Source organism: Vombatus ursinus, unplaced genomic scaffold (assembly GCF_900497805.2).
Source record: "Vombatus ursinus unplaced genomic scaffold, bare-nosed wombat genome assembly UNPS02014932.1, whole genome shotgun sequence".
Classification (NCBI taxonomy): domain Eukaryota; kingdom Metazoa; phylum Chordata; class Mammalia; order Diprotodontia; family Vombatidae; genus Vombatus; species Vombatus ursinus.
This window is the reverse complement of record NW_020954710.1, coordinates 3532939-3587110: the sequence shown is the minus strand read 5'-3', so window position 1 is coordinate 3587110 and position 54172 is coordinate 3532939. Positions and strand designations below refer to the sequence as shown.

Here is a 54172-nt window from a genome sequence, read left to right as displayed (position 1 = left end):
GATCGGGAGGTGCAAGCACTCGAACTTTATTCAGAGGCCATCACAGCAAGGCCAAGCAGGAAAGCAAGAGCAGGAGCAAGAGAGCGAGCTCCGATCCTACCGCCCCTTATGTACCTTCCTAGCCCCTCCTCTTCAGCCCGCCTACTAGTGATTGATTGTAGGATCAGATACCGGAAGGGGATGTCTGGGGTTAGCGCTGCACCAAGGGAGAGGACGTGACAAAGGAAGCTCGGCCCAGATACCGGAAGGAGGCGTCTAGGGTTAGCGCTGCACCAAGGGAGAGGACGTGACAAAGGAAGCTCGTTCTCTGCTGTCCCACTCCCACGTGGCACAGCCCCCTGCCTCAGGAGCACATGCTCTGGCTACTTCCCCGTATCCTGTTCCTACCCCAGTTCACCACAACTCCACATGGCACAACCCCCTGCCTCGGGAGCGTGAGCTCCGGTTATTTCCTAATATCCTGTCCCTGCCCCATCTTGCCATAACCCCCACGTGGCATGTAGCCAACATCAGACAATCCCTCACACTTTATGGAAAAATTTTTCTATCTCAACACCCTGTTTCTCAACAGGGAATTATTCCCTTGCTTAGGAGACATCTATTGGCTCCGACCTTCCATATCTATAACAACTGAACAGCTATCTAACCTTTTTGCTACCTTTAGAGAAGACACCACCCTGCCCCCCACCTCAACTCCGTTATCTCACTTCTGAAGGGGAAAAAAGAACTCCAATTAGTAGATTCAAAAATCTCTGAGGCTCAGCTTACTTGAATTAACTCCAATGAAGAAGTTCAAGGGGTCGTATTAGATACACCTGTTTCCCTTACTGGGGCATTATTTCAAAATTCTGGAATCCTAAAGTGGATACACCTTCCCCATCAATTCCCTAATTCACTAACTATATACACTAGTATGGTTGCAATGTTAATACAATGTTTACATAAATGATATCTTTTACTTTCTGGCAATCTAATTCCTATTATTCATCAACCATACAATAAACAACAACTTAATTCTCTAATTGCCTCTTCAGAAGAATGGCAAGTAGCCATTACGGTTTATACTGGGAAACTAGACAATCATCCCCCATCTTTGAAATTATTCACTTTCTTTTCAAAATACCCTTGGATTTTTCCAGATATTATATTTCCTTTCACCAACAACGCATACTGTCTGCTATTATACTGTTATCACAGGATGTTCCCGACCCTCTCAATATTATATCTGCTGGTAAATACTCCATAGATGTGTGCCAAAATATTGAGATGATAAAACTTAAACATGTCCTAGCACCTGATTTGCATACTTTGTTTCAGCAACTACAATCACTACTTTGTTACTGTAATAACCCTATTTATAGCACTCATATTAGAACTCATTCTAATCTTCCTGGATCCTTAAGCACTGATAATGCAAAAATTGATTATCAATTACAATTTTTTCCAATTTTATTGCCCCTACAAATTCAAAAGGCTATTGATGCCCATACTTAGTTTCATCAAAATGCTAACACACTCTGTGGACAATTTCATATTACCAGAGAACAAGACAAACAAATAGTTAAAAGCTCTTCTCAATGTGTTATATATTCAACTCCTTCCTCTACTACTATAAATCCTAGGGGTTTACAACCCAACCACGTTTGGCAAATGGACGTAACTCATGTATCCTCTTTTGGGAAACTGTTTTAAGTACATGTTACAGTAGATACTTATTTTTCATTCACCTTTGCTTCCCCTCAATCTGGAGAAGCTACCAAACATGTTATTAATCATATGCTTCTCTCTTTTGCTTGTTTGGGCATTCCAAAACAATTAAAAACTGATAATGTTCCTGCTTATATCAGGTTTTTTTTCTCTTTTTGTTCATATTATAATATTACTTTAATTACAGGAATACCATACAATCCTACAGGACAAACCTTAGCAAAAAAAAAAAGACATTAAAACTTACTAAAATAAACAAAAAGGGGGAGTGTGGACTACTACCACCTCCAGACAATTAGCCCAGGTTTTATATACCTTAAATTTTTTGAATGTCAACAAAGATGGGATTACACCTGCAGAAAAACACTTTCCAAAACGCAGGTTTCCTGAAGCCAGAGTTATGTGGAAGGACCCACTTACAGGGAAGTGGGAAGATCCAGACCCATTATTAACCTGGGGGCAAGGGTATGTTTGTGTCTTTCCAGAAATCTTTGATAAACCTGTCTGGATTCCAGAGAAAAATGTTCGAACCTGTTTCACTCCTCACTGCCCAGATGAAGGAATTGAACCTGCAGCGGAACCGGAAGCAAACTATGAAGAGAAAGAAAAGACTTGCAATGATTCCCCTGCTCTCTACCCAGCCGTCATATGGACATTGTGACCAGCATTGGACTTATTTTCCTTTAAAGTTTGTATAAAACCCCACAAGCATTTATGATAGCTTCCTCCTTCTCCAATAGTTTAGAACCTGGATTTGTGAACTTGACACAATCCAGTACTTTAGAATGGAGCGTAACCTGTCTTAATTGTATTATCGAGCAATGTATTGTTCAAAATGACAAAATTGTTCTATTGGTTGAGCAACCATCCTTTGCTGTTTTTTCCCACTTACCTTTCTTATGAATGGTTCCAATCTTCTAGGGAACATACCCTTCAATTCATCTCATCATCACTACACAGGTCAAAAAGATTTGTTGGGTTTCTCATTACTGGATTAATTTCTTTCACTTCCTTAATTATTATATCCACCCTGTCTTCTATTGCATTGCAGTCAGAGATACAAGATGCATGATTTGTAAATGAGCTTGCAAAAAACATTAGCTTAGCCTTACGAGCTCAAGAAGCTATTGATAGGGATTTATCATATAAAGTTAATCTGTTAGAGCAATCTGTGCTATATATTGGAGATGAACTTGCAGAATCAGAATTTAGAGCAAAATTGAAATGTGATTGTCATTTTACTATGATATGTGTTACTCCTATAGCTTATAACTCTACTATAGTACATTGGGATATGATCAAGCATCATTTAGAAGTTGTTTGGCAAAATAGCAGTTATGCAGCTGATTTATCTTTTCTTACGAATGTGACCCAGGATATTTCTGACAGTCTATTCCCAGGGATTCATCCTCAGAGTTTAGTACAAGAGATCTTAGAAAAATTGGCCTCGATAAACATATTCAAAAATATCACTGATTTATTACTTCATCTTTTTTCTTGGGAAATTTTATTAATCCTAGTTTGCCTTGTTCTCCCGTGTGCAGCTGCACTGATAAAGTCATGGTTCAAACCTCTAGTCACAGATATTCATCACCTCAAGCTTCAACAAAAACTGAAAGGGGGAGATGTAGAGGGCCAGCTCTGATCAGTCCAGAAAAGGGTTAAAGAATTCAGGTTGGAATTTAACTCCTGCCTGTTCTTACCTTCAAGGGCTCACTTAATCAGGATGTTGGTTCACCACTCTCCTATTCATTAAGGGGCTCCTGGAACTGCCCGACTGTGACACAATAAAAGTCTGGTGTGAGGGATAACGTGGAAAACTAGGGGGACTAGTCACATACTTTGAGATAAGAACCTGAGACAGCCCTGAGAATGATTGTTGAGGCCTATTAATTGACTGTTAATCTCTATCTTGTAACTATTTGTTTAAAATGATGTAATCCTTTTTTCTTGATACTTTTATTGTATGCTCCTTTTATGTATGTCCTGAAAGCATTTTTTTACCGAGCTCTGAATCTTGAAAGTTATCAGTAACAGTTACAGAATATGCATAGTTTTCCCACACAAGGGATCCTTTGTAGCTCCAAACTTTTTCCTATATATGCTGTGACCCTCAGATGAATAAACGGTTGAGTCTTGGCTGACCCACCTGGCCCATGTTTCTTCAGTTCACGCTCTCCCATCAGGTGTGATTCTTAGTTGCTAGCAACAGAAAACTAAATTACCAGTATCAAAAAGGAAAAGGGTGAAATCACCACCAGGAAGAAGAAATTAAAGCAATCATTAGGAAATATATTGCCCAATTACATGCCAATAAATCTGATTATCTGAGCAAAATCAATGAATATTTACAAAAATATGAACTACCCAGATTAACAGATGAGGAAAGAGAATGCCTAAATAACCCTAAGAAAGAAAGAGATATTGAACAAGCCATCAATAAACTTCTTAAGGAAAAATCCTCAGGGCCAGATAGGTTCACAAGTGAATTCTACCAAACATTTAAAGAACAATTATTTTTCCAATATTATATAAACCATTTGGAAAAATAGGCAGATCCCTACCAAATTCATTTTATGACACAAATGTGGTGCTGATACCTAAACACAATGATCCAAGACAATTACAAAGGATTCATGATAGAAAATGCTATCCACATCCAGATAAAGGGATGACAGATTCTGAATGCAGATCAAAGCTTACATTTTTTGGGTGTGTATGGTTTTCTCCTTTTGGCCTGTTTCTTCTTTACAACTGTAACTAATATGGGAATTATGTTTTACATGATTGCACATATATAACCTATATGAAATTGCTTCCCATTTTAGGAAGAGGGAAGAGGAGGGAAGGAGAAAATTTTAGAACTCAAAATTTCATAAAAAATGCTAAAATTGGTTTATAATTGGGAAAAAATCAAATATTATTAAAAGAGAAAATAAAAAATAGAAAGGAGTATGTGTGACATACTGTATGTACTTTCAAATAAGGTCACTATATTTTTGTTTAGTTTTCCTTAACAGTTTTCTTTTTTCTTTTTTTTTTCTTTTTTTTTTGGTTAGGTGATTGGGGTTAAGTTACTTGCTCAGGGTCACACAGCTAGTAAGTGTTAAGTGTCTGAGGCTGGATTTGAACTCAGGTCCTCCTGACTCCAAGACCAGAGCTCTATTCACTGTGTCACCTAGCTGCCCCCAACAGTTTTCTTTTTCACAAGAGCCCTTTCATGAAGTGAGAATAATTTGCAAATGTTTGTAATATAAAAACAAAACATCAATAAGACTTTTAAAAATAGTTTTCAATAAAAATACCTAATAATTAATTTATTGATTGATTGTACAAAGCTGGAAAATATAGTTAACCCAGCATGAGACAGTTGAGATCCAAAAAGAGTTTGACAGGGTAGGGCACTGGGCTGAATATAATAAGATGGAATTCAATAGAGACAAATGTAAAGTCTTTTACTTGGGCTCAAAAAAATCAAATGACCCATTTGTTTCTCCACCTGCCAACATTCTCAGTCCTACCAACACCGAGTTTCTTTGCTCTCAATTATTTCTGTGAAGTCGGATAGTTATAGTTGTATTTTTCAATGCACAGTTTCTCTCCTAAAAGCAGAAATCTTAAGGACAAGAACTGAGAGTCCCATGTAATGTTTTATATCCATATGTCTCCCATCTCTTCCTTGGAGTCTTCCTTATTCTGTGTAATTCTGCACCATTTACTTTCAGTTGTTTTGTGGTTGATGTTCTTTCTATTTACACTGTGTAGTCACTGTTGATATTTTTTCTCCTTGGCTCTGCAGCAGTTCAAGTAAGTCTTTCTATGTTTCTCTGCATTCATATTTATAATTTCATCAAAGATAAAGGCAAGAGTGTCTTGGGCATCTATACAAGTTATGCTGGACAGGCATTGGAAAATACAAAAATTCAGAAAACAGAAAAGCAGGGTTACAATTAGGGAAAAAATTGATATAATTATGCATTCAAAGATGGGGAGAAGAGAGAGTCACAAAAGATGAATCTGGACTTTCTTAAGCTCAGCTTTAGAAAATCTCCAGAAGAAATACTATAATCAAGGAATCCTTAATCCAAAAACAGAGCCAGGAAAATACTGCAAAACCTTACAGCTCTGATGAAAATAGTGCAACCTTTGTCCTTTCAAGGTATCAGCTATAGAGTGTTACACAACAAAGAGCACTGTCAGGAGACTTGGGTGAGATCTGCAACTAATTATCTCCTTGGCCTTCGGCAAAACATTTTCCTTCTTTAGATCTCAGATTTTCATCTGTAGAGAGGAGATAAAACTATCCCTGCTTGCTGATGTTTCCACTTGGAAAACCCCAGGGAATCATCAATACTAATTGAGACAATAGCTTCAGCAAAGTTGCAGGCTACAAAATAAACTCTCAAAAATCAAAAGCATTTCTATATGATAATAGCAAAACATAAGCAGTAATAGAAAGGGAAATCCCATTTCAAATAACTACAAAATGCATAAAATATCTGGGCATCAACCTCTAAAGGCACACAAAAGGTTTGTATAGATTCAATTACAAAGCATTCCTTAAAGAAATATAAAACAATCTAAATTGCTGGAGGAATATTCAGTGTTCATGTTTAGGCTGTGCTAATATAATAAAAATGAAAATATTACCAAAATTAATTTACATTTTTAGTGCTATACCAACAAAAATACCAAGAGGATCACTGAATGGGCATTGCATCAGTCAAATTGAGAACTTGGAAAGACCCTAGCTTAAAAAGGCCAAAGTCTCCCACTGCATCCTGGCCCATCATCCTGACCTATATCTGGCCCCTGGACCCAGATGACTGGAGGAGAAAGTGAGGCTAATGACTTTGCACAGCCCTCCCTCATTGTAATCCAATTCACTTGTAATTCATGGCATCATCTTCCTGATGTCATGGTCCTCTTTGAGAAGGGCAAATCACAACCAAGAGGATACTTTATACAACTTGATACAATAATAAGAAAATTCATTTGGAAAAACCAAAGATATAGAATATTGAGGGAAATTATGAAAAGGCATAAGGACAAAGGGGAAATAACACTTCCAGATCTCCAACTATATTATAAAGCAGTAGTCCTCAAAATCATCTGATATTGATTAAAAAATAGAGATCAATGGAACAGACTAAACAAAGATATTCTGAAAAAAATAAAATTCAATAACCAGGGTTTGATAAAGTAGAAAATGTTAAGTGATCTAGGGAAAAACTTCCTATCTGATAAAAACTGCTGGAAAAACTGGAAAGCAGTCTAGAAGAAATTATGCTAGACCAACACCTTATGCCACACTCCACAATACATTCTAAATGGATATATTGCCTTAATATTAAAGATCAAATGATAAGAAAAGCAGGAGAGAAACAGACTGTGCACCTCTAATAGCTATAGGTGAAAGATGTATTCTTAACCAAAAGAGCAGTAGAGGCAATTACCAAACAAAAATAGATAACTTTGGTCACTTGAAACTAAAAAAATTCTACACAGACAACATAAACACATCTAGAATAAGAAGGGGAGTTGTCCAACGGGAAAAATATCTTTGTATCACACTTTTCTGATAAGGGTTTGATATCAAAATAATATATATACATACACATATACGTGTGTCTACATATATCAAAATATATGTATATGTATATGTACGTGTGACTAACAGTTATTTGCCAATAGATAAATGGTCAAAGGATATGAACAATCAGTTCTCAAAAGAAGAACTACAAACTATTCACAAACACAAGAAAAATGCTCCAAGTCAACAATAGGAGAGAAATGCAAATCAAAACAACTCTGATATCTTATCTCACACCTTTCAACTCAGCAAAAATAGTAACGATCAGTGTTGGAGGGGTTGTCAGAAGATAGGCTCATAAACACGTTGCTGGTAGAGCTATGTAATGGTACAACCATTTTTGAAAGCAATTTGGAATTATTAAAATAGAGTGACTAAAATGGCCATGGCCTTTGAACCAAAGACTCCATTATTGGGCTCATACCCCAAGGCAGGAAGCCATTAATAAGAAGAAAGTCCTTATATATTCCAAAATATTTATGACAGCACTTTTTGTGATACTAAGAATTGGAAACAAGGTAGACACTCATCAATTGAGGAATGGCTAAACAAATTGTGGTACATAAACGTAATGGAATATTGCTGTGCTGTAAGAAATGATGCACATGAATACAGAGAAGCATGGAAAGATCTATATAAACTGATGCAGACTGAAGAACAGGCAAGAAAACAGTATAGATCATAACTACTACAATGTAAAAACAAAGAATAATGACACATCAAAAAGCTAAATGTACATGTAACAAAATTATAGAGATCAAGCAGGACTCAAAGAGATAAGAGAAGACACCTCCCAACCTATCCCTTCATGGAGTTAGGAGGTCCACAGGTGTTACACATTGCATATGTTTCCAGACTTTCCAATATATTGATTAGTTGTGCTAACTTTATTTTTCCTCTCCACAAACGCAAAAAAAGCAAACCTATTTATCACATGGGATGGCTCTTAGGAGGAAGAGAGGGAAGAATATGTGGGAGATTGTGGTACTGTAAGAAACAGAAAACATCAACAAAAATTTTATTTATTTTTTAAAAACAGAGACTACATACAGTGAGAGACTAGACTTGATACTTCCTGGGGGTTCTAGGTTTGTAATTCTAGATCTCATGACTGGCCCAAGATTTAGAGAAAAATAAGACTTTGTAGCCTTCCCTCCTGTGTGCAAAGGGTGACCTGATGGATTCTTCACTTTGGGGTTAACGTTCCCTGACAGACTCTGATCCAGGAGAAGCTGGACTGCACTTAGGATTCTGATTTCACTTGGCTGTCCCTCATTTTTTGAATTCTCTGCCTCCTGGCTTCCTTCAAATTCCAGATAAAACTCTTAACTTCTACAAGAATCCCTTCTATTCTTGCGCCATTCCTCTATAAATTATCTCCAATTTATCCTGTCTCTGTCTTGTTTGTACTTGTTTGTATGTTATCCCCCTCATTCGCCAAGGAGCTTTTGAGTGCAGGAACTGTCTTATACCTTTCTTTGAATCCCCAGGGCTTAGCCCAGGGCCTGGTATTGAGTAAGTAATTAAATTCTTAATAAATGTTTATTAACTGACTCAATCAATCACGTCATCCCGGTCTAATTCATTCAAGGGAAACGAATCTTGGGGACTTGGCAAAGCTATTGCCTATAGGAAACGATAAAGGTGGAGAAGCAAGGGGAGGAACCTGAAAAGGCACCAGGTCATCTGTCAAAGAAGTTCCAAAGAGAAGCTCCCTCTCAGTCTCACTATCCGGCAAAGCAGCACGATGATCTCGCTCTCCTTCCTCCTCCTGGCAGCGTGTATCTTTAGCCTGGGAATTGAACTAGGGGTGATCTATGAACATTTTTTTACTACAGACGTTCCTGCTGCCATTGGCCACACAATGAAGCTCCGCATCCTACACTGCATCTTTCTACTGGTGATAAATTGTGTGAGTGTCACCCCTTTGCCCCTCAGGCCCTGCTAAGGGGTGGGTGAATGTGGGTTAAGTGGGAGGGAGATGGAGAAAGCAGAAGCTAAGTGATATAGCAGACCCTCAGCTAGGAAAGGGCCTTTTTGGAGGAGACTGGGGCCTTGGGTAACACACAGTCTTCAGGCTGCTATGTTTGGAATGCTTTGCATTTTCTGATGAGGAAGGGTTTCAGGAAGTTAGTTATCGTTTATTTTTGTGTATAAGGACTTTTATACACAATGACCTCCTTGGGTTACATGCCTAATAGTAGAATTTGGGGGGGTCCAAGGATTTAGGGGTCAAATTCTTCTGAATAAAGTAAGAGCTCAATCAATGGCTGTGGTATTGCCAAGAATAACCTGCTCGTACCGTTCCCTTCTAGAGAAGTAGCATTACACAGTATCTACAGCACTGGACTTGAGATCAGAGAGCCAGGGGTTCAAATCTTATCTCAGATACTTTTTAGCTATGTGTCTCTGGACAAGTCCCTTAACCTCTCTGAACCTCCGAATCTGTAAAATGGGAATAATAATGGTGCCAATCTTAGACAATTGTTGTGAGGATCAAATGAGATAACACTTGGTACTCAGATAGTTCTGTGATCTCACTGACATGAACTGTAAGAGTGACCAGGGGAAGGAATAAGTTGTGGCCCTGGCTCTCCTGAGGACAAGGGTGAGGTCCATATCTGAACACCTGAACTGTTTATCTCAGCTCCTGGGGTTTTGGTTTGCCTGTTGACCAAAGGAGGATTTTTTGTTTTGTTTTTGGCTGCCTGGTCTGCAGGCATGCAGTCTTTACTCAGAACTGAACATATCTGGTTTCATTCTATTTTCTTCTATTATTACATTAAAGAATTATATGAAATAATATTATATTTTTATAAGCAAATGGCTTCAAAATGCAGTAAGTATGGAAAGTGAGGTTGTTTTTTAGTGGGTGAGGGCATCAAGAGCCAAGAATCTGAGTAGGTAAAACCATATAAACTCTTTCACCATAAACAAAAGGGGGAGAGCTAGGGGAGAGGTCTGGAGTTACCTCAGAGTGCCCCCTCACATTGGGTGGAATGCATAACTATTGGGGTTGAAAGAGAGATTAACAGCTGTACTTGAGCCTTATTAATAAGTAAGGGCAAGGCAGGGTCCAATGGTGATTGAAAGATTGAAAAAGCACTTATTAAACACTTACTATGTACAAAGAACTGTGCTAAACACTTGGGGTACAAGTAGAAAAGACAGCCTCGATTCTCAGGGAGCTCACGTTCTAATAGGAGGACATCATATATGGAAGGTTTCAGTGGCAGGTCATATGGAAAGGTCCCATAGCCCTTAGGGTACAGTGGCCAAGCACATAGTAACATGTAATTTCCTGTTTAAGTCACATCAGCTCCTGATGTTGAACCATGTGACAGAACCAAGGACTTTGGTGGAAGAACTTTCTTTTCTGAGTTTTCAGTAGCTGCAACTGCGGCACCTGCAGGAGGAGTTACCAGGCTGTGTTTCCCTAGGGGTTTCTTCCCAGGATGATGGCCTTGAGGAATGGGGTGAAAGCAGTACCTGTGGTCAAGGAGGTATCACCACTCCCAGAGGTCTTGGGCAGAGAGACACTCTCTGGAGGTACTGCCACTCCCAGGGCAACTTGGCAGTTGCTTGGTAGCTGGCATTGGTAGTTGTGAAGAAGGTAGGCCCTTTCTCCACAGGGATTTCTCTGCCCAATGCTGGTTGCAAGGGCCCAGGTTGGAAGCAGGACCAGGAGTCTGGGAAGCACTGTCTTTCCTAAGGCTCCTGGGTTCAGGGTCCTAGGCTCTCTCCTTCAGGGTCAGAGGGGAGGTGATAGTCAAGGTGACTTACCTGTTGATGCTCCCTGCTGTCACTGCCTTTCTGCCTCATAGGTGGCAGTTGGTGGGGACAACTGGACCCCTTTGCAAAGGAGTTACCTCCCCAGATAATGGCTGTGGGGGTGGCCTAGAAGCTGACCTGGTGGTATGGGGCACTGCTATTCTCATTTCTCTCTGGTTTGAGGTTGTGGGCTATTTTCTGCAGAGATATGAAGGGAGATGGTAGTGATAGTGCCTTGCCTGGCACATGCTGCCTCCTTTCCCTCTTGTTGTAAGTTAGCAGTTAAAGGTCTACATCAGGAAGTCCCACTTAATCATTTCTACCCGTTTCTGCCCCCAGTTTTTTCCCCATGCATTTATATACAGTTCGTGGTGGAATAATTTGTTTTTTTCAACATATTGATTTCCTAAGCATTAATCTCAGTATCATGGATGGGATGTCTAAAGTACTTTTTGACTCTGGTCAAAGGTCTATGTCCTTCTCTAATGTGGGCCAGTTGATTATTTTTAAGAAAAGAATGTTGTCCTCACTTTGAAAATTGGCTTTTTCTTGAGACATCCTCCTCATACCCAAGGGAAAGCCTCTCTGTAGTATCAACCATAGTGAAATCAACATTATTCCCAAATGCCCCTTGCAAGGCCATAGGGAAAATGATGATGAGGTCCAATTTACCCTGGAGACAGTGAAACAGAATGGATAGGAATAAGAGAAAGGTATAATGTGGACAAACAACAACAACCTTCGTTCCCAGTGGGGCAGCTTCTACTACTCACAGGTTGCTGTTTGTCCTTCATTCTCGAAGACCATGACATCAGGAAGGGGATGTCATGACTTGCAGGTGCAGTCACCAGAGTCATTCGCTCCTCCAGAGCCCTGTGGGTTCACCTCTGCCCAAAGGGATATACATTTTCATCACTGAAACCTAGCAAGACATCTTGGGGTTTACAGGCTAGATTTCTTTTTTTAAGGACCATGCCTTCAACCCAAATCACTCTGGCTCTCATTGATAGGCCAAAAATAGGTTGCAGTCTGAGCTTCACTTGGTCATTGTTTGGATTCTGATGGCTCAAAGTGAGTGTAAATAGCAATTGTTTCTGTTTTGGCCAGAAACCCTGAGGATCTTCCCCTTCCAGATTGATTTTATTTTTTTGGCTAGGTAAAAGAGGCCATTTCTTGCCTCATTCTTATCTTGCCTTAATCAACAAATGGCCATTGCCTCAGACAAACTGAGACCCAGGAAAGACATTAGCTCAAAAAGGCCAAGGCTTCCCACTGCATCAGGGGCCATTTCTAGTAGTCCTGATCTATATCTTGCCACTGGACCCAAATTAATACATGTTAACATGTGAATAAGGGGAAAGGTGCTGTAGTGGAAAGAGTTCTAGATTTTGAATCAGAGAAAAGGACTTAGAATTCTGCTCTGTTCCTTTATGCATCAGTATACAAATTACTTCACTCACTCAGTGTTAGTTTCCTCATCTTGAAAAGAAGGCAGGGCTGGCTGGATGATCTCTATACGGTCCTTCTTTTCAGCTCTATATAAGCCTGTGATCTAAGATATATAGCAATATTTCATTATCGATCCATTATCAATATTAAGTGCTAGTTCATTAGCTTATGTACGTACAAGGGAAAATCACAAATGTTTCCAAATACAGTTGTGCAGATTCAACAAACAACATTTTACAAAGTTTACCAAAGATTACTTCTTGCTTACCATTTAACAAATACTTATATTGATGTACAAAATGGTTTTCCCCAACCCAAACAATAAATAAAAGAAAAAGAAAAAATCAGTTTTTCATCTCCGAAGTAAATCTGGTCCATCGGTCACCCTGTGGAGCTCCCTGATAGTATTTAAGACCTGGAGTCCACTGGAAATCACCCCTCACCCTCAGGCAGGAAATCAAACAGATTGCAATCTGTTGTGCTTACAATCAGGTTCTGGGTCCCCAGTGGCTGGGGCACTTTCAACCTTTCCTTCTTTTTCTGAGGCTCCCCCATATCTCTTCACCTTTGGACCCATCCTCACAGAGTGGGTTTAATCACTGATTAAGTTGAAGAAAATAAATTCAAGCATTCCATCTCAGAAGCAAAGCTTTTAGTCCCTACAGTGATATTAGAACAACTCTACTCACCTAGGATTGCCTGGAAGTCACCCCTTTTCCTTCAGATGAGAAACTAAACTATCCTGGGTGAAAACTCTTCTATGATTCCTTTAATGCCTAAGTCATTCTATCTGGAATCTGGACAAAATTTCTAGGTATCCTTTTCTCCACAGAGCACACCAAAATGGTCCCAGGGATTTCTGACATAAATGATCTGAAGTCCAGATCAATTTCCTCTGGGTCCCTATATCAAAGGACACCAGAAATTTCCCCCAAGAGATTCCTGGCACTCTAAGGGCAAAACTATTAGAATTCCAAACTCAATAATAGCACAAGTTGTCTCAGTTAGTATCTAAAGAGAACAATATAACATAGGCCCCCAAAAGGGAGAAGCTGCCAAGAAAAGGAAGGAAAGAGAATTTATGAAGAACCTATCAATGTGCCAGGCCTCATGCTAAGCACTCAAATTAGATCTCAGGACCTCCTACCTCCAGGCCCAGCACTACCCATAGCCACCTAGCTGTCACCTAGCCCTGGAAGAGGGATTAAGCATTTAGGTGTGATTATTCAGGATTTCTAGTCCAACAGTCTTCACAGACTGGCAATCCTTAACGATCTCACAAAATAGCAAACATTCTAGGTCTATTTAAAAGCAGAAGGAATACACAAACATGTGTTAGCTGGAATTAGCATTCTAAGGCCATGGAATCTCAACTTTTCAAAGATTCTCTAACATAGCAGCTATCAATACTCAAACATTCAAAAAATGCAAAAGTTACCTTGAAAGAAACTGTTATGGTTTTCAAAGGAAAAACACATCTAAAAAAGAAAGAAAGACAGAGACAGAAAGAGAGAAAAAGAGAGAGAGAGAGAGAGAGAGGGAGAGAGAGGGAGATTTGTACAATTATAGGTTAAAGAGAGTGAAAAAAAGTTTGCCAAGTTTTCTTTAGTGGATCTCCAAAGCTAAGTTATCTGAAAATGAAAGTCTAAGATAAAGAATTTCTTCAGGGGATCTCCACAAATGTGAAGGGAATGATTTTATCCCAAATGAGGCCTCACATGTAGTCTATATTAACCCTAGGTATCCTTATCCCAACCCTTGCTCATATGAATGAGTCAGGTCCTCCAGAACAAGATGCATCTGCCCATCAGGATTCTAGGGGTACTCCTAAGAAGTGATTCTAATTCTGTCAGCCAAAGTCCTAATCCAGTGTATTTTCACCACTGTTAATTTCAAGTAATTAGCATTGCAGTTTCCTTTGAACAATTAAAATAATTAGTTTTTATAATGAAATTTCAATGAAAGATATGTAACAAGAAGAGAAATATAACTATTCCTCTCTTCTCCCAACTACACCCTGGCTAACTATTTGGCAAATGTGTGATATTTGTTAAGTAAGGAACAGAGTGAGGGAGTGTGGATGAATCTGTGAAATGCAGTCACTAATACTAGAAAAATAGCTTCAAACATGTACAAAGATGACATCACAGAATCAGAACCAGCAGAATCAACTGTGATTACAACTGTTCAGAATGATTCAGCAACGCCTGAAGACACAATCTATTAACTGATTTCCTCCTTCTTCTAACAGGGGAAGATTTGTGAGAAGCTGGGAATCTGTTCAATGCCAAAATTTGTCCGCTTTTTAATGCAAAGAATCCCAGTCAAGAAGGACCCAAAGCTGATGGTAAAGAACCTATTCTTTGGGAGGATACCTGTGAGATTGTATCAGCCAAAGGCAATGTCTACAAGCCTCCGGAAAGGAATTATCTTCTTCCATGGAGGTGGCATGATAATTGGGAGCCTGGGTAAGATCAAATTTTCTTTGGCCTTTTAAAGGATAAGATCCAGGGGTAGGGAACCTGTGTCCTTGATGCCATGTGGCCTCAAGGACAGAGGTTCCCCATCCCCAATTAGGCATTGCTTCTTTATCCTGGTTACACTTTATGCTGATGCTATGGGAAGTGTTAAATTGGAACTTCCTTCAGGTGGTCATATAAAGGGTGCCTGAAAAAGGCTAATGTTGGGGGTGGAGCCAAGATGGTGGCGTGAAAGCAGTGACTTGTTTGAGCTCTCCCCCAAACCTGTCCAAATACTTGTAAAAAAATGGCTCTAAACAAATTCTAAAGCAGCAGAACCCAAAAAAAGACAGAGTGAAACAAATTTCCAGCCCAAGACAACCTGGATGGTTGATCAGAAAGTTATATCGTGCCGGGCTGGGACAGGAGCACAGTTTGGCATGGGTGCGCGGGCCCCAGCGACCCTGGAGCAGGCCTCAGAGGACTGAATTGCAGGCAGCTGTGGCGGTTTCCAGACTTCTCAACTCACAACACCAAAGACAACTTAGAAGGTCAGTGGGAAAAGTCTGTGATTGCAGTGAGAGAGAAGCTAGGTCTCAGCTGCAAGTCCTGAGTATGTCCCCCGGGGAAGCAACTGCCTCCTGAGCTTCTGGCCCACAGACTGAGGAGGAATGGAGTGGCTGATCAGAGGGGGAATTGAAGGGATCTCTTTGCCAGTGCTGAGCCAGGAAATTCTTGCTTTAACGGTGCTTGGATCTGGGTCATAGCTCTGAGGGGCAGCTGGGGTGAGGAGGAATGCTGGCATGGTGGAGCTTGTTGTGGCTGTGGAGAGGAAACACCTCACCCCTTATCATATCACCTTGGAAGAACTGAAAATTTACAGGTCCCTAGAAGTATCTCTGAAAACAGCTGCACAAACCCCTAAAGCTTGGGACAGTACATTTTCCACATTGGAAGCAGACACTTACCTTAACAAAGAGTTTAAAACTCAAATAATTGGCTGGGATCATGAGTAAGCAGCACAAAAAGAGTCAGACTATATTATCTTACTTTGGTGACAAAGAAGATCAAAACATACAACCAGAAGACGACAACAAAGCCAAAGCTCCTACATCCAAAGCCTCCAAGAAAAATATGAATCAGTCCCAGGCCTTCGAAGAGCTCAAAAGGGATTTTGAGAAGCAAGTAAGACAAGTAGAGGAAAAACTGAGAGTGATGCAAGAAAATCATGAAAAACAAGTCAACAGCTTGCTAAAGGAGACCCAAAAAAATACTGAAGAAAATAACACCTTAAAAAATAGCCTAACCCAAATGGCAAAAGAGGTCCAAAAAGCCAATGAGGAGAAGAATGCCCTAAAAAGCAAAATTGGCCAAATGGAAAAGGAAGTTCAAAAGATTACTGAAGAAAATACTTCCTTAAAAATTAGAATGGAGCAATTAAAAGCTAGTGACTTTATGAGAAATCAACACACTGAAAAACAAATCCAAAAGAATGGAAAATAGAAAACAATGTGAAATATCTCATTGGAAAAACAACTGATCTGGAAAATAAATCCAGGAGAGAGAATTTTAAATTTATTAGACTATCTGAAAGACATGATCAAAAAAAAGAGCCTAGACATCATCTTTCAAGAAATTATGAAAGAAAACTGCCCTGATATTTTAGAACCAGAGGGCAAAATAGAAATGGAAAGAATCCACTGATCTCATCCTGAAAGAGATCCCCGAAGGAAAACTTCTAGAAATATTGTAGCCAAATTCCAGAATTCCCAGGTCAAGGAGAAAATATTGCAAGCAGCCAGAAAGAAACAATTCAAGTATTGTGGAAACACAAACAGGATAACACAAGATTTAGCAGCTTCTACATTAAGGGACCAGAGGGCTTGGAATATAATATTCCAGAGGGCAAAGGAGATAGGATTACAACCAAGAATCACCTACCCAGCAAAACTGAGTATAATCCTTCAGGGGAAAAAAATGGTCATTCAGTGAAAAAGAGGACTTTCAAGCATTCTTGATGAAAAGACCAGAGTTGAATAGAAAATTTGACTTTCAAATACAAGACTCAAGTGGAACATGAAGAGGTAAACAGGAAAGAGAAATCATAAGAGACTTATTAAGGTTGAACTGTTTATGTGGGGCAACTAGGTGGCGCAGTGGATAGAGCACTGGCACTGAGGTCAGGAGGACCGGAGTTCAAATCCAGCCTCAGATCTAACCCTTGACACTTACTAGCTGTGTGACCCTGGGCAAGTCACTTAACCCCAATTGCCTAAAAATAAAAAATAAAAAAATTGAACTGTTTACATTCCTGCGTGGAAAGATGATATTTGTAACTCATGAGACCTTTGTCAGTATTAGGGTAGTTGGAGGGAAAAAATTATATATATATGTATAGATAGATAGATAGATAGATAGATAGATAGATAGAGGGCACAGTTTAAAATGAAAGGGTCATATCTGGAGAATAAAATTAAGGGGTGAGAGGATTATACTAGGAGAAGGAGAAAAGGAGAGGTAGAATGGGGTAAATTATCTCACAAAGAAAAACAGAAAAGAAAAGGCTCTTACAGTGGAGGGGAAACGGGGGAAGGTGAGAGGGAATGAGTGAATCTTGTTCTCATAGGACTTGACTTAAGGAGGGAATAACATACACACTCAATTGGGTATGGAAATCTGTCTTACCCTACAGGAAAATTGGCAGGGGGAAGGGGACAAGAGAGTAGGGGGATGCTAGAGAAGAGGGCAGATTGGGAAAGGGGGTAATCAGAAGCAAATACTTCTGAGGAGGGACAGGGTCAAAAGAAAGAATAGAATAAATGGGGGGGCAGGATAAGATTAAGGGAAATAGAGTTAGTTTTTCACAGCATGTCTACTATGGAAGTGTTTTGCATAACTGCACATGTATAACCTATATTTAGTTATTTGCCTTTTCAATGAGGGTGGGTGGGGAGGGAGGAAGGGGGAAAATTTGGAACCCAAAGTTTTAAAAACACGTGTTTAAAAATATGTTTTCACATGCAACTTGGAAATAAGAAATGGAGGAAATGGGGTGCAGAAATCTATCCTGCCCTACAGGAAAATAGAAGGGGGCAGGGAAGAAAGAAAGGCACACTAGGGGAAAGGGTATTCAGAATGCATGCCCTCTTGGGGTGGGGGGAGGGGCAAGATGGGGTGAAAATTTGGAACTCAAAATCTTGTGGAAGTAAATGTTGAAAACTAAAAATAAATAAATTTATAAACTAAAAAAGAAACAAAGAAAGACTACCCCCAATTTATCTTGTATATCTTTTGTAGACTGGGAGCTCCTAGAAAAGAGACATGGGATTTTTTTGCTTTTGTTTTGTATTGTTTTTGTCTTTCTTTGTATTCTCAGTGCTTAGTCTGTCAGTCGACAAACATTTATTTAGTACTTGCTATGTACCAGGCACTGTGCTAAATGCTGGGGCTGTTTGTTTCCGTTATGTGCGACTCTTCTTGATCCCACTTGGGATTTGCTTGGGAAAGATGGATGGAATCCTAATAAAGCTGCTGCCAACCCAATATTCTAACTTCCTTATGGGCTCCACTGAACAGCAGGCATGTCCTGATTTAACCACGCACTCTGACTTTGACCACACCACAGGCCCCTAGACTCAATATAGCCACTGCCCCTAGCCACTACCCCCCCAAGTCAATATCCTAAGTTCCTCATATATGCCTCACTGCTCACTAGAGCAACAAGTGTGTCCTTGAACTCATATTTCTCACAGAAACAGTGAGTGTGTCCATGTGATGGGATCCCAGGCATTGTCTCTAGCGAGTCACTGCTCCCAGACCCATACCTCATATTTCCCACACAAACAGCAGGTGTGTCTATGCACTCAACCACAAACACATCCTTCTCATTTCAGACAGGACCACAATAGTCAGCCAGTCAGAAAGCAGCACCACCAGGATGCCTGAGCAGGATGTGGACCCCAAAACAATAGAAGGCACTTTTCCTAAGTAGGCACCTGTGCAGTAACAGCAAAAGCTGTCTTTTAGGTGAACTTATGATGTATAGAGAGGCTTGTTATAATATCATTATCATACATACCTGCCCCATGGTCATGGGTTTTTCTGTATGCGTTGTGGGTAATCGCATATGTAGTTCCACTGAGGGTGGGCCCCCTTTCCCGTTACCTAATTCCTTGACAAACCTCTCCTGCCTTTTTAATGTTCATCATTTCTGTTATATAATCAGCATCGTTACACTATAAAATTGCCTGACTTGTCCTACTAAGTTGCTGTCTTGTCTTACTAAGTTGCTGATTCCTTTTGGAACCTACTTCCTGACAGGCGTCAATTTCAATAAATGCCTGTACTTGGAAAAAAAAAAAGGCTAATGCTTTTTAAAACCAAAAAGAAAAGTTTTAGGGAAAACACTAGATTTAATATCAGATTGATCTAACTAATCCTTAATGTCTGTCCTCATACCTGGAATGCTCTCACTTCTAACCTCCATTTCTCAGTTTCCCTGGTTCCTTCAAGACTTAAAGTCCTACCATCTGCAGGATGCTTTTCTTGATTCTACCCTGTACCCCCACACCCCCAGTGTCACTTGAGATTTGTTGCTGTTGCTCAGTCATTCAGTCATATCTGACTCTTCATGATCCCATGGACCATGGCACACTAGGCCTTTCTTGTCTACTATCTTCTGAATTCTGTCCAAGCTCATGTTCATTGCTTCCATGACACTATCTATTCATCTCATCCTGTTCCATTGCCTTTTCCTTTTGCCTTCAGTCATTCCAGTAGCAACAGTTGCATTTTCCAAATTTGCTGGCATATTGAGTGCAGCACTTTAATAGCATCACCATTTAGGATTTTAAATAGCTTAGCTGGAATGACATCACCTCCACTAACCTTATCCTTAGCATTGCTTCCTAAGGCCCACTTGACATCCTTCTCTAGGATGTCTGGCTCTAGATCAATAACCACACCTTTGTGGTTATCAGTGATGTTAAGATCTTTCTTGTACAGTCTTTCTGTATATTCTCACCACCTTTTCTTACTCACCTCTGCTTCTATTAAGTCCCTACCATTTTCGTATTTTATCATGCCCATCTCTGCATGAAATGTTCCCTTATTGTCTCTAATTTCCTTGAAGAGATCTCTTGTCTTTCCCATTCTATTGCTTTCTTCTATCTCTTTGCTTTGCTCATTTAAGAGAACCTTCTTATCTCTCCTTGCTGTTCTCTGGAATTCTGCATTCAGCTGTGTATATCTTTCCCTTTCTTCCTTACCTTTTGTTTTCTTTCTTTCCTCAGCTATTTGCAAAGCTTTATCAGATAGCAATTTTACTTTTTTACTCTTCTTTTCTCTTTGAACCTCTGTCCACAGTTCTTCAGGCATTCTATCTACCAGATCTAATCTCTTCAATCTATTCCTCACTTCTATTTCATATTCAAAAGGGATGTTATTTAGGTCATACTTACATGGTCTGATGGTTTTCCCCACTTTATACACTTTAAGTCTGAATTTTGCAAGGAAAGCTCATGATTTGAAATACAGTCAGCTCCAGGTCTTTCTTTTTTGAGTTATATATGTGTCTTATTAAAAATCAACAGGAACTGATGCTCCATCTTAATTGTATAGAAGGGACTTAACCCAAGGGAATGCCAAACACTGTTGACTAGTGATGCTAAAGCCATAATAGATAACCATCATGGTCCCTACCTTGGAGTATCCAGATTTGCAGACGAGTTGGAAGGGGCCTCAGCAGTCATCTAGCCCAACTCATTCCCTTCCTGCCCCGCCTCCAAATCCCTGCCACAACACACCCAATGAGTCTCACCCTTTTCATTAAGACCTCCACTGAAGAGGAGCCCAGTGTTTCCTAAGGCAGTCCATTCCAGTTCTGGATGGCTCTAATTGTTAGGAAGTTTTTTTTTTGACGTCTGCATTTTATTTTTTGCAAGTCCCATATATTGCCAGGTCTTTTTTTTTAACTGACTGTATAGAGCTTCTCCAATCTAATTTTGATATTATCATCTGGTGATATCCATGTGTAGAATTACCTTTTCGGTTGTTGAGAAAGAGTGTTATCTTCACAAAATCTTTAGTCTGTCTTGCTTTATTTTATACTGTAAGGCCAAACTTGCCTGTTATTCTGATTATCTTTTGATTTCTTACCTTACCATTCCAATCCTCTATGATGAATATGATGTCTTTTTTTTTTTTTTTACTATTGTCTAGATATTGTAGGTCTTCATAGAACTGATTCAGTTTGGCTTTAGCATCAATGGATTGTAGACTTTTATTACTGTGATATTGAATGGTTTGCCTTTGATTTGCACAGATATCATTCTATCATTTTTGAGATTATACCCAGTACTGCTTTTCTCACTCTTTTATTGACTATGAGGGCTATTCCATTTCTTCTAAGGGATTCTTATCCACAGTACTTAATATGTGTAATGATCACCTGAATTAAATTCACCCATTCCCATCATTTAAGTTCACTGATACCCAAGATGTCAATGTTTAATCTTTCCATCTCCTGTTTGACCACATCTAGCTTACCTTGGTTCGTAGATCTTACAGTCCAGGTGACTATGCAGTACTGATCTTTATATCATTGAACATTCCTTTCATCACCAGACACATCTACAGCAGAGCTTCCTTTTAACTTTGGCCCAGCCATTTCATTAGTACTGGAGCTACTTGAGGTTGTGCTTTATACTTTCCCAGTAGTGTTGGACACTTTCTTTTCAACCTGAGGGACTCAACTTCTGTTGTCATATCTTTTGTCATTTTGATATTGTCTATTGGGTTTTCTTGGCAAAGATAATGGAATGGTTTGCCATTGCCTTCTCCAGTGGATCACCTTTTATCTACTATGACTTGTCCATGCACAGCGTAGATCATAATTTCGTTGAACTATGGAAGCCCCTCTGATATGACAAGACAGTGATCTGTCTTAGGGTCTTAGCTTAGGGTCATTCATAAGATACTACCTCTTCTATCCCACCAAAAAAAGACATTTTCTAATAATTAGGGGACACTCCTACATGATAGGAGCAGCTGATTTAGTCCCAAGGTCTGAAATATTCTATACATCAAGGGTTTCCAAAGTGGGAGCCTGGCTCCATTCCCTGTCTCCTAAGGTTCTGTGGACTGACCATAAGAAGTATGTGATTTTAATGATTAGAGAAATGCCAATTAAAACATTGACTAATATGACAAAAAAGTTAAATGAGAAATGTTGCAGAACATGTAGGAAAATTGGAACAACACTAATGCATAGCTGGTGGAGTTGTGAACTGATCCAACCATTCCGGAGAGCAATTTGGAACTACGCCCAAAGGACAACCAAACTACATACCCTTTGATACAGCAATGCCACTACTAGGTCTGTACCCCAAAGAGATCATAAAAAAGGGAAAAGGACCCACATATACAAAAAATTTATAGCAGCTCTTTTTGTGGTGGAAAAGAATTGGAAAATTGAGGAGATGCCCATCAACTGGGGAATGGCTGAATAAGTTGTGATATATGAATGTAGTGGAATACTATTGTGTTATAACAAATGATGAGTAGGTGGGTTTTACAAAAACATGGAAAGACATGAACTGATACTGAGTAAAGTGAGTAGAACCTGGAAAAACTTGTACACAGAAACAGCAACATTGTGCAATGACCAACTTTGATAGACTTATCTGTTCATAGCAACACAATGATCTAAGACAATTCCAAGGGACTCATGATGGAAAATGCTGTCCACATTCAGAGAAAGAACTATGAAGTCTGAATGCAGATTGAAGCATACTATTTTCTTTTTTTTTCTTTCTCATGGTTTCCCCTTTTTGTTTTGATTCTTCTTTCACAACACGACTAATGTGGAAATATGTTTAATATGATTGTACATGTATAGCCTACATCAGATTGCATGCCGTCTTAGGGAGGGAGAAGGAAAGGGAGGGAGAAAAAAATTTGGAACTCAAAATCTTGAAAAAGTGAACTCTGAAAACTATCTTTGCATGTAATTGGAAAAAATAAAATACTGTTAAGTGGGGAAAAAAAGACTTTTCACATAAATAAAGTCAGACCTAAACAATAACAAACAAACAAACAAAAGAAGTGTGTGATCAATCACTTACAAAGCTGGAAGACAGGTGGCATCTCACCTGTCTTCAATAACTTTGTTAGCCAAATGTGCTTGGCTCCAATACAAGCAAACCTATCCTTATTCCCCAACACTCTGCTTTCTCTCTTTGCTTTTATAATGTTGTTTTTTTAATTACATATAAACAAAAATTTTCACATTTTTAAAAAACTTTGAGTTAGAAATTCTTTCCCTCCCTCCTTCCCCTGACCCCTCCTTGAGAAGGCAAGCAATTTAATACAGATTATACATCTGCTGGCAAAAGTCTACACATTTTGCCAACAAAGTTCCATATAGTCAAAGCTATGGTTTTCCTGGTAGTAATGTATGACTGTGACAACTGGAGCATAAGGAGAGCTAAGCACTGCAGAATCAATACTTTTGAACCATGGTGCTGGAGAAAACTTTTGAGAGTTCCTTGGACAAGGAGATCAAATCAGTCAATACTTAAAGAAATTAATTAAAACTATTCACTGGAAGATTAAATGCTGAAGCTGAAGCTTAAATACTATGTCATGAAATGAGAAGACCAGGATCACTGGAAAAGACCCTGAGATTGGGAAAGATTGAAGGCAAAAGGAAAAGGGGATGTCAGAGGATAAGACAGATAGATACTGTCATGGAAAAAATGAAAATGAACCTTGACAAACTTCAAGAGGATAGAAAGGTCTGGTGTGCTATGGTCCATGGGGTCACAAAGAGTTGGTCACAAGTGAACAACAAACAAAATACCTAAATAATCATGCAAAACATTTCCACATTAGCCGTGTTGAAAAAGAAAACACACCAAAAAAAAAACCCTAAGAATGAAAAAGTTTGAAAAAATATCCTTCAATCTGCATTCAGACTCCAACAGTTCTTTCTATGGAGGTGGATGGTTTTCTTCGTTATAGGTCCTTTGGAATTGTCTTGGACCATTGTATTGCTTAGAATAGCTAAGTAATTCACAGTTGATCACTGTTTAATATCGCTGTTTCTGTGTTTCATAATCTCCTGGTTCTGCTCACTTCACTTTGAATCAGTTCATACAAGTCTTCCTAGATTTCTCTAAAACCATTCCCTTCATTATTTCTTACAGCACAATAGTATTCCATCACAGTCATATACCACAACTTGTTCAGCCATTCCCCAACTGATGGCCTCCCTTCATTTACCAATTGTTTGCACCATAAAAAGAGCTGCTATGAATGTTTTTGTACACATAGGTCCTTTTCCTTTTTCTTTGACCTCCTAGATCTATAGACCTAGTGGTGGTATAACTTCACTCTTTGCTTCTAAAGTTCCCAAACTCCTCTTCTGAGACTGTCATTGATATGTCAGGGCAGTAAAAACCTAAACTAGCCACTGCCCACAGAATTTGTGCAGGTGCCATAGGGAAAAATTCTGCCTTCTCCTTATCCCAAGATCATTTCAAGGCCTCTGGAGGCCCTTTCAGAGGACAGGTTCTGCACTTGAGGGCAGTGACTAGTTAGTAAGAGATCTTCCCCCCCCCCCCCCACAGGAAGAGCAGGAATGAATGATCTGTGATATTTTTCATAGATATTACATTATTTCCCCCCACAAACACACCCCTCTTTCAAACTTTCCCTTTTACTGTGGAGGGCACCACCATCACAACTTCATCTTTGACTTCTGATTTTCCCTCACCCTACACCCTCCCCATATCCAATCTAACCAGTTACCAAATCTTGGATTCTATCTTCACATCTCTTAGAACTTCTCTCTATTGACACTGACACTATTCTACTTTAGGCTCTCAATATGTCTTGCCAAGACTATTGAATCCTACTTGGTTTTCCTGCCTCAAGCTTCTCCCCTCTCCATATAGCTCCATCCTTCCATCCTCCATATAGCTGCCAAAGGGATCTGAATAAAATGCAGGTCTGACCATGTCACTCTTGTACTCAATCACTCTCTCTCTCTCTCTCTCTCTCTCTCTCTCTCTCTCTCTCTCTCTCTCTCTCTCTCTCTCTCTTCTGTCTGAGACTCATGGGGTTGGAAAAGACCTTAAGAATCATCTGCACTAATCTTTTCATTTTAAAAATTACCCCATTCTAATAAGATTTAGAGCTAGAAGGGACCTTAGAGATAATTTAATTTATTCCCACATTTCATAGAAGGGGGCTTGTATAAGTCCCTTCATATAAATTTATAACCGTGAATGTCTCCCATTTATGCCCTCTACATTTGCCTAAGCCCACCTTCCTCCATGGAAGCCATAGGGAGAGTAACCAGACAGCATTAGCAGTCTGAAATTATTACTTGCCTTGGCCAAGTGGCTGAGAGGCTAGCATTTCCAAAAGGGCAAAAGTAGCCTAGCTTTGAGATGTGTTTCTTTCATCATGTGTTGGGGTGCACAATCTTCTGAGTATGATGAAGAAACCACAATCTTCCCTTTAATGCCTTACAACCTAAAGTTTGGTAAGAAAAAAAAAACTTAGTTAAATCAATGAATGGATTTTCTTTTTTCCACAGAGGCCACACAATCAGTTATACTTAAAAATAATTAATTACCTAAGACTGATTATGTTTTATCTGGATATTCTGGGATCATGTAGGCATAGCCAGCCAGAAAATATCATTTTAAAGAAACAAGAAAGAAAAAGTGAATTATACAAAGGGATGAAACTATCAAGAGAGAGATTACACAACAAGGTGAAACAGACTCATGAGGTTGAGTTAAATACGTCTATTACAAATGTTCTACACATCACTTAGTACCTGTTCTATACCTGGGGGTGCAGGATGAGAACTGTGGGAGAAACAGCAGTGGGGAGGAGAGATAAGCTAGCTCCAGACAATTAATGAAAACTCTTTATCTTCCAGATGCCTACAATAGTCTATGCTGCTACTTGTCCAGGGACACTGATTCAGTGGTTCTGTCAGTTGGGTGAGTAAGGGAAAAAATGAGTAACAAGGAAAGAAGTGGTCATGTAGGTAGGTTGTTTGGGAAATGGAGAGAGAAGAGAGGAGGGCCAGAGTAATCAAAGAGGGAGAATCCCTTTTTTCTAGATCAAGGTTTCTTAACCTAGGATTCATGAACTTTTTTTTTTATAACTGTATTTTTAATTAGGTTCCTTTGTAATTCAATGTATTTTACCTTATGAATTTAAAAATATTCTAAGAAGAGGGTCACAGGCTTCATCAGACTATTAAAGGGATCTGTGACACAAAAATGGTTAAGAACCCCTCATAATGAGTAAATAAACTTGATAAGGGGAGACCTAAGAAAACACAGAGATACTTTATAGGTTCCAAATATAATACCTAAAGGGCAACCTTCTCTATAATTGGAAAACTGGGAATATTTTTAGCTGGTACAATTTACTATATTTTTGAGGTCTTGCACTTTATTTATTTGGTACATTTCATTTTGATATATCAGTCACTTCCTGATAAACACTCCTCCTCATATTACCTTAATATTTAAAATAATAAGCAAAATGGTCTAAGACAGCACTTGCAATTGTGCAATTTGGTCTTGCTTTCTTTGCTCTACGTCAGTTCACAGAAACCTTCACCATGTTTCTTTAACTTTCAGGGTCCTCATTCCGATAATATTGCATTACATTCATGGACCATATTTTGCTCTCTGCAGTTCTATTCAGATTGGTAGCATGGGCTACCTCTAGAACATAGCCGCTTCACACTTGCTTCCCCAATTCTTGTGCCTGCTGTGCGCGGGCTCCCTTTGGGGCACAAGTCACAACTTTGGTCCAACAGATGTCTGTGAACATTCCCACACACCAAAATGACAACACAATGGGACGAGATGTGGGTAAAATAAAGGAGCTCAACTGGTCTCTCTTATGAACTCATTCTACTTCCCCAGATTTCCAGCTTCAATTTCCTCAAATATAAAATGGGGACTGTAGTAGCACCTGTCTCACAAAGTTGTAGTAAGAATCAAAGGAGGGGACATATGTAAAGCAATTTGTGAACCTTAAAGTGATATATAAATGACAGTTATTATTATGAACAACCACTTCTAGGCAGACAAAAGACTAAAATTTAGCTATGCTATTTAACTTAAACTCTCATTAGTTGCTTTAAATTCATTTATTGTTTAATTTTGGTGCCAGAGGGAAGAGGAACAGAGAAACATCCTATAAAAGCAACAAGTAAACATGTATTTAGCTCAAAGTAATCTAAGCTCATCATCTCACCTGATGCTCACACACAACCTAGTTAAGTAGGTGCTCAAAGAGAAGTTCAGTTTGCTTACCTAACAATTTTGCCTAATGCTATACCTGTTCCTAATGGGATGCTATTGATGCTCAATCTTCCTCAAAGAACAAGTGTGTGGTGAGGACTGTCACAGATAGGTGGTATGGGGGTGTTATTGTATGGCTCAAAGGGAGGCAGAGTAGACATTTCTAGCTTCTTCTTCCCCCACCCTTCTCCAAGAGAGACTTTATTTCCTGTGAGGAGGGGAAACAGGAGGTTGGAGACAGAAGCTTGGTCACTCAGTTCTTGGCTTAATGACATAGGAGATCATACTTTGAATAAGCTTTGATTTCTCTACATTAAATGAGCTACATGAAGGCAAGACTCTAGTATTTTTTTTTCAGTAGAGAAGGTAGACTTGTAGTAATTAGCCTCCTTTCTCCAGGGTCAAAATATCTGTTGGTAGTTTGGGGTGAAAAGGAGACTGTCACTGAAAGGAGAGACATGGTATTTACCAAACATCCTTAATTTTAGGTTGGAAAATTCAGAGTTTATTCACTCTCCTCAAATTGAATCTGCTATTTGATTATGTTGTTACCAGACATATATGGTCAGAACGCATTATGTGCCTACTATGTGCCAGATGGAGTATGACATTAATCCATCATCCTTGCCCTCATAACTTCTCTTCCTTTCTCAAAAGAAAAAAAAAAAGGAAAACAGCTGCATGGTAACTCTTATAATTAAATCCTCCTCGGTTATGACAGAGATACTTTCTAGGCAAAAGGAGGCTATTTTTCATTTTGTTCTTTTTCATTTTCCCATTTTCATATCAGCTATTGAATTTTTTACCAAGGGCCAGGGAGTTCCTTTGCATACCTTATTTTTTAATCAGCTATTGCCTTGCTTCAAGGTTCTAGTTAAAGAGATTGGGTAGTGTGGTCTAATGGAAAGAGCACTGGACTTCAAAGAAGAACTGGCTCAATCCAAGTTTGTCTACCTCTTGGTTCTTGGTCCTCAGACAAGTCACTTCCCTTTCTGGGCCCTCTGCTTACTCTTTCACATACAAACATCTCCCACTCCACCACCTAGATTGTGAGGTTCTCAAGGTCAAGACCTGTTTGATTTTTATCTTTCTATTCCTAATGACTAGCACAGTGCCACATTAGAATCATCAAATCCAACCCCCTGCATTTTACAGATATAGAAATCATATCCTAGAGAAATTAAATGACTTGCCCAAGGTCCCATAAAGTAGCAAGTAGCAAAGACAAGATTCAAACACAAACCCTAACACCAACTCTATGGAGTTCAGCAAAATGAGGTGGTTGGACTAGATCAGGGATTCTTGATCTTTTTTGCATCATGAACCCCTTTGGCAGTCTGTTGAGGCCTATAGTTCCTTTCTCTAAATAATATTTTAAAAATAATTCAAGGAAATGCCAAATTTCAGTTAGAGGTTAGTAAAAATAAAGATGTGATTTTCCCCATTCAAGTTCAGAGATTCTCTGAAATCTATCCATGTTACTCCATGGAAACAAAATTAAGAGCCCTTGGATTAGATGGTTTCTGAGGTACATTCAGCTCTCACATCCTATAATTCTAAAGCAGACAAAAATATTTAAAGGTGGCATCAGGAATGGGAGGTCAGGTGGAGCCAAGATGGCAGAGTAAAAGCAGTGATTTGCATGAGCTTTCCCCCAAACTACTCCAAATACCTGTCAAAAATGGCTCTAAACAAATTCTAGAGCAGCAGAACCCACAAAAAGACGGAGTGAAACAAATTTCCAGCCCAAGACAACCTGGATAGTTGATTGGAAAGGTCTATTGTACTGGGCTGGGAGAGGAGAGCAGTTCAGCATGGGCCACGCAGGCAAAGACCAGGTCTCAGTGAATCTGGAGCAGTCCTCAGGGGATTGAATCAAGGGGAGCTGTGCCGGTTTCCAGACTTCTCAACCCACAAACACAAAAGACAACTTAGAAGGTCAGTAGGAAAGATCTGTGACTGCAGTGAGAGAGAAGCTCTGTCCAAGTGCCAGTCCCGGCACAGCCCTGGGGTGGTGGCTGCTTCCAAAGCTCTTGGCCCACAGACAGAGTGGAGATCGAGTGGCTGATCAGAGGGGGATTGCAGGGATCTCTTTGCTGGTGCTGAGGCAGGAATCTCTTACTTTGCTCGTGCTTGGATCTGGGTCGAAGTGCTAGATGGCGGTCCTGGGACAAGAAGGAGTGCTGGCATGGTGGAGGTTGTGGTGGTGGTAAAGAGGGAATCCTCCTCACAGTTCCAAGGCAGAAAAGAATGCTTGTGGTCACTCATAGACCACAGCCCAGACCAGGAAAGGAGTAAACACCTTACCCTTGATCATTCTAACTTGGAAGAATGGAGAATTTACAGGTCCCTAGAAGTATCTCTGAAAACAGCTACACAAAACCCCCAAAGCTTAGGAGAGTACATTCTCCACACTGGAAACAGACCCCTACCTTAACAAACAGTTTAAAACTCAAGTAATTGACTGGGAACATGAGCAAACATCACAAAAAAAGTCAGACCATAGAATCTTTCTTTGGTGACAAAGAAGATCAAAACATACAACCAGAAGAAGACAACAAAGTCAAAGTTCCTACATTCAAAGCCTCCAAGAAAAATATGAATTGTTCCCAGGCCATGGAAGAGCTCAAAAAAGATTTTGAGAAGCAAGTAAGAGAAACAGAGGAAAAACTTGGAAGAGAAATGAAAGAGATGCAAGAAAATCATGAAAAACAAGTCAACAGCTTGCTAAAGGAGACCCAAAAAAAATGCTTAAGAAAATAACACCTTAAAAAATAGACTAACCCAAATGGGAAAAGAAGTCCAAAAAGCCAATGAGGAGATGAATGCCTTAAAAAGCAGAATTGGCCAAATGGAAAAGATAGTCCAAAAGCTCACTGAAGAAAATACTTCCTCAAAAATTAGAATGGAGCAGATGGAAGCTAATGACTTCATGAGAAATCAAGACATGGTAAAACAAAACCAAAAGAATGACAAAAATAGAAGACAATGTGAAATTTCTCATTGGGAAAACAACTGACCTGGAAAATAGATACAGGAGAGAAAATTTAAAATTTATTGTACTATCTGAAAGTCATGATCAAAAATAGAGCCTAGACATCACCTTCCAAGAAATTATCAAGGAAAACTGCCCTGATATTCTAGAACCAGAGGGTAAAATAGAAATTGAAAGAATACACTGATCACCTCCTAAAAGAGATCCCCAAAGAAAACTCCTAGGAATATTGTAGCCAAATGCCAGAGTTCCCAGGTCAAGGAGAAAATATTGCAAGCAGCCAGAAAGAAACAATTCAAGTATTGTAGAAACATAATCATGATAACACAAGATTTAGCAGCTTCTACATTAAGGGACCAGAGGGCTTGGAATATAATATTCCAGAGGGCAAAGGAGATAGGATTACAGCCAAGAGTCACCTACCCAGCAGAACTGAGTATAATCCTTCAGGCAAAAAAATAGACATTAAGTGAAATAGAGGACTTTCAAGCATTCTTGATGAAAAGACCAGAGCTGAATAGAAAATTCAACTTTCAGATACAGGACTGAAGACAAGCATGAAGATGTAAACAGGAAAGACAAATCATAAGGGACTTATTAAAGTTGAACTGTTAACGTTCCCACATGGAAAGATATTTCTAACTCATGAGACCTTTGTCAGTATTAAGGGAGTTGGAGGGAAAAAATTATATGTGTATATACATATATATATGTATATATATATATATTTACACACACACACATATCTCTCTCTCTCTCTCTATATATATATATATAGAGAGAGAGAGAGAGAGAGTACAGGGTTGAGTTGAAGAAGAAGGGGTGATATCTAAAAAATAAAATTAAGGGATGAGAAGGGATTATACTGGGAGAAGGAAAAAGGGAGAAATCTATCGTTCCCTGTAGGAAAAGGGAAAATCTGTCATTCCCTATAGGAAAATAGGGGGGAATGGGATAAAATCAGGGGGAAGATAGAGGGGAGGGCAGATTGGGGGAGGGGGTAATCAGAAGCAAACATTCTGAGGAGGGACAGGATCAAAAGACAGAATAGAATAAACAGGGGGCAGGATAAGATGAAGGGAGATATATTTAGTTTTTCACAACATGACTACTATGAAAGTGTTTTGCATGACTACACATGTATAACCTGTACCAAGTTGCTTGCCTTCTCAATGAGGGTGGATGGGGAGGGAGGAAGGGAGAGAATTTGGAACCTAAAGTTTTAAAAATAAATTTTAAAAAATTGTTTTCAGATGCAACTGGGAAATAAGATATTCAGGCAATGGGGTATAGAAATCTATCCTACCCTACAGGAAAATAGAAGGAGAAGGGAACAAGAAAAGGGGTTGGTGATAGAAGGGAAGGAAGATTAGGGGAAAGGGTATTGAGAATGCATGCCATCTTGGGGTGGGGTGAGGGACAAAATGGGGAGAAAATTTGTAACTCAAAATCTTGTGGAATTGAATGCTGAAAACTAAAAATGAAAAAGGTGGCATCATAACACCAATTAAACTGACTTCTTGACCCCTTAATCCTTTGTCCCAGTCATAAGGCATGTTCTTTCACTCTTCTTTAGTTACCGCTTGGCTCCTGAGCACCGGTACCCTTCTGGATTGAATGACTGCATGGCTGCTTCCATCCACTTTCTGAGAACCCTGGAAACCTATGGTGTAGATCCTTTTCGTGTCATCCTCTGTGGAGATAGTTGTGGAGGGACCCTTGTGGCTTCTATTTGCCAAACCCTTATGACCCAACCAGATCTCCCCAAGATACGAGCTCAGATTCTGATCTATCCCTATCTCCAGGGATTTAATTTCCAGCTGCCTTCCTATCAACAGAACAAAAATGTTCTATTCCTCACCCAGAACTTTGCCATTTCCTGTATATTCCAATATTTTGATATCCAGCCATCTTGGAAAACCGCTATCCTGAATGGTGCCCATCTGCCCCCTGAGATGCGGGAGAAGTCTAAGGAAAGGCTGAATGTGGACAACATACCCAAGAAGTTCAAAGAGAAAGGTTACCAATACATGTCACTTGGCCCTTTTAATGAGGATGCCTACCATGAAAATAAACAACTCTTATGGACAGTGAATTCACCCCTAATTGCTGACAATGACATCATTGCCCAACTCCCTGAAACCCTGCTGATAAGCTGTGAGTTTGATGTCCTACGGGATGATGCACTGTTGTATAAGAAGAGGTTAGAGGACCAGGGAGTACCAGTGAGCTGGCACCACATTGAAGATGGTTTTCATGGAGTCCTCTCCACCTTTGATAAAAAGTACTTTTGTTTCCCCTGCTCCTTAAAAATTTTGAACACTATTGTCCATTTTATAAAGAACCTGTGAACCTCATTTCCAGGACTTTCAGGAAAGAATGGCAAGTATGGACTCCATCCAAAGTTAGGTTCCCTGTTGAGTTTCAATTTACCAATTTAGGGCATAGAGGAAGTTCTGGGACCGAGGGGAAGAGATTAGGACTACAATCCTGCCTTAAATTCAAGAGTACCAAAGTAGTTTCTGATGGATGAATAGTGAAGAAAGATAGTTTGAAGTACTGCTTGTCCACAGTCATGGTAGTAGGAAGTTTAGGCTGGTAATACTAGTGTCACCTTTTCTAACTCTATATTGGCATGTGCCCTAAGATAAAATGCAAGTGCCCAGATAAAGACATGGATGGTCCCAGAGTGATAAAGCCCCGGTCTGACTAGAACACAAACCTCTTTGTACCTCAGGTAGCTAGGCCTAGGAGTGTCCTACATGATATCTGATGTGACCTTCAATGGCTTCTTTGTGCCCACACTGGGAGCTGGAAAGATGAAGCTCCCTGTCAGTAAGTTACTCCTGGTTTTATTCTTTGTATTTGTATCCCCTAGACCAGATGTGGCAGGTGAATAATAGCCTTAAACGCATTTGAGTGGGAATAGGAACAGGGAACCTGGTAAAATTCTAACTGAAAGATGAGCCTAGAAGTTAGCTGAGCATTTTAAACTTGACTTGCAGATTTAAAGCCTGTGCTGGTGAGAGGGTTTTCAAATAGGTATTGTCCTCATTGTTTTAAGGGTAGAGTGATTTAGGAAAAAAAAAACTTGTGAAGGGGGCGAAGGGAGATCAACCAGCCCCACCCCCCCAACCATGTGGAAGTTTGAATCTTCTGTAAGCAGAACTTAGAATGCTTTTAAAAACTGGGGGGTGGGGGAAGGAAAGTCTCTCTTCTCTCCCTTTCTCACTGTGGCCAAAGTTGGGTAGGCAGACAGATGAGAAGAATATGGATAAGGGAAATATTAGAGATCAGTGGAATAAGGTATCATCTGGGATGGGGATGGATGATTAATTAAGGAAAAATTCTGTAACTTGATTTGAAAGCCAACAGTGGTAATTATGTAAAGTTAGGAGAAATGTTGTAAGCAAGGTGTTGCTGAGTGATAATGATGGGGTATGGGCTCTGGATCCACCCCCCCCCCCAGCCACTTTGAACTTTCCCATGAATATCAGGAATCCAGGCCCTGAACTCAGCTCCCTGACATTCTGTCCACCCCAGTCAATAATTCTTTCAGTTGTTCTTTCATTGTGCCCCCCCTCCCCAAACCATCATTCTTTGACACCTCTGACCCAGCCCAGCCCTTCATTGGCTGTTATCTTTGGACCACCCCAGTCTATTTCCCACCCTTAATCCCATCTTGACCCTTTCTCTGTTATCTCTGGGTCACCCCAGGTTATTGACCACTCCCTGATCACATCCAGATCTTCCCACAATCTTTTTTTTCACTATTAAAAATCAGTCTTGTCTACCAAATTCACAGATTCCTAAGATACAATAAACCTTGTCTCTGAGTGAAAGGCTTGAGTGCTTGAATTCTTTTGAGACAGACTCATGCCTTTTGCTCTTGAATTTTGGAGTTCTTAGCACCCCTAGACTGCAACATATGATTCCCTGACCAGGAAACTGCCTAATCTCAAGTTCTTCTCCAGCCAAGACCAGAAGGTATGTAAGCCTCCCTCCTCTCTCCCTATCCCTTTCTCACTCTGCAGTTAGAGTTGCTCTCCAAGAACCTAGGAAGGTTTGGAGGTGCTTTTTGGGCCTGATATTCTTAGGTTCCATTCAGGTCAGACAATTATGTGGCTGTATTGTACCTGACCCAATGCTCTTAGGCTCTTGGTCCAGCAGTTCAGTTCAAGGCCATGGACCTTGGTACACCTTCTGCAGCATAGAGGGCAGACTCCCTATCTACAAGCTTATGCCCAATTCTCTCAATTCTCTCACTAGAGAACTGGGAAAATTGCCAGTGCTTTTTTTGTTTGTTTGTTTTGTTTCCCAAGGCTTACTTCAGGATTCTCCTTTATGGGGGGACTCCCAGCCCCTACGCCTGTGATGGGTCATTCCTTTTCAATTCCCCAAAATTTGCCTTTAGGTTGTCTTTTACAAAATTGGAAAAAGTTGTTTCTCTAAAGAACTTAAAAAGAAAAGGCTTGTGTTCTTTTTTTTTTCCTTTTTAAAATTTTATTATTATTTTATTATTAATTTACTTTGATTTATCAACAATCACTTTCTTATGTTTTTGAGTTTAAAATATGAACTGGTCTGAAGCCCAAAAAGCCTTCTTAGTAGAACTCCAGAAGAATTTTAAAAGTCAAATGAGAGAGGTAGAAGAAAAAATGGGAAAAGAAATGAGAGGTATGCAAGAGAGAATCAATAGCTTGGAAAAGGAAGGACAAAAATTAACTGTAGAAAACAAGTCCTTAAAAATACAACTGGCCAACTGGGAAAAAGTACACTGAAGAAAACAAGTCCCTAAAATATAAAATTGGCCAAATGGGGAAGGAGGTACAAAATCTAATAGAAGAAAACAATTTGTTAAAAATTAGAATTGAGCAAATGGAAGCTAATGACTCTATGAGAGAGCAAGAATCAGTCAAACAAAAACAAAAGAATGAAAAAATAGATGAAAACGTAAAATACCTCATTGGTAAAACAACTGACCTGGAAAATAGATCCAGCAGAGACAATTTAAAAATTATTGGTCTACCTGAAAATCACAATGAAAAAAAGAGCCTGGACAGTATCTTTCAGGAAATCATAAAGGAAAACTGCCCTGAGGTCCTAGAACCAGAGGGTAAAATAGCCTTAGAAAGAATCCACCGATCACCTCCTGAAAGAGATCCCAAATTGAAACACCAAGGAATATAGTAGCCAAATTCCAAAATCACCAGGTCAAAGAGAAAATACTGCAAGCAGCCAGAAAGAAACAACTTAAATATCATGAAACGACAGTCAGGATTACACAGGACCTTGCAGCTTCTACATTAAAAGACCGTAGGGCATGGAATATGATATTCCATAAGTCAAAGGAGCTTGGATTACAACCAAGGATCAACTACCCAGCGAAAATGAGCATGATCTTTCAGGAGAGGAGATGGATATTTAACAAAATAGGGGACTTCCATACCTTCCTGATAAAAAGACCAGAGCTCAACAGAAAATATGATCTTCAAATATAAGACTCAAGAGAGACATAAAAAGGTAAACGAAACAGAAAGAAACAACATGTTATTAATAAGGGCAAACTATTTACATCCCTACAAGAGATGTAACTCTCGAGAACTGCATTGTTATTACATCATGTTAAAGGGATACACATAAAGGGGGTGGGTATAAATTGACTTTGATGTAATGATGACAAAAATAAAATCAAGTGGGTTAAATGGATCCAAGTAAGTGAATTAATCTGATCTAACTAAGAAACTGTACTGAGAGAAAAGGAAAGGAAGAGGCAGACAAGGGTAAATTACATCACAGGAAAAGTAACAAAAATCTGTTACAGCAGAGGGAAAGAAGGGAAGGAGACGGGCATTGTTTGAACCTAACTCTCATCAGATTTGGCTCAAGAAGGGAATAACATAATCAGTTACGTATAGAAATCTAACATCCCTGTAGGTAGTAGGAGGGAAAAGGGGAAGAAAAGGGAGGGGGCTAACAGAAGGGAGGTGGGACTGAGGGAGACGGTGGTCAAAAGCAAAACATTAGTGAGGAGGGAAAAGGAGAAAGGATAAAGAAAAGCATAAACGGGGGGAAAAGAATGGAGAGAAAGACAGAGACAGTAATCATAATTGTGAATGTGATATATGAATGTAATGGAATACTATCGTGCTATAAGAAACAATGAACAGGCAGACTTCAGATAAACCTGGAACAACTTGTTTGGCTTGATGCTGAGTGAAGTGAGCAGAACCAGCAGAATGTTGTACACAGTAACAGCCACATTGAGTGATGACTGACTTTGACAGACTTAACCCCTCTCACAATGCAAGGATCTAAGACATCTCCAAAAGCCTCATGATGGAAAATGCTATCCATATCCAAAGAAAGAACTATGGAGTTTGAATGCAGATTGAAGCATACTATTTGCTATTTTTTTCCTTCTGCCGTGTTTTGTTTCCTCTTTCTGGTGGTTCCTCCTATTAGTTCTAATTCTTACTTACAACATCACTAATGTGAAAATGTTTAATAATATATATGTATAGTCTATATTAGATTGCGTGTCATCTTGGGGAGGGAGGTAGGAAGGAGGGGAGAAAAATTTAAAACTCAAAAGCTTGTGGAAGTGATTGTTGATAAATTAAAATAAATTAATAAAAAAAGAAATAAAAAAATTAGAATGGAGCAAATGAAAGCTAATGAATTCATGAGAAATCAAGACATTGTAAAACAAAACCAAAAGAATGACAAAAATAGAAGACAATGTGAAATTTCTCATTGGAAAAACCACTCACCTGGAGAATAGATCCAGGAGAGATAACTTAAAAATTACTGGACTATGTGAAAGCCATGATCAAAAAAAGAGCCTAGACATCATATTTCAAAAAATTATCAGGAAAACTGCCAATAGAAAATTTGACTTTCAAATACAAGACTCAAGAGAAGCATGAAAAGGCAAACAGGAAAGAGAAATCATAAGGGATTTATTAAAGTTGAACTGCTTACATTCCTACATGAAATGATGATATTTGTAACTCATGAGACCTTTGTCAGTATTAGATAGTTAGAGGGAAAAAATACATGTGTATATACATATATAGATAGATAGATAGATAGATAGATAGATAGAGGGCACAGGGTGAGTTGAAGATGAAGATGAAGGAGTAATATCTAAAAAATGAAATTAAGGGGTGAGAGAGGATTATACTGGGAGAAGGAGAAAGGGAGAGGTAGAATGGGGTAAACTATCTCATATAAAACAGACAAAAAAAAGCTTTTACAGTGGAGGAGAAGTGGGGGAAGGTGAGAGGGAATAAATGAATGTTATTCTCATTGAGTTTGGATTAAGGAGGGAATAACATACACATGCAATTGGATATGGAAATCTATCTTTCCCTATAGGAAAATAGGGGGGAAAGGAATAAGAGGGGGGGAGATAGAAGGGAGGAAAGATTGGGGGAGGGGGTAATCAGAAGGAGGGACAGGGTTAAAACAGAGAATAGAATAAACAGGGGGTAATCAGAAGCAAACACTTCTGAGGATGGATAGGGTCAAAAGAGGGAATAGAATAAACGGGGGGCAGAATAGGATAAAGGGAAATGAAGTTAGTTTTTCACAACATAACTACTATGGAAGTGTTTTGCATGACTGCACATGTATAACCTGTATCGAGTTGCTTGCCTTCTCAACGAGGGTGGGTGAGGAGAGAGGAAGGGAGAAAATTTGGAACCCAAAGTTTTAAAAACAAATGTTAAAAACTATTTTCATATGCAACTGGGAAATAAGATATTCAAGCAACGGGGTATAGAATTCTACCCTTCCCTACAGGAAAATAGAAGGAGAAGGGGACAAGAAAAGGGGGTGGTGATAGAAGGGAGGGCAGATTAGGGGAGAGGTATTGAAAATACATGCCATCTTTGGGTGGGGTGAGGGACAAAATGGGGAGAAAATTTGGAACTCAAAATCTTGTGGAAGTGAACACTGAAAACTCAAAATAAATAAATTAATAAATGCTTAATACAAAAAATACAAAAAAATAAATACAAGAATCCTTGCCCGCTGAAAAGCATAACAATAAAAGTTTTGCCAACTTGACTTAAAGATTGCTTGAGTTTGTGAATTCATTCCAGATGACCCCATCCTGTACTCTGGTCCTTGAGAGGTTGAAATCTCTCAGACCACAACATTTCTGGCACCCAACATGGGGCTTGTCTGAAAGCTCAAGCCTTCTCCGAGTCAAGGTAAGCTCCCCTCTACCCCTCATCCTGTAGTTGAGTCATCCCACAAGCACCTAGGAAGGCTTGTTGGGACTTTGGGTCGAGCCTACAACAGACTCTGGCAGAATTCCCTCTTGACAAGGGACGCCTTGTTTTGGAAACATCTGTGTATTCCCTCTCTCTCTCCAGGATGCTGGTTGAGGCGAGTGACTACAGGTGCTTATTGGTTTCCCTTTTTATCTATAGGCTTATAGGGGAAAAGGATGGGCCAATGTCCCTCTAAACCTCGAGATTTGCCCCTCGAATGTCTTTCAAACAATTGGAAAAAGCTTTGTCTTCAAAACTTTAAGGAAAAACGCCTTGTGTTCTTTTGCAACACTGCTTGGCTTCAGTACAGTTTGGAGGACCAAGAAAAATGGCCTGTCAATGGTACTTTAAACTCTGGGTTTAAGTAAATTATCACATATTCACTATCTATGTGGGATTCCAGAATGTAATTATTTTCTTTCTTTCTAGTGATATATTTTAAGACAAAGGGAAGAAAAAGATATTGAATATGTGCATATATATATATATATATATAAACAAACATATATATATTTGACTAAAGGAAAGGGATACTTAGGAATTTGTGATGATTTGGAATTTATTTTGGTTTTATGGAACTTTTGGGATTTATGTTACTTAAAGACAATTTACACCAACTTAGTTTTGATAAATTCTGATTTTAAAGATTTGTTTTTGCCTTAAGGTTGAATAAGAGAGAGATATCTGTCAGTTTAGAGGTTTCCAACTAATTTATTTCATGAAAGTTTAGTGATTAACTTTTTAACATCAGGATAAATTTTAAGCTGTTTTTAAGAAAGAAATACTTTTAGGAAGAAATATTAAGTAAAAAATTCTTTGGTGTACATGTTTAAGTAAAACTCTTTTATGTGATTTTTAGAAGGCCTATTACATTTTATTTGTAAGCTAATTTATTGCAATAATTTGATACTGATAATAATCATATCCAAACCTGTTGTAATTAGTGAGACTTTATTGTTTGAGGAGAAAGCTTTTTGGGACCCTGAATATTCTTTCTGAGTTTTATTCTTAGGTTTGTTGTGTCTTTGGACTGGCCTTAAATTAGTGCTTTCAGAAAAAAAAAGTCAGCTCTCAGCAACTCAATGAAAGCAACATCTGAGATCTAAGGTTAGTGAATACCTATCCCTGAGAATAAGATAGGGAGGTCACCTTAGGAAAGGTAAGATTGGACTCATGATTCATTTTTCTATATAAGAAATCTGTCCACCTGGTCCATATGTTAGGCTGTGTGTAGTGGTGTAGATCTTGAGGACCAGTTTTGATGCTGTTATAGCCATGTCCCTGCTTATAACTCTCGTAACAAATTTCTATTATTAGGGTCGACAAACAGTAGAAGTTTGACATTGCAATACTAGATGTATTAGTTATTAGATTAATACTAAAGCATCTGAATTACTGTAATAAGTTGTAAGTGGGAAAGATCTTTCTGTTTTGATCTGAATTTGTTGTCAGGCCATGGCCCAAGCAAAAGTTAAATTAGTGTTTGAACTTGTCATATGTATAAGATTCAATTCCTGAAATATCTAATTCTTCAGAATTATTTGAATATAATTAGACAAAGGTAAACAAAGATGTAAATCTACTAAGTTGTAAAGTTTTTGTTTTTGTTTTAAGGAATAGGATTTTAGTACAGACAGTTATGTTAGTGGAGAGTAGTCATTTATGAGCTATCTTGTGTCACCTTAACGGGAAATCTGATTTTAGTTATGATTGTTATTTAATCTGGGTTTAGAACCTGTGTGTAGAACATCTACTGAAATGCATGCAAACTATTTAAAAGTCACCTTAAAGATGTTCCCATTTTAAAAAAGTGATTCTTAAAGCAGTAGTATGTGTTGATGTCCATTTGAATATGGTTAATAACTGAACATGTTAGTTCATGTGATGAGGAAATTGAAGGCAATAGAGATTAATAGACAGTCATTGTTCCTGTTGTTCCACTGACAGATCAGAGTTCCTACAGTTTTCAAAGTTGTTTGTTTTTAGAGTATTGCTATTATTGTACAAATTGTTTCTCTGGTTCTACTCATAAGATTTTTAATCAGTTTGTTAAAATCTGCAAACTTGTTCATGTTATAATATTGATGTTACAGTATAAACTGGTTTTTTGTTTCTGCTTAAAATACAGGGTTAGGGTTTAGGGTTTTGATGTTTCTTATAAGTTGTTCTCTGTATATAATTTGGGATTATTATAGTTACACATTCCATCCCAAGTCTTTTGTTGTTTGTTATTAAGCATCTTAAAGCAAAATTGTTTGTGTAATGTTGAATTTAGGAATGAAAAATCATCTACTTAGCATAAGTACTAGTTATCTCAAGATGCGATTTTTCTGTTATGAATCTCTTCCTGTTACCAATGTGAGATTATAGTCAATACTTGTTGTCTAGGATATATGATCTTTGAAAGTTGAATCCATCTGAAGTTCTAATTATTGGAACTTGCTATTTAAGGCCTTAAGGGACTGTTAACTGACATTATTCTGAGACTGACCAGATATGATCATTAAGGAATGCTATTGAGCCAATGATCGATGACGCTAGCAACCCTATGGGGTTTTACATCTATGAACTACAGGTGGAGTTCTCATAGAAAAAGGTTGAGAGAGAGTGACTTTTGGCATAGGCTGAGGTAGGACTCTCCTGACTCTATTTCTCCAGTGTGATCTTTCCTCTTGAGCAGAAAACATCCCAACTGGCTGACTTTAAGCCTAACTCAATACAATTAGCTATCAGTATAACTTTTGCTTGGAAGTGACATCAAGATAAGAGAACACTTGCCTTATGCCCCTATTCTTTTATGGTAAATTTCTATAATCATGTCAGATGATCAGTATGAACATGATATTAAATCTTCATCTTATAGGCTAATACTGGGACATATCTGAATTACTATACTAAGATGCAGGTATAAGACTTGAGGTATTTAGCCTAGAATTTTAGTCCTTTCTATATTCCAAACAAACAACTAATTAGGTATTTAGTCTTGACATCTGTTACTAGTTATATATTTAGGTATAAGATAAGATCCTTTTATTTCTCATAATGGTATGGGGATAATTAGGCAAATGATGTAAAGATTTGTGAAACCAGTATATAATTCTGTTATTTAGTGAAGTCAGTATCATAACTGTCTCAGTTCCGTGTTAATGAAAGAAATAGCAGTACAATTAGTTATCCTAAAAGAAGAACGTCTTGTGATCTATCTTGTAAATGCCTTAAAGAGACATCCACATTTGTTAGGAGTTATTCGTTTGAACATGGCTAAAAGTTGGAAATGTTTTATTATAAATAACTTACTTGATATGCATTGTTTTGAAACTGATTATTCAATGTATTTAAATATATCATCCCTGAATCTTTTGTTACAATTGAAGTTAATCTGACAGCTTTGAAATGAATTCATTTTTGTATTAGAGTCCATCTTCTTATAAAAAGTGTTCTATTAATAATCCCTAAGTGGAATCTCATCCTCCTAATGGGGGAATGAAAAATACCAAGTATAAAAATTGGGTTCAGTATTCAGTTTGTATCTGAATTTCTTAGCTATATCAATATGACAATTGGATAACCTAAACCCTGGTCTAAAAGGTTCCAAATTTGATTTTCTAACAATAGAAACATAAGGTTTGATAACTTTCATTATCTGACCTTGTTATTGGCAAAGTAAATTTAAAATTCTATTAAGACCAATTTTGTAGGAAATATTTAGCAGAGAAGAGGATTTCTACAAGTGACCTGAGTCTCAGAAGACCATCAGCTGGAAAGTGCTCTGAGATGACACCCAGACCAGAGAGCTGCATCAGATGATGTCCCGAGAATCAGACAGCTGTATGAGATGAGACTTTTGAGCCTTATATGGACAATTTTTTTACCTGTTTACTTTGTATCTCAAGGTTTGCTTAGCAGAGAGGACTGCCTCCTTTGATTTTGTCAATGCAATCTCTTTCCCTTTTTTACTTCACATTGTTACCCATTATAAGCCTCATAATTAAGAATGCTTGATATGTTTATAATACCAGTTAGTGTGATTCATTGAGGAGACTTTGTCTTTCAACAGAATCAAATGGTGGAATGTGAGAAATTATTTCTCTCTTGCACTTAATAACTAATTATTGTATTAGAACTAAGGATTTCTCCCTTTTCTACTTCCTCATTCATTTCTCTCAGTACTATACTAAATACTACTGCTAAGCACATACCTCAAGGAGTCAAAGACAGAGAGAAGCCCTCTTTACATGAAAATATTTATAGCAGTATTTTTGGTGGCAGCAGAGACCTGGAAGCAAAATAGATTCCCGTCAATTGCTAAACAGTCTGTGATACATGAATTACCATGCTTTAAGAAACCAATATGAAGCATACTGGTAGGCATAGGAAGACTTATATGAACCATTACAAAGTGAAAAAAACAAAACCAGAAAAACAATATATACCATTACAATTATGTAAACAGAAAGGACAAAGCTACATGGTTTTAATGAATAAGCAGGGCTTAATGGAGGCACACGCATGCCCCTTCTCTGCAGAGATGGGTTTGGATTGCACCATATGGACTTTCAGACTTGAGGGATGTGCTGGGAAGTGCTGCTGAATGGCTTCTGCCTTTTTATTCTTTGTTATAAAGTGATGACTTTTGGGTTGGAATGCAAGGGATATACTGGGAAATGGAAGTTATATAAACACATAAGGTTTCAGTAAAAAAAAAATTAATGTCACTTTTACCTTGAAAGGATAGAGTAAGTATGTTTGTTATTTGAAAATATCTGCCAGGTAGCATACCAATGACCACTACTTGTCTTCACAGAAAAATAATTGGCAAACGTGGAACGCTTCTTTTTATAAAAGAAACACACATGAAGCCTTTAGATTTGCCAACTCTTTTTTTTTTAAGGCAATTGGGGTTAAGTGACTTGCCCAGGGTTATACAGCTAGTAAGTGTCAAGTGTTTGGTCTGAAGCCAGATTTGAACTCAGTTCCTCTTGACTTCAGGGCCAGTGCTCTATCCACTTGCACCACCTAGCTGCCCTAGCCAACTCTTTTAAGCAATTTTTTTTCAGGAGATAGTCAGCAAACCTCTGTGTGGAGAAAATGGTAGCACATGTGATCTTGTGGGGGTAAAGATTTTTGAAGCATTTTTTTTTTATTTCTTGTTTTAGGAATTCTAAAAATAAATACATTGTGGTGAAATATTTGATTTTCTCCAGGACTTGAGTATAGAACTATTTATAGATTTTTTTTTTTCTCAATGTATTGTCTATGTCTTTTCCCACTGTTCTGAAACACATATCTTTCTGTGGCTTGTTACATGAATTGGGAAATTCAGTTAAACTCGTACAAGTTGCAACCAAACATGTGACTCTCAAATATTCAAATGGATCTATAACCATGTAAATATGTCAGTTACCTCAAATGTTCAAGCAAACAATCAATAAGAATTCATTAAGTGCCCACGATGTGCCAAGTACCATGTGAAGTGCTAGGGATATAAAGACAGAAATGAAAATCCTTGCCCAAAAAAAGCTTATGTTCTGTCTAGGGAGACAACATGTAAATAAATAAGTATACAAAGAATATACACAAAATAAATATTAGCTAATTTTTCTAGGAATGAGAACGGAGAACTTTGCCTCACATTTTACAGAAAAGATTGAGGCCATTCATTGGGAGCTCTCTCCTCTGCTCTTCCTCACCTCTTATCATTCAGATGTCGTCTGCCATGGTCTTCTCCTTTGCCCCTGTTTCACATGATCAATGGCCCTTACTTCTTCCCAAGATTAACCCTTCTGCTTGTTTAAGCAATCCTATCCTATCCAGTCTCCTCCAACAGACTGTCCGCTCTATTATGCCCACTCTTTCATTTATCTTCAATCTTTCCTTGGCTCTTCCCTCCTGCCTGCAAACATGCCCATCCTGGGAAAAAACAAAAACAAAAACAAAAAAACCTCTGACTTGATCCCTCCACCCCAGGCTAACTAACATCCTAGATCTCTTCTGTCTTTTGTAGTTAAACTCCTCAAAAAGGCTATCTACAATAGATGCCTACACTTTCATTCCTCCCACTCCCTTCTTAACCCCTCACAATCCAGCTTCTGACCTCATGATTGCACTGAAAGTGCTCCCTCCAAAGTTACTAATGATCTATTAGTTGCCAAATCTAATAACCTTTTCTCAATCCTCATTCTCCTTGACCTCTCTGCAGCCTTTGACACCATTGATCACTCTTTCCTCCTTGATACTCCCTTCTTTCTAGGTTTCTGGGACAACACTCTCCTGATTTTCCTCCTACCTATCTGACAGCCCCCTCTCTGTCTCCTTCGTTGGATCTTTTTCTAGATCATGCCCTCTAACTGTAGATGTCCCTCAGGATTTGGTACTGGGCTCTCTTATTTTCTTCCTCTATACTACTTCCCCTGGTGGCCTCATCAACTCCCATGGATTTAATTGCCATCTCTGTGCTGATGATTCTCTAATTGACCTTTCCCACTGACCCCTCCATGTCACATCTCCAACTGCTTCTTAGTTATCTCAAACTGGAGGTCCAGTAGACATCTTAAACTCAACACATCTAAAACAGAACTCATTATCTTTCCCCCTAAACCTTCCCCACCTCCTACCTTCCCTGTTACTGTAGAGGACAACACCATCCTGCTAGTCTCCTTAGGCTTGCAACCTAGGAGTCATCCTGGATTCCTCACTCTCTTTCACTCCCCACATCCAAGTTGTTGCCAAAGTCTACTGATTTCACCTCTGCAACATCTCTCCAATACACTCCCTTCTCTCTTCTGACACTGTGCAGGCCCTCCTCACCTCACACCTTGATTACTGCCATAGACTGTGGGGGTGGAGGAGAGGGGTCTGCCTGCCTCAAATCTCCTCCCACTCCAATCCATTCTCCATTTAGCCACTAAAGTGATTTTCCTAAAGTGAAAGTTCAATCATCGTTCTCTCTCTCTGTTTCTGTCTTCTCTCTCTCTCTCTGTCTCTCTGTATCTCTCTGTCTCTCTCTTACACACACACACACACACACACACACACACACCCATCTAGTAGCTTCCTATTGCCTCCAGGAGCAAATACAAAATGCTCTATTTGGCATTCAAAATCCTTCATAACCTAGTTCCCTCCTACCTTTCCAGTCTTCTTACACCTTACTCCTTGACTCGTACTCTAATTCAGTGATACACCTTATGGACATTTCACAAAACAAGACACACCATTTCTGGGCTCTGGGCATTCTCTCTGGTTGTCCCCATGGCTAGAATGGAGAGCATTCTCTTCTGCTCTGTTGACCTTCCTGGCTTCCTTTAAATCCCAACCAAAATCCCACCTTCCACAGGAAGCTTTTCCCTACCATTTTTAATTTCAGTGCCTTTCCTCTGCTAATTATCTCTTATTTATCCTAAATATGATTTGTTTTGAATATATTTACTTGCATATTGTCTCCTCCATTTGATTATAAATTCCTTGAGGACAGGGGCTATCTTTTGCTTCTTTGTATTGTATTCCCAGTGCTAAGCACAGTACCTGGCACATAGTAGGCACTTTAATAAATGTTTATTGATTGATGGATTGATAGGAGCTGGGGGCCACAGAAAAGGCTTCACATAGAAGGCAATGCTTGAGCTGAGTCTCAAAGGAAACAAGGGACTCTGAAAGGTGCAGAAGATATCTTCTATGTGTGAGAATTAGGAAAGTCAGGAAGGTCGCACCACAGAGTATGTGAATGGAAGTGATATATAAGAGCTGGGAAAGTTGGTTGGGGCCAAATTGTGAAGGGTTTCAAAAACCACAAAGAGGGGTTTATAGATTTATTTTGGGCACAACAGGGAATCACTGGGTTTTACCAAGTGACATGGTCAGATTTGCACTTAAGGAAAATCACTTCGGCAGCTGTGTAGAGGCTGGATTGGAGAGGGGAGAGACCTGAAGCAAGGAAGTCAATTAGGACACTGTGGGAATAGTCCAGGTGAAAGGTGCGAAGGGTATGGATTAAGGTGGAAGCTGGAGGCGAGGACACAAAAGGGTTTATGCTAGTGAAATGTCTCCATCCTCCTTGGTTTGGATAGTCTTTTTCTTATGTACTCCAATAGTAAGAAATGATATGTGCCTTTTATTTCTTCACAAGCATATTCTTTTACCCCTTCCTTTTGCTTTCCTCTTTTAAAATACTCAAAGCAACCAATCTTCTCCCAGGCTATCTTTCTCTTTCATAAAAACAAAACCAAAAAAAAAGTGAAAACATAAAAAAAAAACAAACAAACCAAAAAAAATCCCTTTCATTAAAATATAAGCAATTCATCATCCTTCAATCTCTTACAAACGTTCAAATGTATTTCCTTTTCTTGTTCTCTGTTGAAGTTTGTGCTTGCATTTTAGAGGCAGCTAGGTGGCATTGAGTATTGCACCTGATTTCAAATCAGACTACCATTGCTTAAAAGCTGTGTGACCCTGGCAAGTCACTTAATTGCTTCCTGCCCCTCAGTTTCTTCAACCATAAATAGAGATAATAATAGCTCCTACCTTGCAGGGTTGTTGTGAGACTCAAATGAGATAATATTTATAAAACCCTTAGCACAATGCCGAGCATACAGCAATCACTTAATAAATGCTTATTCTTTTCCTACATCCATTGGTCCCTGTGACCTTTTCATCTTGGAACTATTCCTTTGCCAAATGAGTCCTTTTCTCCCACTGGCAAGCTCTTCCCAGGGCATACAGAAAGTGCTAAATAAATGCCTGCTGCTTCATCTTACTCAGAAGACAACTGAAAGGCATATGGTGGATACAAATTTGAGTAAGAAGAACCAGGAAAACAATATACACAGTGACTACAACAATGTAAATGGAAAGAACAACAAAATAAATTAAAACTGAATGCTTCAAAATTAAAATAACTAAGTTTGGCCTCAAAGAAGAGATAGGTATGCGCAGGCACCTCCCCATACTTCTACACAGAGGTGAAGGACTATGGGTAGGAAACATTGCACATAAAGTCAGACTTTTTCAGTAGGTTAATTGTTTTTTTTTTCTCTTCTTAAATAAACATTTTAAGATTCCTCTTTTCTATTGTGCCTCACTTCCAGAACGACGCCAATTATTGTAGGTATTTGAGATGACATGGCTCCATGGTAGGCTCCCTCCCCAATCATGTCTCTGATTATGCAGCCCAGCACTGATTTATACCCTCTTTTATTGATCTTTTTTTTTCTTTCTACATTTGCCTGTAAATTTCCTTCCTGTGTCTACATTCTCTCCCTCCTTCAGGCTTCAGTTGCCCCTAGGTGTTTGAACTTCTCCCTTCCCACTAGCAGACCTTTCAAGCACCAAATCCCTCACACCTCATCCAGTGTAAGGTCCTCATCTGACTTCACCCTCTTTCTTCACCCATAGGAGCATTCATCAGTGGAAGCCCCTTCTAATTCCAAAGTAAGGTCTCTTTCCTTTCTGCTCCCTTTTTAACATTTTCTCCCCTCCTCACCCACTCTTCTGTAGGTCCTTCTCTTTCCGAGATCCCCAAGGTGACCATCCCCTCACCGCTAGGCCTTGATTTGACTCCAGTGCCTCACTCACTCCTCTCTAACCTCCTGTTCCTCTCCCTCCCTTTTATATATTCTCCCTTGTTGTAATGCAGTCCCACAAAAGAAGCATTGATTCACCTGCAGGCAGGGTGTCACGAGGTTCTTTCCATAATACCCCTTGTCTATCTCTCCACTGTTACCTCTACCAGGTTTCTACCTTCACCCCTGTTTCCTTGTGGATGTTTAGAACGAGGTTTATTAATGGTCTCTCTGTTGTCACTCAGTAACTGTTACTATGCTTGCCTACTGCATTTATTCATTCCTGCATTTCTGCCGTTTGCAGTATTCAAAAGGCAAATAATTTCTTCCGTCTGGACCATCACCAGTTGTCTTGACTTATGTCTTGTGAGTAGACTCAGATGACTCTGGAGGGGAGAGTGAGGCTGATGACCTAGCACAGTTCTGCCTCACTTAAATCCAAATCACTTGCGAGTCAGGACAGCAGCTCCATGATGTCATTGGTCCTCTTTAAGAATGAAGGGCGTAGAGCACCGGCCCTGAAGTCAGGAGGACCTGAGTTCAAATCCAGCCTCAGACCAAACACTTGACACTTGCTAACTGTGTGAACCCCAATTGGCTAAAAATTAAAAAAAAAATTATAAAAAAAGTATTCATTCAAGAATGAAGGGTGAACAACAATCTTCAACAATGAAGGGTGAGTAGTAGTAGCTGCCCCCTGCAGATCTAACCAGCCACTTTGAGTTGGGCAATGTTGCTATTTCTTCTTCCTCTCCTCCTTCTCCTCCTCCTTCTCCTTCTTCTTCTTTCTCCAGGACATCATTGTATTGCCCTATAAACATTTCTTGAGCTCAATAGCAGCTTCTGCCCTCAGTAGAAGGATCAGAGAATGATGTCATTATCAGACTGGAGGATTGGTGACTGTCAGCTAATAATAAGAACAATAACTGATATTTACATAGCATTTTATGGCTCAGAAAGTGCTTCATATCAATTATCTCATTTGAGTCTCAAAATACCCCTAGTTCTTCCCCATGTAAGTAATACACTTTCTTCTCACTTCTGCTCCTTAAGATTCCTGGTTTCCTTCAAGACTCAGCTCAAGTTCCACTTTTTGCATGAGACCTTTCCTGGTTACTCACCCCCCTCCTACCCTCTAGCTGTTAACTACATCCTCTACCAAGGTTATTTGTACCTTGTTTGTACCATAGCAATGTATGTGTTTTGTATAAATCTATTTGCATATGTTTAGAATATAAGCTCCTTGAGGACATGGGATGTTAGCCTTTTTCTTTGTATCACTAATGTCTAGCAATAGCACTTGGTAGATACTTCTTAAATGCATTGATTGTTGATTATTCAGTTTGTTTGAAACATAGAGTACATTAGCTAGGCTAATGTGAATAAGCCCAGAAATGTCAGCTGAAAATCTGCTACTATGCCCAAAAAGTCACTAAAGTGTGCAATGTAAAACCCAGGGAACCACTGGGTTTTACCAAGTGACGTGGTCAGATTTGCACTTAAGGAAAATCACTTCGGCAGCTGTGTAGAGGCTGGATTGGAGAGGGGAGAGACCTGAAGCAAGGAAGTCAACTAGGACACAGTGGGAAGAATCCAGGTGAAAGGTGCTAAGGGTATGGATTAAGGTGGCAGCTGGAGGCAAGGACACAAGAGGGCCTATGCTAGTGAAATGTCTCCACCCTCCTTGGTTTCAATAGTCTTCTTATGTACTCCAGTGGCAAGAAATGATACATGCCTTTTATTTCTCTACAAGCATATTCCTTTTCCCCTTCCTTTTGCTTTCCTCTTCTAAAAAGCAACCAATCTTCTCTCAGGCTATCTTTCTCTTTCATAAAAACAAAACCAAAAAAAAACCCCTTTCATTAAAATATAAGCAATTCATCATCCTTTAATCTCTTACAAACATTCAAATGTATTTCCCTTTCTTGTTTTCTGTTGAAGTTTGTGCTTGCATTTCAGAGGCAGCTAGGTGGCATTAAGTTTTGCACCTGATTTCAAATCAGACTACCATTGCTTAAAAGTTGTGTGACCCTGGCAAGTCACTTAATTGCTTCCTGCCCCTCAGTTTCTTCAACCATAAAAAGAGATAATAATAGCTCCTACCTTGCAGGTTGTTGTGAGCCTCAAATAAGATAATACTTATAAAGCCCTTAGCACAATGCCTGGCATATAGCAAACACTTAATAAATGCTTATTCCTTTCTTCTTTCTTTTCCTTTCCTTCCATTCCAAGTTTTTTTTTTTTTTTCATCAACTCTGGTCTTTTTATCAAGAGTGCTTGAGAGATCTCTACCCCATTGAAGTTCCATTTTGACTTGTAGGATTATACTCAGTCTTGCACAGGTAAGATGTTTTGTTGTTTTTGTTCTTGTAAGTCTTTATCTTTTGACTTTAGGAATATCATATTCTAAGTTTTTTCTCCTCTTTTACACAGTTGCAGAAAAGTGTTATTTGAACATAACTGTGGTTCCTAGGTACCTGAATTCTTTCTGGGCTGCTTGCAGTAATTTTTCTTTGCTCTGTAAGCTCTGGATTTTTGCTGTGACATTCAATATTCCTGGATGTCTTTAATTTGGGGTTTCAGAAATGTCCAGGGATTTTCACATTGTCCTCTGGTTATAAGAGATCTGGATAGTTTTTTCTTACGGTTTCTTGAAATAGGATATCCAGCATTTTTGTTTAGTCATGGTTTTGATGGAGTCTGATAATTATTCAATTCATTTTCCTCAATTCCTATTTTCCTTTTTTTGGGGTGAAGGGAATATTTCATTTTTTCTTCAATTACATGTAAAAACAATTTTAACATTCATTTTCCAGAATTTTGAGTTCCAAATTCTATCCCTTCCTTTCTCCCCTCCTCTCTCAATAAGAAGGCAAACAATTTGACATAGGCTACACATGTATGGTCACGTAAAACATATTTCAATATTGGTCATATTGTGAAAGAATATACAAACCAAAAAAACTCCAAGAAAATTTTAAAAAGTATGTTTCAATGACCAAGTGGGGTTTATACTAGGAACACAGGACTGGTTCCATATTAGGCAAAGTATCATCATAATTGACCATATCAATAACAAAACTAACAGAAATCATATGATTATCTCAAAAGATGCGGAAAAATGTTTTGACAAAATACAATATCCATTCCTATTAAAAACATTAGAGAGCATAGGAATAAGTGGAGCTTTCCTTAAAATGACATGTAGTATTTTTCTAAAAACCATCAGCAAGCATTATCAGTAATTGGAATAAGCTAGAAGCCTTCCCAATAAGATCGGGGTGAAGTAAGAAGTCCCTTTATCACCACTGTTATTCAATATTGTACTAGAAATATTAGCTTTAGCAATAAGAAAAACAAATTGAAGGAATTAGAATAGGCAATGAGGAAACCTATCACTTTTTGCAGATGATATAATGGTATACTTAGAGAATCAACTAAAAATCTAGTTGAAATAATTATAACTTTAGTAAAGTTGCAGGATTTAAGATTAAACCCCCATAAATCATCAGCATTTCTATATATTACCAACAAAGTTCAGCAGGAAGAGATAGAAAGAGAAATTCCATTTAAAATAACTGTACGCAATATAAAATACTTGAGAGTGTACCTGCCAAGACAAACCTAGGAACTATACCAACACAATTACAAAACACTTCTCGTATAAATAAAGTCAGATCTAAACAATGGAAAAATATTAATTGCTCATGGATAGGTCAGGCCAATATAATAAAAATGACAATTCTACCTAAATTAATCTATTTATTTAGTGCCATACCAATCAAACTATCAAAAAAAATATTTTGTAAAAATGAATGTTGAAAACTACCTTTACATGTAATTGGGAAAAAGTAAAATACTACCAAGGAAAAAATTATTTTATAGGGCTAGAAAAAATAACAGGGGTATCTAGGTGGTGCAGTAGATAGAGCACTGACCCTGGAGTCAGGAGGACCTGAGTTCAAAACCCACCTCAGACACATAACACTCACTAGCTGTGTGACTGTGGGCAAGTCATTTAACCCTAACTTCCTCACCAAAATAAATAAACAAACAAACAAATAAATAAATAATAACAAAATTCATCAAGGGAATCAGTGAAAAAAAATGTGAGGGAAGGTGGTCTTGCCATACCAGATCTCAAACTGTATTATAAAGTGGTAATCATCAAAACAATCTGGTACTGGAATAGATTAGGTACAAAAATACATTGCAGTAAATGACCATAGTAATTTGTTGTTATGTGGTTTGTCCTTCATTGTCTAAGAGCACCATGACATCAGGAAGATGATGATATGACTTGCAAATGAATTGGTTTTGAGTGAGGGAGGACTATGCAAAGTGACTAGCCTCACTTTCTCCTCCAGAGCCATCTGGGTCCACTAGCCAGATACAGATCACAACAACTGGAGATCGGCCAGGATGCAGCAGGAGACCTTGACCTTTTCAAGCTAAGGTCTTTCTGAGGTCTCCTTTGAGTGAGGGAACGTCCATTCAGTGAATAGGCCTGTTTAAGAAGTGAGCCTAGGGATGGCCCCTTTAATTAAAAAAAAAAAAAAAATCAACCTGAGAGAAGACCCTCAGGGCTGCTGGTCAAAAGAGAAACAATTACAATTTCAATTCACTCTGAGCCAGAAGGATCCATAAAGTAACCATTAAGTGGTGCTTGCACAGGGACCTAGTAATTTAGTGTTTAATAAACCCAAAGATCCAAGATTTTGGGACAAAAACTCATTATTTGACAAAAACTGCTGGGAAAACTGGAAGACAGTATGGCAGAAACTAGGTATAGACCAACATCTCGCACTATAAAAAATATATATATATACATATACATACATATGCATATACATATGCATATGTGTATATATATGTATACATACACACCAAGATAAGGCCAAAATGGGTACATGATTTAGCCATAAAAGGTGATACCATAAGTAAATTAGGAGAGCATGGAATAGTTTACCTGTCAGATCTATGGATAAGGGAACAATTTATGACCAAACAAGATACAGAGGGTATTATAAAATATAAAATGGATAATTGTGATTACATTAAATTTAAAGGGTTTTGTACAAACAAAACCAATGCAACCAAAATTACAAGGAAAGTAGAAAACTGGGGAGGGGGGGGTTTACAGCAAGATTCCCCAATAAAAACCTAATTTCTCAAATATATAGAGAACTGAGTCAAATTTATACAAATACAAGCCAAATTCCCGATTGATAAATGGTCAAAGGATATGAAGAGGCAGTTTTTAGACAAAGAAATCAAAGCTATCTATAGTCATATGAAATAAAGTGTTCTAAATCACTACTGATTAGAGAAATGCAAATTAAAACAACTGAGGTAACACTTCACACCTATCAGATTGGCTAATATGACAGAAAAGGAAAATGACAAATGTTGGTGGTTATATGGAAAACTGGGACACTAATGCACTGTTAGTGGAGTTGTGAACTGATTCAACAATTCTGTAGAGCAATTTGGAATTATGAACAAAGGGCTATAAAACTGTGCATGCCCATTAATACTACAACTAAGTCTGTATCCCAAAGAGATAAAAAAGTGGGGGGAACAGAACCTATTTGTACAAAAATATTTATAACGGTTCTTTTTGTGGTGGCTAAGAAATTGAGGGGAAGTCCATTAATTGAGGAATGGATGAACAAGTTGTGGTATATGATTATAATGGAATATTACTGTGCTATAAGAAATGATAAGCAGGATTATTTCAGAAAAATCTGGAAAGACTTACATGAACTGATACAAAATGAAGTGAGCAAAACCAGGAGAACACTGTACACAGTAACAGCAATACTGTACAATGAACAACTGTGAATGACTTAGCTATTCTCAGCAACACAATGATCAAAGACAGTCCCAAAAGACACATGATGAAAAATGCTATCTGCCTCCAGGAAAAGAACTGATGGAATCTGAATACAAACCAAAGCATACTGTTTTCTCCTTCCTTCCTTCCTTCCTTCCTTCCTTCCTTCCTTCCTTCCTTCC

General features: G+C 38.7%; 1 protein-coding gene across 1 annotated transcript; it reads left to right on the top strand.

The window, feature by feature from the left end:
- Positions 1-9047: 9047 nt before the first annotated feature.
- Positions 9048-32666, top strand: LOC114029426 (arylacetamide deacetylase-like 4). Its single transcript, XM_027843855.1, has 4 exons — positions 9048-9212; positions 14772-14988; positions 25934-25997; positions 31892-32666. The coding sequence occupies exons 1-4, from the start codon at positions 9048-9050 to the stop codon at positions 32664-32666; spliced, it is 1221 nt and encodes a 406-aa protein (XP_027699656.1).
- Positions 32667-54172: the final 21506 nt, after the last annotated feature.

Coding starts and splice junctions, on each gene's coding strand:
- LOC114029426 (XM_027843855.1), top strand. CDS start 9,048: ATGATCTCGCTCTCCTTCCTCCTCCTGGCAGCGTGTATCTTTAGCCTG. Junction 9,213..14,771: donor TTCTACTGGTGATAAATTGT/GTGAGTGTCACC, acceptor TTCTTCTAACAG/GGGAAGATTTGTGAGAAGCT. Junction 14,989..25,933: donor CATGATAATTGGGAGCCTGG/GTAAGATCAAAT, acceptor TTTATCTTCCAG/ATGCCTACAATAGTCTATGC.